Source organism: Mus caroli, unplaced genomic scaffold (assembly GCF_978045245.1).
Source record: "Mus caroli unplaced genomic scaffold, Mus_caroli_1 scaffold_5, whole genome shotgun sequence".
Taxonomy (NCBI): domain Eukaryota; kingdom Metazoa; phylum Chordata; class Mammalia; order Rodentia; family Muridae; genus Mus; species Mus caroli.
The window spans coordinates 128,408,264-128,480,352 of record NW_028227260.1 but is presented as its reverse complement, the minus strand read 5'-3'; the positions used below and the strand labels follow the sequence as shown (position 1 = coordinate 128,480,352).

Here is a 72,089-nt window from a genome sequence, read left to right as displayed (position 1 = left end):
GTGATATCTCCAGCCATCTTCTCTTTATGTTGCTTATTTTTGTGATTGCATTTTAATTACATTTCTCCATTTCCTCCCTCCAAACCCTTCCACCTTTCCATATACCCCTCTCCACTCTCCTTCAAATTCATTATATATATACATACATATATATATGTATGTATGTATATATATATATATCGCCCCACATATAACCCATTTAATCCATATACAGTATTACTTGTGTGTGTGTGTGTGTGTGTGTGTGTGTGTGTGTGTGTGTGTGTGTTCAGGGTTAACCGTTTGGCACTGAACAACCAGTTGGTTTCCTCCCCTCCTTTTTTGAGGCAGTGGCTCCTCTTGCCTTTACCTCCTGAGTGCTTTGCCACCACTCTTCATTTAGGCACTGTGACACAAGTGACTATAGCCTAAGCTACATAGAAAAACCTTGCCTCACAGCCAACCACAAAATGGAGTTATACTCAGAGCTTAAAAGCATTTTACTAAGCTATAGCCCCAACCCTAAATGAACTTACCTTTTGGACATAGGTTTCTTCAAATGTGTGCTTTTGGTAGTTATGGTTTTGTAAGGCTTTGTAAGTGCTATCTGTTACCATTCTGCAGAAGTGCAACTGACAGAAGTATATGAGCAGCATTTTTGAGTTATTGAAATGTCACCAGTATGACAGACAGAATCAAAGCTCACGAATGGACTCTCTGTGGTCCTGCCCTAGGAGCTATTTCTTTTATACTTCTATACTTCTTAGTTTCTTAAAATTGGCAATAAAGGGTTTTATTGGAACTACCTCTTTGATATCTGTCATCCCACAATATAGGAAAAATCAGGTCAGCCAGTCCAGATTTCATCCATGTTTAAGGACAGTCAAAATCAAACCACTGGTAATGTCTTCAGAGAATATTGTCTTCTGAATTTGTCAAGGAGGGGGGAATTATTGGAATTAAAATGAAGTCATTTTGGGCATTGTGCCTCTTTCCTGTAATATAGCACTTAGGGGGCTAAAACAAGAAGATCATAAGCTTAAGGGCAGTCCAGGCTTGACTTTGCATTAAAGCGAACAACAAAATGGAGTCAGGTATATCCACCCTTCCAAAAGTAACTAAAGCTTAGAAGTTACTGAGAAATGTTTCTTTTTATAGTAGTTTATTTTTATTCAATTTGCATCAAAATCATAGCCCCTCCTCCTCTCCTCTTAGTCCCTTACAAATCCCTCTCCCCATTGCCCCCTCCCTTCTCCTCATAGGAGGAGAGTCCCCCTTGGTCTTATGCATGGTCATTTGACACATACTAAATATCTTCTATCCTTGGGGACTAATTGTGATTCTGTTTGTGATATAGATACCCATGAAGATATAGATATTTCAGACACAGGTACAGTTAACCCAAGATTGAGATATATGGGCCAGGACTCAGTGGGGAAGAGGGCATCTGTGCAAGTCTGACAACCTGAATTAGATTATAAGAACCCATGTTTTTTAAAAAAAAAAAAAAAAAAAACATATGCAATGGCATGCATTGTAATTCCAGAACTCCTACAGTGAGATGGGAAGTAAAGACAGGAGAATCAGCTGGACACATATGGGCCAAGTATCCTGTAATGTATGCAACGCAGCAGAAAAACCGACAAGAGACCCTGCATCATAACAAGGTTTCTTGAAAAGTTGGTCTCTGACCTACACACATATGCTGTAATATTCATGCATTTGCATTTACACACACACTCAAAATAAAGTGATTCCAACTGCTCTGTGGTGCTGTTCAAGTTTTCCTTTCCACCCATGTTGCAGATAGCCCCGGGACTAATTATATTTGATGTTAATTCTGTTCTCCTGTGAGGGGTTGCAACAAGGAATGAGTCAGCACTCAGATGATTTCCTGTAAACCTTCTTCCCACCTTAATTTATAAATAAAGTCTAGAGCTGGTGATTGTGTGGAGAAAGGGGGGAAGGTTTGGGAGAGAGGGGTGGGGGGACAATGGAAGAGGAGGAAGAAGGAAAGTGGAGCAGAAGCACCTGGCCTGGAGAAACCACAAGTTCTAAGGGGTCTCTTCTATGGGGTAGTGTAGCGCTAGATCTGCCCAGTCTAGGCTCACAGCATGTGTTCATATTAATTTAGTTGTGTTTTCATTGCCCGGGCTTATTTTGGTTGGAGATTTATTGCAACACACCCAAGGTCAACTTCCAAAAATGGCTGACACTAACAAATGTGCCTTTTCTCCTGACCATGGTTCACCAAAATTGTTACCAGAGTTGTCAGACACACACCCTGGACCCTGGCTCAGCCTGGAACCTGGCCGATTAAAGAAACAAAAGAGAGCAGAAAAAAAAAAAAAAAAAAAAAAAAAAAAAAAAAAAAAAAAAAAAAAAAAGCAGATTTATTCAAAATGGTCACTTTGAGAAGAACAAAGAAGTCAGGGATACCCCTACCACCCTGCAAGTCCATCGGGCCCTTGACATAAGGTTTAGGTTTAAATAGATGTCCAAAGGTATATAACTATGCAGTGTGCTCAAGGTATGGTTCTGTCCATCATCATTTCTCCTTGAAGGTAATCTGACAATTTTGCATGATATCTTTTTCCAGATCAGTTCCTCTCTATTGGACACCAGGGTGCCTTTTCCTTCTCCAGCATCTCCAGCGAGGGGAATTCAAATGCATTGGTGTCTATTATTTCCTAGTCTAACATATAAAGGGAGGGATGGAAGTATCCCTTTAGAATATCCTCATTCCCACAGGAATGGTTATTAATCCACCCAAAGTGTAGGCAGCACAATCCCATGGGCTGGTATTCCAAATTAAACAAGTAAAAAACAAGAGAAAAAGAGCTATGGTAGTTGGAATGAGACATGGCCCCCTATAGTTTGGGAGATAAAGTCCCTTCCCTGTTTATCTTATGTAATAATCCTGCCCTCATCTTCAATTTTATGCAGGAACCCCACTTCTCTGTTCAGCTCTATATAATAAACACACTGAGCTTCCACTGTGCTGCATTGTTTCTCACACCCAGGGTCAGGTTATCTGATCCCAGCTTTCTGTCTATGTATCTATATCTTTTTCTTCATTCACCCACCACCCCACTCAGTCCCTCCCTGGAGCTATGCTAGACACTTCATCTTGTCGGAATAGAGAATTCTTGATTCTCCTTCCTGTCCTCCAATCTCAATTCCTCAAATCTTATCGCCAGCTCAGTAGCAGCACACCTGCTGGGGCCTGTCCACTTTCTCTGAGTTCAGTTTCTACAGACTATGTCAAATCATACATAACAGTCAGTTTTCCTTCCTGCGAACTCTTTCACCACCTTCCCTCTTCTAGCCCATCCCCATTCCTTTGTGTCAGCTCCCAATATCTAAAAATAAATTCTATACTAGCCCCCAGTGGCCAAAACCAGCAGGTACTCAGAAGCATTCCCTACCAGACCACCCACAGACATCACATGTCCCCAAGTTCTACAAAAGGCAAGAGAACACACTACCAGCAAAGACAAGACCAGATATCAGCACCTAAAATGACCATCATCCCAAACCCAGATGGATAGACACCAATGAAAAACACAATCAATAGCAATAAACCATGTCTCTAGCAAACCCAGTAATGCTACTAGAAATGTCCTAAGAAGTGTAACAGAGCTGAAGCAAAAGACAAGAATTTCTAAATGGCTACTTTAATATTCAAAGACCTTAAAGAGGAAGTGAAAAAATCCATTAATGAAATTTATAAAATACCATGTAATGAGATTAAGAAATCAGTTCAAGACGTGAAAGCAGAAATTGAATCACTAGCAAAAACTCAAATTAAGGTAAAACTGGAAATGAAAAACTTAGGAAAACAAAGAAAAACCTCAGAGGTAAGCTTCATAGCAGACTACATGATATGGAAGAGAAAATCTAAGACATTGAAGACAAAATAGAAGGGATAGAAATCTCAGTTCAAGAAAATGGGAAAGCTGAATAATAAAATCCAGGCACAAAACATCCAGGAAATATGGATCACTATGAAAAGACCAAATCTAAGAATAATAGCAATAGGGGAAGGGCAACACACACAGGCCAAAGGCACATAAAATATTTTCAATAAAATAGAAAATGTCTGAACCCTAAAGTAGAAGATGCCTATAAAGGTACAAGAAGCATATAGAACATCAAATAGACTAGACCAGCAAAGAAACTTCCCCACAATACATAATAATCCAAACATGAAACTTATAGAACACACACACACTCTTGCACACACACATGAATTAAAAGCTGCAAGGGAAAAGGACTAAGTAACATATAAACCTGACTTTCAAGACTCTTAAAGCAAGAAGGGCCTGGACACACATCACAGATCCAAGCCAAGATTACTTGTAAACATATATATTTCTCAACCTGTGTTAATAAGGGTTCAATGTCTCCTTTAGCCCACCAGAGGTAGTGAAAGAGAAAAATTATTAGGACAGAGGGGAAGTAGACCTGTTTAGAAAAAGTTCCAATTTCCATTGTCTGGATCTCAACATGCCAGTCCTTTAGCAAAACACCAACACAAATCAGCAGCAGCAGTTCAGTCTAATCAGCAATCACCACTCATGAATCAGCAGCTGCAGACCAGTGCATTCAGCAGACACCACATAGGAATCAGCAAGGGAAGTTCAATCCAGAAGAAACTGCAAGGCTCACCAACCAACCCAAGTCCACCGTGGAAGCAGCAAGAAACTGCAGGAACTTTACAAGTTCTTTGGTGAGTTTCTTTCTATGACGTCACCACAAGCAAAGCTCAACAACACAATGTAAGGTGAACCAATACATGTGGGCTGTGAGCAAAGAATAGTAAGGTGGAGCAAGGAAAACCAATGCTCTAGTTCCCAATGTCTGTGTGGTCATATTTATATTCCTTCTAAATTATCACGCATCCGTTCACATGTCTGCTATAGCAAAACATCCTTTCACCTGTATCTTCTTCAGGAAAAAAAAATCTTTCATGTCTCTGCTTTAGCAAAACATCCTCTCATCTATGTGCCCCAGAAAACCATCATTTGGCATAACTGACTTTCCAAAGAAATCAGAAGTTTCCATTTCAATTACTATATCCAGAAAAGTTTCTAGCTCAATACATGGAGAAAGAAAATCATCTCACAATTAAACCAAATTTAAGCAGTATCATTTTACAAATCCAGCTCAACAGAAGGCACTAGAAGGAAAACTTTATCAGGAAGTCATTAACTACGCCCAAGAATAAACAATCCTAGACCAGCAAATCAAAAGAGGGGAAACACACACACACCCTACAACCACCACCACAACAATAACAACAACAACAACAAAATAAGAGGAATTAACAAACACTGTTCATTGATCTCTCTAAACATCAATGGTCTCAATTCCCTGATAAAAAGACACACACCTTAGGATCAAGGATAGACATCAACTCAAGGTAAAAAAAAAAAAAATGTATATGCATATGTAGTAGAGGATGGCCTAGTCGGCTATCAATGGGAGAAGAGGCCCTTGGTCTTGCAAAGATCATATGCCCCAGTACAGGGAAATTACAGGGTCAGGAAGTGGGAGTGTGAGTGGGTAGGAGAGCAGGGCAAGGGGGAGGGTATAGGGGACTTTTGGGATAACATTTGAAATGTAAATGAAGAAAAGATCTAATAAAAAAAGAGAAAAAAAGTATATTCCAAGCAAATGGACATGAGAAGCAAGCTGGTGAGCTTTTTAATATCTGACAAAATAGGCTTCATACCAAAACTACTCAGAAGAGATAGGGAAAGCCACTATATACTCATCAAAAAACAATCCACCAAGAGGACATTTCAGTTCTTAACATCTATGCCCCAAACACAAGGACATACACGTTTGTAAAAGAAACACTACTTTAGCTTAGATCACATATTGACTTTCAAACACTGATTATGGGAGGCTTCATTATCACATTCTTGCCAATGCACAGGTCAAACAGACAAAAACTGAACAGGGTAATGGTGCAGCTGACTGACATTATAAATCAAATGGACCTAACAGATATTTACAGAACATTTCACCAGCACACAAAAGAATATACCTTCTTCTAAGTACCTCATGGAACTTTCTTCAAAATTGGCCACATACTCAGATACAAAGCAAGTCTCAACAGATACAAGAAAATTGAAATGACTTTTATCATCCTATCAGACCATTATAGATTAAAGCTGGATATGAACATCAACATAAACAACATACAGCTTACAATTCATGGGCACTGAACAACTCACTACTGAATGAAAAATGGGTCAAGGCATAAATTAAGAAATTCAAGACTTTCTAGAATTGAAAGAAATGAACACACAGCATTCCCAAACTTATGGGACACCATGAAGGTGGTTCTAATAGACAAGTTTATAGAACCAAGTGCTAAACTTACAAAATTGGAGAGATTTCATACTAGTAGTATAACAGCACACCAGAAAGCTCTAGAACAAAAAGAAGTAATCATAAGGACAAAAGGGAGTATACATCAAAAAATAATCAAATGCAGGGCTGAAATCAATAATAGAGAAACAAGAAAAATAGAAAGAATGAAACAAATAGTTTCTTTGAGAAACTGACAAACCTTTATCCAAAATTAACTAAAGGAAGAGAATATTGAAATTAACAAAATCATAAATGAGAGGTGGACATAACAATAGACACCGAGGAAATCCAGATAATCATCCTAAAGACATACTTTAAAAACCTGGACTCTACCAAATTGGAAAATCCAAAAGAAATGGATAATTTTCCCAATATTACCATTTACAAAAGTGAAATTAAGATAAGATCAGCAATTTAAACAGACCTATAACTTCTAGTAAAATAGAAACAGTAATAAAGTCTCCCTACCAAAACGCCCAGGGCCAGATGATTTTGCACATAATTTTAGGAAACTTTCAAAGAGGAGTTAACACCCAATACTCCTCAAATTATTCCACAGAATAGAAACAAAAAGAACATTGCCCAATTCATTCTATGAGGCCACAGTTACCCTGATACCCAAACCACATAAAAACCCAACAAAAAGAAACAAACAAAAAAAGAAAAGTACAAGCCAGGCGTGGTGGCGCACACCTTTAGTCCCAGCACTTGGAAGGCAGAGGCAGGCGGATTTCTGAGTTCGAGGCCAGTCTGGTCTACAAAGTGAGTTCTAGGACAGCCAGGGCTATACAGAGAAACCCAGTCTCGAAAAACCAAAAAAAAAAAAAAAAGAAACCAAAAAGAAAAAAATTCTGACTAATTTCCCTTATGAACACAGATGCAAAAATTCAATAAAATACTTATAAGCCAAATCCAAGAGCACATTAAGAAGATCATCCATCACCATGATCGAGTAGGTTTCATCCTACAGAAGCAGAGATGCTTCAACATATGCAAATCAATAAACGTAATCCATCATATAAACAGACTGAAATACAAAAAACACAGGATCATCTCAGTTCCTTCAGACATGGCTATTGACAAAATCCAACACCCCTCATGACAAAAATCCTGGAGAGATCAGGTATACAAGGTACATGTCTAAACATAATAAAGATAATGTACAGAAAATCCATAACCAATTTTAAATGGAGAGAAGTTCAAAGCAATTGCACTGAAACCAGGAACAACGTAAGTTTACAGCCCACTCTCTCTGTGTCTACTCAGCACAGTATGAATTGAAGTTTTAGTTAGAGCAGTAAGACAACCAAAGGAGATCAAGGGAATACAAAGTAGAAAAGAAGAAATCCAGATATCTTTATTTGGAGATGATATGATGGTATACATAAGTAACCCTAGAAGTTCAACTAGAAAACTCCTACAGCTGATAAACACTTTCAGCAAAGTATCTGGATACAAAAATTAACTCACAAAAATCAGTACCCCTACTGTATACAAATGACAAATGGACTGAAAAGGAAATCAGAGAAACAACACCCTTCACAGTAGCTTCAAATAGTATAAAATATCTTGGAGTAACTCTAACCAAGCAGACTTACATGATAAAAACTTAAAAACACTGATGAAGTCCAAGAAACTATCAGAAGATAAAAAAAAATCTCATATGCTCATGGATTAGTAGGATTAATATAGTAAAATGGTCATCATACCAAAAGTAATCTACAGATTCAAAATAATCCCCATTTAATTTCTAGCACAATTCTTCACAGATCTTGAAAAGATGATCTTCAGCTTCGTATGGATATACAAAAAGCCCAGGAGAGCTAAAACAGTCTTAAACAAATAAAAAAAAAAACTGCTGGAGGTGTTACCATCCTTGATTTTAAATTGCAGCACTACAGAGTTATAGCAATAAAAATATTGTGTGGTATTAGTGTAAACATAGACATATTGATCACCCAGAATATGAAGACCCAGAAATAAGTCTATATACCTAGAGACATCTGATTTTTGAAGTCAGAAATACATAATGGAATAAAAGCATCTTCAACAAATGGTGTCAGTCCAATGGCTAGATGGCTTCATGTAAAAGAATCACACACTTCATGAAACTCAACTCCAAATAGATCAAAGACATCAATGTAAAGCCAGGTTCGGTGAACTTGATAAAAGAGAAAGTGGGGAATAGTCTTGAATTCATTGGCATAGAAAAGGACTTTCTGAACAGAACACTGATAGTACAGACACTAAGATCAACAATGAAAGAAAATAGGACCTCAAAACTGAAAGAAAAGCTTCTGTAAAGCAAAGGACAGTGTCATTCAGACAAAGCAATAGCCTTCAGAATGGAAAAAGATTTTTACCAACTACACATCCAATACAGGGATAATATCAAAAATATATAAAGAACTAAAAAACCTAGATATCAAGAAAATAAACAAATTAAAAATATGATACAGATCTAAACAGAGCATTCTCAATATTGGAAATTCAAATGCTGAGAAACACTTTGAGAAATGTGGGTTGGGGAGCAGGGCAGAGGGAGAGTATAGGGGATTTTCGGGATAGCATTTGAAATGTAAATGAAGAAAATATCTAATATAAATAAATACACGTGAACACTAAAAAAGAGAGAGAGAAGAAAAAGAAAAGAAAGAAATGTCTATTAACCTTAGCCATCAAGGAAACGCAAACCAAAACTGCTTTGAGATTTCATCTTACACCTGTCAGAATGGCCTACGATGAAAACAAATGACAGCTCCTCCTGACGAGGGTGTAAATAAGGGGAACACTCAACCATTGTTGGTGGGAGTGCAAACTTGTACAATCACTCGGTAAATCAGTATAGTAGCTCCCCAATCAATCTACCTCAAAATCTATCTATACCACTCTTGGACGGAGATACACACACACACACTCAGAGACGGGGGGAGAGAGAGACAGACAGAGACAGAGACACAGAGAGACACAGAGAGAGACAGAGACACAGAGAGAGGATGCTTCATCCTACCACAGAGACACTTTCTCAACCATGTTCATTGCTTCTATATTCATAATATCCAGGAATTAGAAACAACCTAGATTTCCTTCAATAGAAAAAATGGATAAAGAAAATGTGGTATACTTAAACAATGGAGTACTACCCAGCTGTTTAAAAATGGAATTCACAAGTAAATGGATGGAACTAAAAACATCATCCTGGGGGAGGTGTCACAGAAAGACAAATATGCAGAAAGACAAATATGCCATATGTTCACTTATATGTGAATATTACCTGTTAAGTGAACATGATAGCCAAGCTACAATCTGTAAAACCACAGAGGTTAAGTATAGAACAAGGGGCTATGTATCTCATTAGGAAAGGAAAATAGAATAGAAAATTATGGGTGGATGTAAACAGGGCTGGAACAGGAGGAACAAGTTGGGAGAGGTAGGGAGGAAGGAGGGGAACAAGGGAAGGAGTATGGGGAGAGAAAACTAAAATTAAGGAGCATTTAAGGGGTAGTATGGAAACCTAATACAGTAGGAGGTTTCTAAAACAAATACATATCTGAAGGCTATCGAAATGAAATTGCAAATAATAGGGGAGAAAGACCCACAGTGGACACATATTGTCACCAAATGAAGCTTCTGGTACCAGTATTGGATTATATCAAATTGTTTTGATGCCCAAAGGGGTCACATGGGAATCTCCAAACAACCCAGGCTGATATCGAGACAACAGGTTGCCTTCCTCAATCTGATGACAAGGCCCCGTTGCTGAAGACAACACCTACACAACTCACTGAACATGGAGAGGTCAAGCTGGTGCCTACATAGAGCTTTCACCTCTAGGATCTAGTGCCTTTCATACAGGAAGGTATGCCACCAAAAGAGAAATGTAAATACCAGTCCAGCCACAAACCCTGTGATCTACAATGAAGTCCTGCCAGTAAGAAATGCTAGTACAATGGTGGCACAAATCTTGGGGGAGTGGTCAACCAATATCTAACTTGACTTAAGGCCCTCCTTACAAGATGGAACCTGTACTGGCTAGTTTTGTGTCAACTTGACACAGCTGGACTTATCACAGAGGAAGGAGCTTCAGTTGAGGAAATGCCTCCATGAGATCCAAACTGGAAGGCATTTTCTCAATTAGTGATCAAGTGGGGAAGGCCCCTTGTGTGTGGGACCATCTCTGGGCTGATAGCTTTAGGTTCTATAAGAGAACAGGCTGAGTAAGCCAGGGGAAGCAAGCCAGTAAGTAACATCCCTCCATGGCCTCTGCATCAGCTCCTGCTTTCTGACCTGCTTGAGTTCCAGTCCTGACTTCTTTGGTGATGAACAGCAGTATGGAAGTGTAAGCCGAATAAACCCTTTCCTCCCCAACTTGCTTCTTGGTCATGATGTTTGTGCAGGAATAGAAAACCTGACAGAGAGCTGGGCGTGGTGGCGCACGCCTTTAATCCCAGCACTTGGGAGGCAGAGGCAGGCGGATTTCTGAGTTTGAGGGCAGCCTGGTCTACAAAATGAGTTCCAGGACAGACAGCCAGGGCTATAAAGAGAAACCCTGTCTCGAAAAAAAAAATGAAAAAAAAGAAAACCTGACAGAACCCATACTGGACAGTGTTTCAGTGACCAAAATCATGAGACTAGATAACCCTATGGTTAAACCAGATACTACTGATCTTTTAAAAATAGCAATAAAATGGTTCCTAAGGACCTTCTGCTATAATGATAGATCAGTGCCTTGCTCAGCCATCATCAGAGCAGCTTCCTCCTACAGCAGATGGGAACAAATACAGAAACCACAGATGGACATAATGAGGACAGTGAAAGACCTTAGAACACTCAACCCTAAATGTGAGGTCCCTATAAATCTCAGCCCTTGTAACAGGCCTCCAGACCTTAGCACAACTGACTATATGGGGGAAGTACTATTCAAGCCATAAAGTTCAGCACATGGACAAATGAAAACCTGCCAAAGTGAAAACAAAGACCTAGTTTAGCAAAGTCCATAGTTCTGGGAAAGATTCTTACTAACTTTGCTTTTTGGCTTCCGTAGTTCATTGGTTGAAAAGATGACGTAAGTTATGAAAGAGCAAGGAATAGGACTTCCTCTTTCCCCTTCCCTGGGACTGATTAAAGCAGGCAGGGAACTATTTCCCCCTCCCTTTGCACATTCTGATTAGATAGCAGGGGACCCTGGATGAGAAAATCAGCTCCTCCCTGCCTTGACACAGGGGCCTAGACCCACTTAGGCCTAGACTATGAGCAGGAGTCAAGGGATGAACAAAACAAGTGAGTGGTCCAAGAGTGGGACAGGTAGAGATCCTCTCCCTACCACCACCCATCCCAGATAACCAGGCAAAGTCAAAAAGGATTCGGATGTCAAACAAGAGGGCACTTGGGGGGAATTCACACTACAGAAAGCCACCTGTCACTAAATGGAAACAAACCTGACAGAAACACGTAGAATAATCTAGAGATCCATAGAGACAGAGTGAAAACAGACAAGGCTGGCCATTCCTTGCTCTTTCATAATTTACCTCATCTTTCCAACCAGTGTTAAATATGATTGGAAAACTTAAGACCAAAAATTCCCGGAAAAAAAAAGGAGGAAAAACCACCCGTGGGCCTGGTGGTGGGAGGTGAGGGGGAGAGAAAATCACTGCTGGACAATGCACCCTGGGGAGAATGGAGTTTCCCTCCTGTCCAACTCTGAACAAGGAGACTTTAACATTTCTTTTCACTGGGTCTGTTTTAGAAGGATTAAAGACAGCTGCTAAAAAGATTTGTTTTGTTACCCAGTTAGCCCCAGATATTAGAAAAAAGTTCTAAAAATTAGAAATGTTAAAGGTATAAGTAGGTCCCAGTTGCTGGAGATAGCTCAAAAGGTCTTTTAAAACAGAGAACTGATAAGGACAAGAACTTTTGTAAAAACTGAGAGCCACTGTCACATCTCTGATTAGACTCAGTCAGATTTAAAGATATCCAGAAAAATGTTGGTCTCTTACCATCTGTCAGTAGACTATGTTCTTGCTGAAAGTACTGCTCCAAAAGGATGGACCATCTAGAGCCTGCCATATCCAGGGTTCCATCCCATAATCAGCTTCCAAACGCTAACACCATTGCATACACTAGCAAGATTTTGCTGAAAGGACCCAGATATAGCTGTCTCTTGTGAGACTATGCCGGGGCCTAGCAAACACAGAAGTGGATGCTCACAGTCAGCTATTGGATGGATCACAGGGCCCCCAATGGAGGAGCTAGAGAAAATACCCAAGGAGCTAAAGGGATCTGCAACCCTATAGGTAGAACAACATTATGAACTAACCAGTACCCCCAGGAGCTCATGTCTCTAGCTGCATATGAATCAAAAGATGGCCTAATCGGCCATCACTGGAAAGAGAGGCCCATTGGACTTGCAAACTTTATATGCCCCAGTACAGGGGAACTCCAGGGCCAAAAGGTGGGAGTGGGTGGGTAGGGGAGTGGGGGGGAGGGTATGGGGGACTTTTGGGATAACATTGGAAATGTAAATGAGGAAAATACCTAATAAAAAGTATTAAAAAAAAGAAAGAAAGTACTGCTCCAATCAAATATACCATTAGACTATCTCTCAGACTGACAGCAAATATTTCTGGAGGTACAGGCAAAAACCCAGGTTCCTGTAATTGTTCAACTGACCAATTCGGCTACCCCTGGCAAGATTAAACAACACCCAATGACCCTAGAAACAAAAAGGGAGATTGCAGCTTGTATGCCTGGCTCGAAGAGACAGGCATCCTGGTGCACTTCCAATCACCCAGAAATATGACTCTACTGCTTATGAAGAAACCTGGGATCTCTGGTTCTCGGAAGTCTGATTCTTCCAGAGAAACAGGTGTATACTGTCTTGGAACTGAAAGATGCATTCTTTAGTTTACCATTGGCAGAGGTGAATCAACCCATCTTTGCTTTTAAATGAACAGACACAGAGCAGTGTTGAAGTGGACAACATACCTGGAACAGATTGCTGCAAAGATTTAAAGACACTAAATGCTAATCTCCTCCCTTTCTATCAGGTTTCCTAGACCATAGTCTTAAAATATGCAAATGACCTCTGCCTAGCCTCTAAAAGTAAAATAAATTATAAAAGGGCCACCAAGGGACTGCTGCAAGAGTTACAGACCTCAGGCAACAGAACATCTACTAAGAAAGCCCAACTTTATACATCAGAGGCTACATATCTTGGCTACCAGCTGAAGGGAAGCAAAAGGAATCTGTCTCAGAGTAGGATTGCTTCTATCCTTCAGATCCGCACTCCAAAGACTAGGAGACAGGTTCAAGAGTTCCTAGGTACAGTTGAGTATTGCTGCCTCTGGATACCACAGTTTGCCGACAATAGCAAGGCTATGCACCAGCACAAAGTTGGGCACTGAGCCCCTAATCTAGACTGAGGCTAAACAAAAGGCATCTGATGCTTTAAAAACAGCCCTGACTTCAGTTCCAGCTCCGGCACTTCCAGATGTCTCAAAACCTTTTCATCTCTTTGTCCACAAAGGACATTACAAAAAGAGTTCTAACCCAAATTTTGGGGCCATGGAAATGTCCTGTGACATACTTGCCCAAATGATTCGACCCTGTAGTTACAGGAAGGACCACCTGTCTAAGAGCTGTGGAGGGTACTGCTAGTCTAATTAAAAAGAAAAAAAGTTGGGCCTTGGATCTTATAACTTACAGCAGCACCCTATGGCACTGAGGTCTTCCTCCAAGGAACACCAGAGCACTGGCAGTCTAATGCCTGTGTGATCCAGTACCAGGCCCTATTTCTGGTCCACCCCTGAGTCTGGTTTGAGAAACTCACTGGCATAAGTCCTGCCACCCTCTTGCTTAATGACAGACAACCCGCAGGTGCTCATCCATGACAAGTACTCAAGAACAGCAATAGTTGCTTTAGCAGCAGTGATTTGGGCCCAAGTCAGGTACCTCAGCCCAGAGAGCAGAACTGATAGATCTGACCCAGGCTCTCAGCCATGGAAAAGGAAGGTCCCCCACCATCCATATACATAGACAGTTGCTGTGCTTTTACTACAGAACATGTCCATGGTATGATCGATAGAGAAAGAGGGCAAAGGAATTTAAAAACAGAGAAAATCTTGACCCTCCTAGAGGCTACTTGGCCTCTGCTACAAATTGCTATCCTCCACAGCCCCACTGCTGAGAACATCAAAAAGATGTCTCTCCTGAGGTCAACATTACTGAGGCCACTGACCTGGCTGCCAGACAAACAGCCCTAAGACCAATGGGGACTATTGATGTTCTGACAGCATACCCAACCCAGTGCTGCCTGAGACCCCATGGTACATCTAATAGGAAACAGGATTTAAAAAGAAAAAATGGACAACTCAAACCCACACGTTGCTAGATACCACCAAAGGGAAAGATCATTCCCCCAAAAAACAGCTAGCAGGACTCTGGTAATTGACTTTCTCCGGGCTACTCTTCTGGGGTCCATAAGATCTTCTAAGTTGCTCAGGCTAAGGTGTGTTATACCTAAACTGGACAGCCTAGCACAAAATGTCTCAGTCAGATGGCAGGTTTGTGTTCAAAGGAATCCCAGAGAGTCCTTACCCTGGAAGGAGTTCGAATGAAAGGCCAACACTCCAGCATACTCTGGAAAAAGCAACATCTAACCTGCCTGGGGAGAATAAAAGTACTTACTAGTTTTGATAGATACCTTTTCCAGGTGGGTAGAGGTGTTCTCCACCGACACTGAAACTCTTCAAGTAGTAGCTAAAAAGCTCCTCCAGGAACTCTTCTCCTAATGTGTTCTCTCCTTAGCAATGGGGTCCAATAATAGCCAGGCTTTCATAGCCAAAAGCCCTCTCAATTAATAGTTAAAGATTTAGGCATAGATTAAAAACTTCATTGTGCACACTTCAGAATTCTGGGCATGTAAAAAACAATAAATAAACAAGATATTGACCCTAACAAAACTCTCATTGGAACCCAGTGAAGGATGACTAGACCTCCTTCCTTTGGGCTTTGAGCTCACTGAATCCCCTATATAGTATGAGATTTTCCCTCTATGAGATTATATTTGGAAGACCTCCCCCACTCCAAGAAAGGGCTGTTCATTGAAATATCCAAAAGACCCAACTGACCTCCAAGTCCACCCTCAGTTTCCACCATCTGAGTCCAATAATATTGTCTTCATTAAACGGATAACCAAAGGGGCACTGCAACCAACTTGGAAAGAATCCCACCTGGTGATTCTCTCCACTCTCATGGCTGTGAAGGCAGCTGCTATTATATCATGGAACTACCACATCCAGGTCAAAAGAGCAGAAGCCACAGACACAGCTAAATGGACTGTTTCTGGTATAGAACCATTAAAAGTAAGGTTTCTTGGTCCCAGGCCTTTCTACTCCATGCCCTTCTCCCTCCTCCTGGGTTTTACGTTTGGTATGAATACAGGGTTATGGGCCAACACCCATTGCCCTTGGGACTGTGCCTGGAAACTGAGAAGACAGATACAGGGGAGGCAGTTACTTAACATGGCTGCAGACCAGGATCCCATACTCCTTTTTGGGATTTTACATCTTGATCTTTTTGTTTACTGATACCTGTTTTAAGTGTCTGCTTTTATTGAAAAAAAAAAAAAGAAAGAAAGAAAAGCTGTGGGAATTTATCTTCTGAGGTAGGAATACAGAGTTTACAATTCTATGCATGCCCTGTGGTTGAGCCCCTCGTTGCCAGGAACAAGAGAGTTTCCAGTACAAAATTGGGGTTGTAAAACAGGCTCCCTGAAAACACATGGATGAATATACAGAAAGATAGACTTCTCCCAAGAAATGCACAGCAGGAAAATGAAATCCAATGGCCATAAAATTAAAAATCTAGGAATCTGTAAGAGAGATGGCCTTTGGAAAACAGGCAAAACCTTAGAAACAGAAGGGACAGTGGGTATAGAGTTAATCAATCATTCCCAGCCTGAATCAGCAAGGATTGCTGATTATGCTTAGATCCCCTGTGGCCATACATATGGATAGGAACTAACCAGACTATCAGTCCATTGACCGACAAAATTCACTGTGACTAGAGCAGCCCAAATTAATATTTGAGGACACACAAGGGGACAGAACTAGTATAATATCCAAAACCTTTAACCTAGGCACTTCTCCTTCTTCTAATGCCTAGTGTTTGGCCTTATGGGTTAACTCGTCTGGATAACAATATTACCAAGCCCCTGATACTACTTGGTAGGCACAGACTAATGGTTTGACTACACCTCTTCTGATACTTTCAAAACTAACTAGACAAGTTGGTCATGTTCTAGAGATATTAAGTTTCCATTTCTGGATTAAAACAAGTTGATTACCTTGCAGAAATGATCCTACAAAATTAGAGAGGCGAGACCTTGGGCCTGAACTCTGCGGCTAGTCTCACAACACCCAGAGGAAGCTCCATTCGCAGGCGTTCTAACATGCCCAGGAATCATAGTGTCTGAGGTAAGGAGGACACATCTGTCCCAACACCACTGGCAGTAACTGGGACCAGTGGGATCCAGGGAAACAGGAACACCCCCCGCCCCCCCACAACCAGGGCACAGGTTCTTTCTAATCTGGGCCTGTGCTCTGAACAGACCTTGGGCCCGAACTCTGCAGTCAATCCCACAACACCCAGAGGAAGCTCTGCTCCCAGGCGCTCTAACATGCCCAGGATCCCAGGATCCCAGGAGCTTGGTCACACCAGGATCTCAGGGTCCCAGAGGGAGCTTTACTCCCAGGAGCTCTGACACATCCAGGATCTCAGGATCACAGGATCCCAGAATCCCAGAATCACATAGACAGCTGAACTCCGAGGAGTTCTGATACAACCAGGAACACAGGAAGGACAGGCTCCAGTCAGATATAGCTAATGCAGGTAGCACTAGAGATAATCACATGGAGGGAGGCAAGCATAAGAACATAAGCAACAGAAACAAATGTTACTTGGCATCATCAGAACCCAATTCCCCCACCATAGCAAGTCCTGGATACACCATCACACCGTAAAAGCAAGATTCAAATCTAAAATCACTTCTCATGATAATAATAGAAGGCATTAAGAAGGACATAAATAGGTCAGTATTCTGCTAGCAGTGTTCAGGTAAAGATGTAGAACTCTCAGCTCCTCCTAAATCATGCCTTCCTGGATGCTGCCATGTTCCTGCCTTGAGGATAAATGGACTGAACCTCTGAACCTGTAAACCAGCCCCAATTAAATGTTGTAATTTATAAGAAAAGAAAAAAAGGACATAAATAACTCCCTGAAAGAAATACAGAAGAACACAGGTAAACAGTTAGAAGCCTTAAAGAGGAAATACAAAACTCCCTTAAAGAATTACAGGAAAAGACAATCAAACAGGCAAAGGAAATGAACAAAACCATCCAAGATCTAAAAATGGAAATAGAAACAATAAAGAAATCACAAAGAGAGACAACCCTGGAGAAAAAACAAACAAACAAACAAACAAACAAACCTAGCAAAGAAAGCTGGGCGTGAATCCCAGCAGGAGGCAGAGGCAGGCAGATTTCTGAGTTCGAGGCCAGCCTGGTCTACAAAGTGAGTTCCAGGACAGCCAGGGCTACACAGAGAAACCCTGTCTGAAAAAAAAAAAAACTAGCAAAGAGATCAAGAGTCATAGATGCAAGCATCACCAACAGAATACAAGAGCTATATAGAAGAGAGAATTTCAGGGGCAGAAGATACCATAGAAAACATTGACACAACAGACAAAGAAAATGCAAAAGGCAAATATCTCCTAGCCAAAAACATCCAGGAAATCCAGGACACAATGAGAAGACCAAACCTAAGGATAATAGGTATAGAAGAGATCAAAGATTCCCAACTTAAAGGGCCAGTAAATATCTTCAAAAAATTATGGAAGAAAACTTCCCTAACCTAAAGAAAGAGATGCCCATGAACATATAAGAAGCCTACAGAACTCCAAATAGACTGAACCAAAAAAGAAATTCCTCCCGACACATAATAATCAGAACAACAAATGCACTAAATATAGAATATTAAAAGCAGTAAGGGAAAAAGGTCAAGTAACATATAAAGGCAGGCCTATCAGAATTACACCTAACTTCTCACCAGAGACTATGAAAGCTAGAAGATCCTGGGGAAATGTCATACAGACCCTAAGAGAACCCAAATGCCAGCCCAGACTACTATACCCAGCAAAACTCTCAATTACCATAGATGGAGAAAACAAGATATTCCATGGGCAAAACCAAATATGCACAATATCTTTCCATAAATCCAGCCCTACAAAGGATAATACATGGATAATATCAACACAAAAAGGGAAACTACACCCTAGAAAAAGCAAGAAAGCAATCTTTCAACAAACCCAAAGGGAACTGCAACCCCATAGGTGGAACATTATTATGAACTAACCAGTACCCCAGAGCTCTTGACTCTAGCTGCATTTGTATCAAAAGATGGCCTAGTCGGCCATCACTGGAAAGAGAGGCCCATTGGACTTGCCAACTTTATATGCCCCAGTACAGGGGAATGCCAGGGCCAAGGGGTGGGGGTGGGTGGTGGGGGACTTGAGGGGGGGCAGTGTATTGGGGACTTTTTGGATAGCATTGGAAATGTAATTGAGGAAAATACCTAATTAAAAAAAAAACCAAATAGCAACATCGTATAAAAATTTATACTTATCAAATTATACAAGATTTTCAAAGCACTCATAAAGATTGCATGTTTCTCCTCCAACTTCTTCACACTTTCTAAGACAATCATATACAACAAATAACCATTCTATGGTTGAATACATTAAGAGTCAAAGAATTTAAGAGTAAGTTGTGAGATTCCTAACTGTGGAAGAAGAGGACAAATAGGTACAATGGAGGATTGAAAGTACAACTAGGTCGACACCTCTGTCTCCTGAGGGAGATACATGTCGGCCCGGAGCACCATCATTAAACTACCTCATGTTTTTACATCAAGATGGTCATCTGTTCATGATTCTTGGGTGCACACCAAATCAGGTGTTGAGTGGGGGTTTCCCCACTAGGTTCTTTCATTTGGATGTCCCACAGAGATCTGCGTAACAGCCAGGAACCCTGAAAGACCCCCTTGGAGGTACATTTGTGTGCGTCTTACATGTTGTCTGTTGTCTAAGTGTGGCACCGCTGAATTTGTGTCTTGGTTTGTGAATTCGTGCCTTGGTTTTACAGTTTCAAGATTGTGGGTTCGAGTCCCACCTCATGCCTTGGTTTTATGGTTCCGAGATTGTGTGTTCGAGTCCCACCTCTTGCCTTGGTTTTATAGTTCCGAGATCGTGGGTTCGAGTTCCACCTCGTGCCTTGGTTTTATGGTTCTGAAATCACAGGTTCAAGTCCCACCTCGTGCCTTGGTTTTACGGTTCTGAGATCATGGGTTCAAGTCCCACCTCATGTCTTGGTTTTACAGTTCTGAGATTGTGGATTCAAGGAACGAGTGTGCTTAGATACTGGTGTTTTGTTTGTTTGTTTTTCTCTGTTACTGTCTTGTTCTGTTGTGGTTTTCATCATGGGACAGACTGTGTGTGCGTCAACCCTTTGTTTCTGACTGTGGACTTGGACTGACGTTAGGACAGAATTTGTCAGTGATAGTTAAGAAAAACAACTTGGCAAGGCTCCCTGGCCACACGCAGCCACAGGGCCAGACTGAGAACTTCTGGCTTCGGAGACAGCGGCATGCGCTGTGCCACGTGGGAAACCGTGGCCCAGGGGGGAACACCAATGCGGAGGTTTCCCCAGGGTGCCCACCCCACCACCACCACGCATTTCACCACCTGCGGGACGGGCAAGAAAAGAAAGAGGGGCAAGGCCCACGGGGCCCCCGAGCCGACCCTGCCTGGCTTCCTAGAGCAGCCTTGATGCCTGCTGGAGAGGGGCCAACTAGAGTCGCTGCCTCCGCCGCCTTCCCCCTCCCCCCCCCCCAGTTGGCCCGGTGCAACCAGCTGTGAGAGCTGCCTTCCCTTCCCTGCCCCACATGTTTTCTCTTCTAGGGTGGCCCCGCCCTAAGCTGCTAACCAGCGAGGGAGACATCTGCCCACTTAAAACTTTTGTCCCAGGTAAGGAGCACCTACGAGTCTAATCACCAGGCTCTGACAAATGTGTATAGAGGTCTAGAAAAAGGTGAGCTTAGACTGTAAGGAAGAGCAAAGCTTCAGCAGACTCAGGAGAGATAGATGACAGTGAAAATAGAGATGAAAGAGATTAGAGAGGTCCGAGATGAGAGAGATACCCCGAATGAGAAATATTTAGAGTAGAACCAGTAAGTAAGAGGCAGAGAAGGCATATTATGCTGGGGGGGGGGGTGAGAGGCAAGAGGCGAGAGGTGAGAGGCAGAAGAAAGAGAAAACAGGAGGGATCATAGACAAGAAAGAAATTTGACTAGAAACTTGGCCACAGTGGTAGGAGAGAAAGAAAAGACAGGATCTAGACAGGAAACCTGGGCAACAGAAGACCGAGCCTCAGCTAAAAAGGCTCAGCTGGATCAGACTCAAGTTATCTATTTGAGATACACCCTTCGAGGTGGAAAACAGTGGCTAAAAGAAGCCAGAAAAAGACTATAACTACACCAAGGCAAGTAAGAAACGCTGGCCTCTACAGACTATAGATACCTGGGTTGGTGACCTTAGCTGCCTATTGTACCCCCTAACCAAGAAGGGGAGGCGTTTGTGTGGACTCCAGATCACCAGAAAGCCTTTGAAGAAATTAAAAAGGCCCTACTGACAGCCAGCCTTGGCCTTTGCCAGACCCAACCAAGCCCTTCACTCTTTATGTGGAAGAGAGAGCAGGGGTCGCCAGAGGAGTCCTTACTCAGACTTTGGGACCTGGAAAAAGGCCAGCGGCTTACCTATCCAAGAAGTTAGACACTGTTGCCAGTGGGTGGTTTTCTTGCATGAAAGCTATTGCTGCCATAGCTCTGCTTGTCAAGGATGCTGATAAGCTCACTCTGGGACAGCAAATAACTGTAATGGCACCCCATGCTCTTGAAAGCATTACCGGACAGCCCCCTGACTGATGGATGACGAGCTACCCTACTGCCCAAGACTTCACCTACTCATCACTGTGCTGACATTCTGGCAGAAGAAACTGGTACTCGAAATGATCTGAAGGATCAGATCAGCCTTGGCCTGAGAGTTCGAGCTGGTACACCGATGGCAGTAGCCTCGCAGTTGAAGGTAAGCAGAAGGTGGGGACAGCAGTACGGTGGTGGACAGAAAGCAAGTGATCAAGGCCAGCAGCCTCCCTGAAGGGACGTCGGCCCAAAAAGATGAACTTGTGACTTTGATACAAAGAGGGCTGTTGACATCTGCAGAGAAGGACCTAAGATTCTGTGGCTAAAGGAAATCAGATGGCAAATCTAACCGCCAAACAGGCAACCCAAAGGGCAATGATCCTGGCAGTCAAGGAGCCTAAAGATTATTATGATGTCAGATAGACCAGCTTTAGATACACCCCTGAGCACTATCAAGTTATGGACATTATTTGACCCACCTGGGGGCCAAGAAATTAAAAGGTGTGGTTAGGTCCTTTGACTACTATGTTACAGGACTCTCTGACTTGGCAGAAGAAATAGTCAAAAGCTGCAAGGCCTATGCTATGACGAGGTAGAATTTACAGAAAATATGCCAGCTAGATATGGCAACAAGTACTTATTAGTGTTTATAGACACCTTTTCAAGGTGGATAGAAGCTTTCCTACCAGGACTGAGATGGCCAATGTGATAGCCAAGAAGATCCTAGAAGAAATCTTTCCGAGGTTTGGGATACCCAAGGTAATCAGGTCCAATAATGGACCTGACTTTGTTGCCCAGGTAAATCAGGGACTGGCCAAGATATTAGAGATTGGTTAGAAGTTACATTGTGCATATAGGCTCCAAAGCTCAGGACAGGTAGAAAAGATAAATAGAATTCTAAAAGAGACTGGTGTAGACTTGGTGCTCCTTCCCCATGCCCTATTTAGAACTAGAAATACTCCCTTTTGATTCAGCCTTACTCTTTTTAAGATCCTTTATGGGGCTCCCATTTTCATCACTGTCTTAAATGATGTGTTTAAACATACATGTTGTTGTAATAATAATCTGTATGCTAAGTTAAAAGGCTTGCAGGTGGTGCAGAAAGAAGGCTGGCACAATTGGCTACAGCGAACGAGCTGGGTACCACAAAAGACATCTCACCAGTTCCAGCCAGAGATCTGATCCACGTACACCTACATCATGCCCAGACCCACAAGCCTCACTAGAAGGGTCCCTGCCTAGTTCTGTTTACCATCCCTTCTTATTCTGTTGATTTGTATTCTCCACATAGAGATATAGACTTCTAAAATTCTAAGATTAGAATTACTTAGTAGAAGAAGAGGGGAATGAAAGGAAATAAAACTTGAGACCTGTGATTCATGTAATGTATGTCAAATAGCCCAAAGAGTTGTTTGTGAGCTTTGAAACTTGGAGCTGAGAACATAGCAGAACAGGCCAGGACATGCCCGGCAGGCCCATCGTTAAGACATTCCTGAGGCTGCTTAGCCATAAAGATAAAGAGAATGACATGCTGGACATGCCAGACTGGCCCAGTGCCTCCCTATCTCCCGCCCTTCTGACCTAAGTTAAATGTTAATAGGCTGCTGATTTTTTTTTAAATCAATTTATTTTATTTAAATTAGACACTTGAAAAAAATCCTTAATACAGGAAGTTATTAAGTAAAATAGGTTTTATCTCAGTTAATAGCGGCACTAAGAGAGAACAGACAAGGGAAGCTATTCTTACATAACTTTGAGGCCCTGGAATCTCCCTTGTTCACTAATGAGCCCTTTTTTTGGCAAGAACAGTGAACAGAGTGAAATGATTTTCATGATTGTCATCGTTACCATGTAATTTGACCCTGAATTTTAAGGAGGAGAGGCCAAGCTTGGTAGAGACCTTTTGTCACTACTAGTCTACCTCACCTTACAGAAGGAAATATTAATTTTGCCATTTCAAATGAGGTATTTTTAAGAATACCTATGTTCCTCTGCTCAGAAGATATACTATACTGATTTCCACTTACCTATTTCACTGATCAGAATCAAAACCATTTTTACTAGAAAATAAATTCCAGGGTACATAACACATTTCCACTGTATACTAATATACATATGAACACACAGACACATCTCAAAGTGATTAACAGTCAGTCTTGGGACATGAATATACTGAACAGTACCATGCTGGAGATAACTAAGAGATAAAACAGAATCAGCTTTTTTTTTAATTTTTAATATTTTTTATTACGTATTTTCCTCAAATACATTTCCAATGCTATCCCAAAAGTCCCCCATACCCCCCCCACTTCGCTACCCACCCATTCCCATTCTTTTGGCCCTGGCATTCCCCTGTATTGGGGCATATAAAGTTTGCAAGTCCAATGGGCCTCTCTTTCCAGTGATGGCCGACTAGGCCATCTTTCGATACATATGCAGCTAGAGACAAGAGCTACAGGGTACTGGTTAGTTCATCATGTTGTTCCCCCTATAGGGTTGCAGATCCCTTTAACTCCTTGGGTACTTTCTCTAGCTTCTCCATTGGGAGCCCTGTGATACATCCAATAGCTGACTGTGAGCATCCACTTCTGTGTTTGCTAGGCCCCGGCATAGTCTCACAAGAGACAGATATATCTGGGTCCTTTCAACAAAATCCTGCTAGTGTATGCAATGGTGTCAGCGATTGGAAGCTGATTATGGGATGGAACCCTGAATATGGCAGTCTCTAGATGGTCCATCCTTTCATCACAGCTCCAAACTTTGTCTCTGTAACTCCTTCCATGGGTGTTTTGTTCCCAAATCTAAGAAGGGGCATCGTGTCCACACTTTGGTCTTCATTCTTCTTGACTTTCATGCGTTTAGCAAATTGTATCTTATATCTTGGGTATCCTAAGTTTTGGGCTAATATCCACTTATCAGTGAATACATATTGTGTGAATTCCTTTGTGATTGTGTTACCTCACTCAAGATGATGCCCTCCAGGTCCATCCATTTGGCTAGGAATTTCATAAATTCATTCTCTTTAATAGCTGAGTAGTACTCCATTGTGTAAATGTACCACATTTTCTGTATCCATTCCTCTGTTGAAGGGCATCTGGGTTTTTTCCAACTTCTGGATATTATAAATAAGGCTGCTATGAACATAGTGGAGCATGTGTCCTTCTTACCGGTGGGGACATCTTCTGTATATATGCCCAGGAGAGGTATTGCTGGATCCTCCGGTAGTACTATGTCCAATTTTCTGAGGAACCGCCAGACTGATTTCCAGAGTGGTTGTACAAGCTTGCAATCCCACCAACAATGGAGGAGTGTTCCTCTTTCTCCACATCCTCCCCAGCATCTGCTGTCACCTGAATTTTTGATCTTAGCCATTCTGACTGGTGTGAGGTGGAATCTTAGGGTTGTTTTGATTTGCATTTCCCTGATGATTAAGGATGTTGAACATTTTTTCAGGTGCTTCTCTGCCATTCGGTATTCCTCAGGTGAGAATTCTATGTTCAGTTCTGAGCCCCATTTTTTAATGGGGTTATTTGATTTTCTGGAGTCCACCTTCTTGAGTTCTTTATATATATTGGATATTAGTCCCTTATCTGATTTAGGATAGGTAAAGAACCTTTCCCAATCTGTTGGTGGTTTTTTGGTCTTATTGATGGTGTCTTTTGCCTTGCAGAAGCTTTGCAGTTTCATGAGGTCCCACTTGTCAATTCTCGATCTTACAGCACAAGCCACTGCTGTTCTATTCAAGAATTTTTCCCCTGTGCCCATATCTTCAAGGCTTTTCCCTACTTTCTCCTCTATAAGTTTCAGTGTCTCTGGTTTTATGTGAAGTTCCTTGATCCACTTAGACTTGACCTTAGTACAAGGAGATAGGAATGGATCGATTCGCATTCTTCTACATGATAACAACCAGTTGTGACAGCACCATTTGTTGAAAACGCTGTCTTTCTTCCACTAGATGGTTTTAGCTCCCTTGTCGAAGATCAAGTGAACATAGGTGTGTGGGTTCATTTCTGGGTCTTCAATTCTATACCATTGGTCTACTTGTCTGTCACGATACCAGTACCACGCAGTTTTTATCACAATTGCTCTGTAGTAAAGCTTTAGGTCCAGCATGGTGATTCCACCAGAGGTTCTTTTATCCTTGAGAAGAGTTTTTGCTATCCTAGGTTTTTTGTTATTCCAGATGAATTTGCAGATTGCCCTTTCTAATTCGTTGAAGAATTGAGTTGGAATTTTGATGGGGATTGCATTGAATCTGTAGATTGCTTTTGGCAAGATAGCCATTTTTACAATGTTGATCCTGCCAATCCATGAGCATGGGAGATCTTTCCATCTTCTGAGATCTTCTATAATTTCTTTCTTCAGAGACTTGAAGTTTTTATTATACACATCTCTCACTTCCTTAGTTAGAGTCATGCCAAGATATTTTATATTATTTGTGACTATTGAGAAGGGTGTTGTTTCCCTAATTTCTTTCTCAGCCTATTTATTCTTTGTGTAGACAAAGGCCATTGATTTGTTTGAGTTAATTTTATATCCAGCTACTTCACCGAAGCTGTTTATCAGGTTTAGGAGTTCTCTGGTGGAATTTTTAGGGTCACTTATATATACTATCATATCATCTGCAAAAAGTGATATTTTGACTTCATCTTTTCCAATTTGTATCCCTTTGATCTCCTTTTGTTGTCGAATTGCTCTGGCTAGGACTTCAAGTACAATGTTGAATAGGTATGGAGAAAGTGGACAGCCTTGTCTAGTCCCTGATTTTAGAGGGATTGCTTCAAGCTTCTCACCATTTACTTTGATGTTGGCTACTGGTTTGCTGTAGATTGCTTTTATCATGTTTAGGTATAGGCCTTGAAATCCTGATCTTTCCAAGTCTTTTATCATGAATGGGTGTTGGATCTTGTCAAATACTTTTTCCACATCTAACGAGATGACCATGTGGATTTTGTCTTTGAGTTTGTTTATATACTGGATTACATTGATGGATTTCTGTATATTGAACCATCCCTGCATCCCTGGGATGAAACCTACTTGGTCAGGATGGATGATTGTTTTGATGTGTTCTTGGATTCGGTTAGCAAGAACTTTATTGAGGATTTTTGCATCAATATTCAGAAGGGATATTGGTCTGACGTTTTCTATCTTTGTTGAGTCTTTTTGTGGTTTAGGTATCAGAGTAATTGTGGCTTCATAAAATGAGTTGGGTAGAGTACCTTCTGTTTCTATTTTGGGGAATACTTTGTGAAGAACTGGGATTAGATCTTCTTTGAAGGTCTGATAGAACTCTGCACTAAACCCATCTGGTCCTGGGATTTTTTTGGTTGGGGAACTATTAAAGACTGCTTCTATTTCTTTGGGGGATATAGGGCTGTTTAGATCATTAACCTTATCTTGATTCAACTTTGGTACCTGGTATCTGTCTAGAAACTTCTCCATTTCATCCAGGTTCTCCAGTTTTGTTGAGTATAGCCTTTTGTAGAAGGATCTGATGGTGTTTTGGATGTCTTCAGGATCTGTTGTTATGTCCCCTTTTTTATTTCTGATTTTGTTAATTAGAATGCTTTCCCTGTGCCCTCTAGTGAGTCTGGCTAAGGGTTTATCTATCTTGGTGATTTTCTCAAAGAACCAGCTCCTTGATTGGTTGATTCTTTGAATAGTTATTCTTGTTTCCACTTGGTTGATTTCACCCCTGAGTTTGATTATTTCCTGCTGTCTACTCCTCTTGGGTGAATTTGCTTCCTTTTGTTCTAGTTCTTTTAGGTGTGTTGTTCAATCTGCTAATGTGTGCTCTCTCTAGTTTCTTTTTGGAGGCACTCAGAGCTATGAGTTTTCCTCTTAGAAATGCTTTCATTGTGTCCCATAAGTTTGGGTATGTTGTGGCTTCATTTTCATTGAACTCTAAAAAGTCCTTAATTTCTTCCTTATTCCTTCCTTGACCAAGGTATCATTGAGAAGAGTGTTGTTCAGTTTCCACATGAATGTTGGCTTTCTATTATTTATTTTGTTATTGAATATCAGCCTTAGTCCATGGTGATCTGATAGAATGCATGGGACAATTTCAATATTTTTGTATCTGTTGAGGCCTGTTTTGTGACCAATTATGTGGTCAATTTTGGAGAAGGTACCATGAGGTGCTGAGAAGAAGGTATATCCTTTTGTTTTAGGATAGAATGTTCTCTTGATATCTGCCAGATCCATTTGATTCATAACTTCTGTTAGTTTCACTGTGTCCCTGTTTATTTTCTGTTTCCATGATCTGTCCATTGGTGAAAGTGGTGTGTTGAAGTCTCCCACTATTATTGTGTGAGGTGCAATGTGTGCTTTGAGCTTTACTAAAGTTTCTTTAATGAATGTGGCTGCCTTTGTATTTGGAGCATAGATATTCAGAATTGATGGTTCCTCTTTGATGACTTTACCTTTGATGAGTATGAAGTGCCCCTCCCTGTCTTTTTTGATGACTTTGGGTTGGAAGTCAATCTTATCAGATATTAGAATGGCTACTCCAGCTTGTTTCTTCATACCATTTGCTTGGAAAATTGTTTTCCAGCCTTTCATTCTGAGGTAGTGTCTATCTTTTTCTCTGAGATGAGTTTCCTGTAAGCAGCAAAATGTTGGGTCTTGTTTGTGTAGCCAGTTTGTTAGTCTATGTCTTTTTATCGTGGAGTTGAGTCCATTGATATTAAGAGATATTAAGGAAAAGAAATTGTTACTTCCTGTTTTTTTGTTGTTAAAGTTGGCATTCTCTTCTTGTGGCTGTCTTCTTTTAGGTTTGTTGAGGGATTACCTTCTTTCTTTTTCTAGGGCGTGGTTCCCGTCCTTGTATTGGTTTTTTTCTGTTATTATCCTTTGAAGGGCTGGATTCGTGGAAAGATAATGTGTGAATTTGGTTTTGTCGTGGAATACTTTGGTTTCTCCATCTATGTTAATTGAGAGTTTGGCTGGGTATAGTAGCCTGGGCTGGAATTTGTGTTCTTTTAGTGTCTGTATAACATCTGTCCAGGATCTTCTGGCTTTCATAGTCTCTGGTGAAAAATCTGGTGTAATTCTGATAGGCTTGCCTTTATATGTTACTTGGCCTTTTTCTCTTACTGCTTTTAGTATTCTATCTTTATTTAGAGCATTTGTTGTTCTGATTATTATGTGTCGGGAGGTATTTCTTTTCTGGTCCAGTCTATTTGGAGTTCTGTAGGCTTCTTGTATGTTCATGGGCATCTCTTTCTTTAGATTTGGGAAGTTTTCTTCTATAATTTTGTTGAAGATGTTTGCTGGTCCTTTGAGTTGAAAATCTTCATTCTCATCCACTCCTATTATCCGTAGGTTTAGTCTTGTCATTGTGTCCTGGATTTCCTGGATGTTTTGAGTTAGGATCTTTTTGCATTTTCCATTTTCTTTGATTGTTGTGCCGATGTTCTCTATGGAATCTTCTGCACCTGAGATTCTCTCTTCCATCTCTTGTATTCTGTTGCTGATGCTTGTATCTATGGTTCCAGATTTCTTTCCTAGGGTTTCTATCTCCAGTGTTGCCTCATTTTGGGTTTTCTTTATTGTGTCTACTTCCCTTTTTAGGTCTAGTATGGTTTTGTTCATTTCCATCACCTGTTTGGATGTGTTTTCCTGTTTTTCTTTAAGGACTTCTACCTGTTTGGTTGTCTTTTCCTGTTTTTCTTTAAGGACTTCTACCTGTTTGATTGTGTTATCCTGTTTTTCTTTAAGGACTTGTAACTCTTTAGCCATGTTCTCCTGTAATTCTTTAAGTGAGTTATTAAAGTCCTTCTTGATGTCCTCTACCATCATCATAAGATATGCTTTTAAATCCAGGTCTAGCTTTTCGGGTGTGTTGGGGTGCCCTGGACTGGGCGAAGTGGGAGTGCTGGGTTCTGATGATGGTGAGTGGTCTTGGTTTCTGTTAGTAAGATTCTTAAGTTTACCTTTTGCCATCTGGTAATCTCTGGAGTTAGTTGTTATAGTTGTCTCTGTTTAGAGATTGTTCTTCTGGTGATCCTGATTAATGTCTATCAGCAGACCTGGGAGACAGGCTCTCTCCTCTGAGTTTCAGTGGTTAGAGCACTCTCTGCTGGCAAGCTCTCCTCTTACAGGGAAGGTGCACAGATATCTGGTGTTTGGACCTCCGCCTGGCCGAAGAAGATGGCCCAAAACAGGACCTTTCCCAGATGCTGTGTTGCTTTGGCAGGTCACAGAAGCTGTCAGCTTCTGTGGTGCACACTCTCACCTGTGCAGACTAAGTTCCTAAGTTCGGCAGAGTCCCGGAACCAAGATGGGGCTCCCTGCTCCTGAGGCAGAGGGCTCCCATGCAGGGCGGACCACTGTCCTCCGGCTGGGAGGGTGCCGGATGTCTGCGGCCCCAAAAGGGTGCTGCCTCAGCGGCTCTGTGGCTCCCGCCTGTCCCAGAAGCTGTCTGCCTCTGTGGTGCACACTCTCACCTGTGCAGACTAAGTTCCTAAGTTCGGTGGAGTCCCGGAACCCAGGCTGCTGATTTTTAAATGGACCAATCATGTGAAACCGCACCAATTCCTCCCTGCTGATGTTTAAATGAACCAATCATGTGAAACCGCACCAATTCCTCCCCCAGCCCAACCCCTTTTCTATAAAACCCGTAGCTTCCAAGTCTCAAGGTCAACACCTCTGTCTCCTGCGGGAGATACGTGTAGGCCCGGAGCTCTGTCATTAAACTACCTCATGTTTTTACATCAAAAAAAGAAAAAAAAAGAAAAAAAAAGAAAAAAAAAGAAAAAAGAAAGTACAACTAACTTAAAATTCAATGATACAATAGAAGCAGATGTATAAAAGTTGGGGTCTTAGACAGATGCTCTTAGCACTTAAAGCGAGCAGAATGCATGGAAACAAACACTTATCTAGGACTAATTGGCTATTCTGGGTCTTTTGCTGTTCCATATCAAATTGAGGATTTTCTTTCTATTTATGTAAAGAATGAGATAAGAATGTTGATTGTGATTTCATTGAATCAGTAAATTGTTTTGGTGGAAGGTCTGTTTTCACAATGTTAATTCTACCAAGCTATAGCTTGGGAGGTCTTCAAATTTTAGTATGTTTCTTAATCTCTATCTTCACACATTTAAAGTTTTCGCTGTAGAGGTTTTTTTTACCTCTTTTGGAATATGTATTCTAAATATTTTATTTTATTTTTTTGAGAAACTGGAAAGAGGATCATGTCCATGATCTCTTTCTCAGCAGGCTTGTTACTCACATGTATTAAGACTGGTAAATTTTGTAAGTCAATTATGTATCATAACACTTTACTGAAATTATTGATAATTTCTACAATTTTTCTAGTCAAATCATGGGAACATTGGATATAAGATAATATAATCTTCAATTGAAAATAATTTGACTTAGCATTTTCCCATTTCTCTTGCCTTATTGCTCCAGCTAATGCTTCAATCACATTATGGATGAGCAGTAGGGATAGTGGGAGTCCTCTCCCATTCCTGATGTTAATGGGACTCATTAATGGTTTTATTCATCTAGGATGATATTGGCCATGGGTTTGTCATACACAACCTTTATTATGTTGGAATATGTTTCCTACAGTCCTACTTGTTTTAGGGCTATTATTAAGAAGGCATGTTGAATCTTACCAAAGACATTTTCCTTTTTTTTTTTTTTTTTTTTTTTGCTTCTGTTGAGATGCTCACATGATTCTTGTATTTTTTTTTTTGTCCATGTATTTGGTTTATTACATTTATTTCTTATACATGTTAAAAAATAAAAAATAAAACAATGATCATTATAAAAAGAGAAAAAGAAAAACAAAACACACGCACACAAAATTGGAGAGGCTTAGACTTACTTCTCATTGGATAAAGGAAACTGTGACTTTGGGAGAAACCTGTTGTTTCTATGCCAATTAATCAGGAGTAATTAGAAAAAATCTTGCCATGCCTGGGGAAAACCTCAAAAAGTGAAAGAGGCACAGACATAAATCAAAGAATTGATACCAGTCTCTTTTGATCCCCCTGGCAAGCTACTCTGCTATCAACACTGGCTTGGCCTTTAATTCCTATTCTGATTGGATTAACAGTGGAGCCCTGCATCTTAAACTATATGGTCAATTATGTACTAGTTCAGTACAATTAATGATTCTTAGGACTCGCTTGGGGAGGGCTTCTGAGAGAAGGGGTGTCTGGGATCAATGAAACAAATGATCGAAGTCAAATCGTGGGTTCAAGTTGGTGGCCTGTATTCTGCTGGAGACAGCTTTCCAGTCTGTTTTCTCTCTATTCTGCTTTTTCTCTGATCTGCTTTCTGTGGAGATCTCCAGACAGCTCTGTTTCACTCTGGATAGTTCTCCAAGCAGTTCTCTCTTGCTATTCTAAAAATTTCTCTGGGTGGCTCATCCCTTGTAGATCATAAGCCCAGACTTTATTTTTCATATCAATCTAGTCATTTATTCCAGGTTTCCTTTTGATTATCCTATGAATCAGCATCCTGTGACCCCCAGCCCTGTGATTCTTAGGAGACAACAAGCACACATTTGCTTTAATGTCACTGTCTGTGGAGTTCTATTTAAAGTCCCTCCAAACATCACATATCCTCCACAGGTCTTGCCTCAGCACATGTGTCTGTCTCAGCTGACATCACTCTGTCAATCAGCCCCAGTCTGCTGAAGCCTCAAACACCTGCAGTACACCACCAGAAGTTTTTTGATTTGTTTCTCTCTATGGAGTCCCAACAAATGGAGCTATACCAATACATGTGTGCTGTTAGGGAAGAATCCTTCATCATATGTCCTTTCACATGTTTGCTTTAGCAGAACAACCTTTCACCTTTTCCATTTCAGAGTAACACTCCTTCACATGTTTACCCCAGTAAAACACCATGCAACACAACTGATTTTCCAAAGAACCCTTAAGTTTCTACTTCACCATGTTTTTAGAGTTCTTTTGCACAGTCCTAAGGGCTGTCCTGGAGGTCCCATCATTTACCATTTTGCTGAGACATTAGCCTCCCAAGGACACCTTTGCCTCCCAAGGACATCCCTTGAAGGAATGTTAAAATATGTACACTATTATACAAACAAGCCTCGAGCCCACAGCAGCCATGACACTCATGGAGGCCCACACCCACTGGTCCTGTACCAGGGTCAGGAACCTTGACATTCTGTCCCCACCAGGGCCATGCCAGACCTGGCATAGAACCAACTATACCTCTTTATAGCAGGGTAAGTCTGCTATTTTACTCATTTACCAAAACCAGTGTGGAAAGTAACAGACCCCTGGACTTTAGTAGGCCCCAGACTTTAGCACAGCTGACTCCATGATGGAAAAACTATTTAGGCCATAAAACTCAAAATTTAGACAGTACTACCTGCCCAATGAAAATAAAGACCTAATCTATCAAAGTTTATTGTTCTGGGATAGCCTAATCTCTATTTTTTTGCTACTGTAGTTTCTCTTCTAGCTAACTGTTCTTGTTAACTGAAGTATGTCAACCCAGAATTTGTGGGAGGGAGGTTGTACCTAAAATCTCACCCTGAGAAAGATTCAGTGTTACACTGGAATCCTGAACACCCAGTGTAGTCGCTGGCTGGCTAATAAACTTTCTACTGGCTTAAACTGATGTCTGAGCAGTCTTCTCTGGTGGATACCCCACAAGACCCTCAGGGCTCAGGGGATCCTGTGGAAGAGAAGGCAGAAAGAGTGTAAGAGCCCACGCCAGAGAGGAGGGAGGACACCAAGTAGACAAGGCCTCTAAATCAACATGAACAGAGTTCACAGGAACTCAGGCTGAGGCAGCACGCACAGGGCCTGTAACTGTATGTGCCATGCCATTTGTGTATGTGTTATGCCTTCCACTCTAGCATTCTTTTATGGGATTCCTGAGTGTGGAAACAAGTAGGTCTCTGAGCCTTTGTCTTCTCTTGAACCATTTTCTATTTGTCTACCCAATTCCGATGTGCTATTTTGTATTATATACTTTATTTTATTATTAGCCTTCAAATGTATTCTGGTTTTTTAAAGAGAGACAGGAAGTGGATCTGGATGAGAGGGGACATAGGGAAGAACTGGGAGTAGTAGCAGGAGCAGAGACCATGAACAGAATACATTACATGAAGAAAAAAATCTATTTTCAATAAAAAGAAAACAATTTAAAAGAGCCCTAGTTTCTTTCTTAGGGTTTCTGTTGCTGTAAGGAAACACCACGACCAAAAAGCAAGTTGGGGAGGAAAGGGTTTATTTGGCTTGCACTTCCAGGTCATAGTTCAACATGGAAGAAGTCAGGCCAGGAACTCAAGCAGGGCTGGAACCTGGAGGCCAGAGCCAATGCAGGAGCCATGGAGGGATGCTGATTACTGGCTTGCTTCCCATAGCTTTCTCAGCCTGCTTTCTTATAGAACTCAGAACGACCAGACCAGGAATGGCACCATTCACCATGGACTGGGCCCTCCCCCTATTGACCATTAATTGAGAAAATGCCTTATAACTGGATCTCGTGGAGGCATTTTCTCAACTAATGCTTCTTCCTCTCTAGCTTGTGACACAAAACCAGTCAGTACACCTAAACTATCTAATAAAATCCCAGTAGCAGGCATGAGAAATCTCTTCCAATTGTTGGTCAAGGGAGTCCAAGAGACTCCCCAAACAATATAGGTTATTGCTGTTACCTTTGGTTGCCTCCCTGACATTGAAAGTCAGTCTCTATTGCTGAAGGCACCACCCACTTTGGACATAGGACCCAAGAGGATTTGAGCTGGATCTGATATGACAACCTCCTCCCTGAGGACTAGATTTAATTATACCAAAGGTATTAACAAACTGCCCAGAGAGGAAGCAATTAATCCTATGCAGCTCTGATGCCGACCATTTGCAGTGATCAGTACAGCAAGTTATCCCTAAAGGTTCATTAGTGGCACTTATATTTTGGTGGTAACCAACAGCTGTCTAATTAGACTTAGGTCCATTCAACAGGGGGAAAAACATGCCTCGGACTACAATCTTAGCCATTCACAGCTACGAGATGATGGATCTTAGAAAACCCACTACTACCACTTTCCTCTTAACTGCACTCTAAATTCTTTATACACAGCAATGTGAGTGTAGCTCTCACCCCTCATCAAAGAAGCTTTTCTTTTTGACCTTTGTCCTCATTCATTTAATAAACATGCGGTCAGTCAGAAGCAGGTGGTCACCCAAAGCAAACATCCTCAATAGTTACGTCTAGAGAGCTGCAACTTGGATGAGTCAACCAAACCCCAAGAGTTCGGTTGTTGAACTTTAACAAAGTTCAGAAGGAATATAATACCAACCTTCATGTACACCTGGGTTCCAGTTCAGCACCATCTCAGACTTTGTAGCCAAGGGGGAGAGCACAGGTCTGGGGAGCAAGTTTCCATTGCAAGCACAACAGGCTAACCTCCATCTCCACTGCTGTCCAACACCTTGGCTGGTCCCCACCCCCATCCCCACACATGAATCTTCCCTAGTTTTGCCAGTGTGTGGATGGGTGGCCCTAGGTCTCAAGCTGTTTGGGGTGATTGAGCCTCTGAGGTGGTCCCTAACCTTAAACCTCCACCAGAGGCCTTAAGAACAACACAGGAACTGGGGCACAGCCCAGGGGAGGGACCAGCCTATGTTCGCAATCAGGAAAGGCGACTGAGTTACAAGTCAGTTTGCTCAGAGTCCACAGTGCTGAATTGCAGCACTAGTGTTGAGGGAAGAGAAAAAAATGCACTTCTAGCAGGAAACCTTTTCATTTGATTAGTGGAGTAAATAAAATAGTAAGTGAGGATGCGTGCACACACAGACCACGAGGTAGCTTCTATCACTACTGAGAACCAGCACTTCCTCTGCTTCGGAGTGGCTGTCCCTGGTGCGCAGGTCTAAACCACCACTCAGGAGTTTTCTCAGAATTGAGCAATACCAGGTGAATGGTATGAAAATTAGGGTAGGCCTGCTCTCCACGTCTCCACGTGTCCTGAAACACTAAAGGACTTTTCTCATCTTGTTTTTCAAGACTCGCTCTGTAAGACCAGGCTGGCCTTGAACTCGGGATCTGCCTGCCACTGCCTCCCAAGTGCTAGGTTTAAAGGCATGCGCCACCGTGCCCAGCAGTTCTATTTTCTAATTTACTTCACTCCGTACTTCTGTGCTGGAATTGTTAGAATCTATGTACACATTTAAACATTACTCCTTACAAAGTCGCTATCTGGGGAAAGGGCCTGGCCTCATGGGAACTCCACATGCCACAGAGCAGAAAAAGTGCAAAAATTTCACACGACACAGGAAAAGCAACATCTACTGTTTTTAGTCTGACTCTTCTCGCGGCAAGGAAAGTCTCTTCATAGTGCTGCTCTGCTGCAGGGGAGTGACTGTTAGGCCAGGGCGAGGAAGTCCTCAGGGTCATCCAGGTTGGGAGCAACATCTTGGGTCACCACTTCTTCTCAGGGGGCCATAGTTCTCTGTTCCTTCTGATCCTGCCTCCGCCTTCCCGGGTGCTGCCTCTGGCTCCCCGACCAGGGCGAGGAAGGTTACCAAAGTTACTCTCCAGCTGGGATGTGCTAGCACTGGCAGCTTTCTGGAAGCCAGGAGACCCACCCTCATAGTCATCCTTCTCCATATCGTCTCTGTATTCGGACTTGGGAATCACCACTGCCTTGGATGACACTGTGGACTCCGGCTTCCTGATACTGGACTCAGGCTTTGGTCTGGCTTGTTCTTGAAGGTTTTCCACTCATCTAAGGTCATCCCTTGGACTTGACTTTGCTCTCCTACCTCCAGCTCAGGAACTTTGGCTACAGACTCCTCGTCCAGGGCACCCTGGCACTCCTTCCACCATCCAGGTCTCTTCCATGGGTGCAGGTGGCTCTGTATCACTAGTGTCTTCACCTGATGCCCAGGGGCAAATGCCACAGCCACCCACACTGTCCTCCATTCTGTTTGCTTTATCATCGCTACTGTATCTTTTAAAATCTCATTTCCCTCTTTGGTCAAAGGAGTTAAAAGCTCTGTTCCGAATCCAATTGCGCGGGACCTGAGACTGCATTAGTTAGGGAAGCAGAAACCGGCCTGAGTAGGGCCACAGGCCTCATCCGGCCGGATCAGCGCCGGGGTAGCGGGAGCGCAGGGTTGCCTGACACCCGCCAGCTACCCACGACCCCCGCCGCAGGATTTTGGGACTGCTGGTGAGTGGAACACAGCTTCTGCTCCAATCCAATTGTGCGGGACCTGAGACTGCATTAGTTAGGGAAGCAGAAACCGGCCTGAGTAGGGCCACAGGCCTCATCCGGCCGGATCAGCGCCGGGGTAGCGGGAGCGCAGGGTTGCCTGACACCCGCCAGCTACCCACGACCCCCGCCGCAGGATTTTGGGACTGCTGGTGAGTGGAACACAGCTTCAGCTCCAATCCAATTGCGCGGGACCTGAGACTGCATTAGTTAGGGAAGCAGAAACCGGCCTGAGTAGGGCCACAGGCCTCATCCGGCCGGATCAGCGCCGGGGTAGCGGGAGCGCAGGGTTGCCTGACACCCGCCAGCTACCCACGACCCCCGCCGCAGGATTTTGGGACTGCTGGTCAGTGGAACACAGCTTCTGCTCCAATCCAATTGCGCGGGACCTGAGACTGCATTAGTTAGGGAAGCAGAAACCGGCCTGAGTAGGGCCACAGGCCTCATCCGGCCGGATCAGCGCCTGGGTAGCGGGAGCGCAGGGTTGCCTGACACCCGCCAGCTACCCACGACCCCCGCTGCAGGATTTTGGGACTGCTGGTCAGTGGAACACAGCTTCTGCTCCAATCCAATTGCGCGGGACCTGAGACTGCATTAGTTAGGGAAGCAGAAACCGGCCTGAGTAGGGCCACAGGCCTCATCCGGCCGGATCAGCGCCGGGGAAGCGGGAGCGCAGGGTTGCCTGACACCCGCCAGCTACCCATGACCCCCGCCGCAGGATTTTGGGACTGCTGGTCAGTGGAACACAGCTTCTGCTCCAATCCAATTGCGCGGGACCTGAGACTGCATTAGTTAGGGAAGCAGAAACCGGCCTGAGTAGGGCCACAGGCCTCATCCGGCCTGATCAGCGCCTGGGTAGCGGGAGCGCAGGGTTGCCTGACACCCGCCAGCTACCCACGACCCCCGCTGCAGGATTTTGGGACTGCTGGTCAGTGGAACACAGCTTCTGCTCCAATCCAATTGCGCGGGACCTGAGACTGCATTAGTTAGGGAAGCAGAAACCGGCCTGAGTAGGGCCACAGGCCTCATCCGGCCAGATCAGCGCCGGGGTAGAGGGAGCGCAGGGTTGCCTGACACCCGCCAGCTACCCACGACCCCCGCCGCAGGATTTTGGGACTGCTGGTGAGTGGAACACAGCTTCCGTTCCAGTCCAATCGCGCGGGACCTGAGACTGCATTAGTTAGGGAAGCAGAAACCGGCCTGAGTAGGGCCACAGGCCTCATCCGGCAGGATCAGCGCCTGGGTAGCGGGAGCACAGGGTTGCCTGACACCCGCCAGCTACCCACGAACCCCGCCGCAGGATTTTGGGACTGCTGGTGAGTGGAACACAGCTTCTGCTCCAGTCCAATTGCGCGGGACCTGAGACTGCATTAGTTAGGGAAGCAGAAACCGGCCTGAGTAGGGCCACAGGCCTCATCCAGCCGGATCAGTGCCGGGGTAGCGGGAGCACAGGGTTGCCTGACACCCGCCAGCTACCCACGACCCCCGCCGCAGGATTTTGGGACTGCTGGTGAGTGGAACACAGCTTCTGTTCCAGTCCAATCACGCGGGACCTGAGACTGCTCTGGTTGGGGAGAGAGAAATCCGGCCTACATAGGGCCACAACCCTCTTCCAGTCAGAAAAGCACCGGGGCAGCTGGGGCGCAGGGTCGGCTGACACTCACCAGCTACCCACAACACCCACCACAGGATCTTAAGACTTCTGGAGAGTGGAACACAGCTTCTGCTACAATCAAATTGCACGCGGGACCAGAGACTGCATTAGTTAGGGAAGCAGAAAAACGGCCTGTGTAGGACCACAGGCCTCTTCCAGCTGGACCAGCACCGGGGTACCGTCAGCTACCCACGACCCCCGCCGCAGGATTTAGAGACTGCTGGTGAGTGGAACACAGCTTCTGCTCCAATCTTTAAACAGTGACAACGATAACAACTAACCCCAGAGATTACCAGATGGCGAAAGGTAAACGTAATAATCTTACTAACAGAAACCAAGACCACTCACCATCATCAGAACCCAGCACCCCCACTTCGCCCAGTCCAGGGCACCCCAACACACCGGAAAAGCTAGACACGGATTTAAAAGCATATCTCCTGATGATGATAGAGAACTTCAAGAAGGACTTTAATAACACACTTAAAGAAATGCAGGAGAACACTGCTAAACAGGCAGAAGACAATAAAGAGAAAGCACAAAAATCCCTTAAAGAATTGCAGGAGAACACTGCTAAAGAGTTACAAATCCTTAAAGAAAAACACGATAACATAATCAAACAGGTAGAAGTCCTTACAGAAAAACAGGAAAACACATCCAATCAGATGATGGAAATGAACAAAACCATACTAGACCTAAAAAGGGAAGTAGACACAATAAAGAAAACCCAAAATGAGGCAACACTGGAGATAGAAACCCTAGGAAAGAAATCTGGAACCATAGATACGAGCATCAGCAACAGAATACAAGAGATGGAAGAGAGAATCTCAGGTGCAGAAGATTCCATAGAGAACATCGGCACAACAATCAAGGAAAATGTAAAATGCAAAAAGATCCTAACTCAAAACATCCAAGAAATACAGGACGCAATGAGAAGACCAAACCTACGGATAATAGGAGTGGATGAGAATGAAGATTTTCAACTCAAAGGACCAGCAAACATCTTCAACAAAATTATAGAAGAAAACTTCCCAAATCTAAAGAAAGAGATGCCCATGAACATACAAGAAGCCTACAGAACTCCAAATAGACTGGACCAGAAAAGAAATACCTCCCGACACATAATAATCAGAGCAACAAATGCCCTAAATAAAGATAGAATACTAAAAGCAGTAAGAGAAAAAGGCCAAGTAACATATAAAGGCAAGCCTATCAGAATTACACCAGATTTTTCACCAGAGACTATGAAAGCCAGAAGATCCTGGACAGATGTTATACAGACACTAAAAGAACACAAATTCCAGCCCAGGCTACTATACCCAGCCAAACTCTCAATTAACATAGATGGAGAAACCAAAGTATTCCACGACAAAACCAAATTCACACATTATCTCTCCACGAATCCAGCCCTTCAAAGGATAATAACAGAAAAAAACCAATACAAAGACAGGAACCACGCCCTAGAAACAACAAGAAGGTAATCCCTCAACAAACCTAAAAGAAGACAGCCACAAGAACAAAATGCCAACTTTGACAACAAAAATAACAGGAAACAACAATTACTTTTCCTTAATATCTCTTAATATCAATGGACTCAACTCCCCGATAAAAAGACATAGACTAACAAACTGGCTACACAAACAAGACCCAACATTTTGCTGCTTACAGGAAACTCATCTCAGAGAAAAGGATAGACACTACCTCAGAATGAAAGGCTGGAAAACAATTTTCCAAGCAAATGGCATGAAGAAACAAGCTGGAGTAGCCATTCTAATATCTGATAAGATTGACTTCCAACCCAAAGTCATTAACAAAGACAGGGAGGGACACTTCATACTCATCAAAGGTAAAATCCTCCAAGAGGAACTATCAATCCTGAATATCTATGCTCCAAATACAAAGGCAGCCACATTCATTAAAGAAACTTTAGTAAAGCTCAAAGCACACATTGCACCTCATACAATAATAGTGGGAGACTTCAACACACCACTTTCACCAATGGACAGATCATGGAAACAGAAACTAAACAGGGACACAGTGAAACTAAGAGAAATTATGAATCAAATGGATCTGGCAGATATCTACAGAACATTCTATCCTAAAACAAAAGGATATACCTTCTTCTCAGCACCTCATGGTACCTTCTCCAAAATTGACCACATAATTGGTCACAAAACAGGCCTCAACAGATATAAAAATATTGAAATTGTCCGATGCATCCTATCAGATCACCATGGACTAAGGCTGATCTTCAATAACAAAATAAATAATAGAAAGCCAACCTTCACGTGGAAACTGAACAACACTCTTCTCAATGATACCTTGGTCAAGGAAGGAATAAAGAAAGAAATTAAGGACTTTTTAGAGTTCAATGAAAATGAAGCCACAACATACCCAAACTTATGGGACACAATGAAAGCATTTCTAAGAGGAAAACTCATAGCTATGAGTGCCTCCAAAAGGAAACTAGAGAGAGCACACATTAGCAGCTTGACAACACACCTAAAAGCACTAGAACAAAAGGAAGCAAATTCACCCAAGAGGAGTAGACGGCAGGAAATAATCAAACTCAGGGGTGAAATCAACCAAGTGGAAACAAGAAAAACTATTCAAAGAATCAACCAATCAAGGAGCTGGTTCTTTGAGAAAATCAACAAGATAGATAAACCCTTAGCCAGACTCACTAGAGGGCACAGGGAAAGCATCCTAATTAACAAAATCAGAAATGAAAAAGGAGACATAACAACAGATCCTGAAGACATCCAAAACACCATCAGATCCTTCTACCAAAGGCTATACTCAACAAAACTGGAGAACCTGGATGAAATGGAGAAGTTCCTAGACAGATACCAGGTACCAAAGTTGAATCAAGATCAGGTTAATGATCTAAACAGCCCTATATCCCCCAAAGAAATAGAAGCAGTCATTAATAGTCTCCCAACTAAAAAAAGCCCAGGACCAGATGGGTTTAGTGCAGAGTTCTATCAGACCTTCAAAGAAGATCTAATCCCAGTTCTTCACAAACTATTCCACAAAATAGAAACAGAAGGTACTCTACCCAACTCATTCTATGAAGCCACAATTACTCTGATACCTAAACCACAAAAAGACCCAACAAAGATAGAAAACTTCAGACCAATATCCCTTATGAATATTGATGCAAAAATCCTCAATAAAGTTCTTGCTAACCGAATCCAAGAACACATCAAAACAATCATCCATCCTGACCAAGTAGGTTTCATCCCAGGGATGCAGGGATGGTTCAATATACGGAAATCCATCAATGTAATCCAGTATATAAACAAACTCAAAGACAAAAACCACATGGTCATCTCCTTAGATGCGGAAAAAGCATTTGACAAGATCCAACACCCATTCATGATAAAAGTCTTGGAAAGATCAGGAATTCAAGGCCCATACCTAAACATGATAAAAGCAATCTACAGCAAACCAGTAGCCAACATCAAAGTAAATGGTCAGAAGCTTGAAGCAATCCCTCTAAAATCAGGGACTAGACAAGGCTGTCCACTTTCTCCATACCTATTCAACATTGTACTTGAAGTCCTAGCCAGAGCAATTCGACAACAAAAGGAGATCAAAGGGATACAAATTGGAAAAGATGAAGTCAAAATATCACTTTTTGCAGATGATATGATAGTATATATAAGTGACCCTAAAAATTCCACCAGAGAACTCCTAAGCCTGATAAACAGCTTCGGTGAAGTAGCTGGATATAAAATTAACTCAAACAAATCAATGGCCTTTCTCTACACAAAGAATAAACAGGCTGAGAAAGAAATTAGGGAAACAACACCCTTCTCAATAGTCACAAATAATATAAAATATCTTGGCGTGACTCTAACTAAGGAAGTGAAAGATCTGTATAATAAAAACTTCAAGTCTCTGAAGAAAGAAATTATAGAAGATCTCAGAAGATGGAAAGATCTCCCATGCTCATGGATTGGCAGGATCAACATTGTAAAAATGGCTATCTTGCCAAAAGCAATCTACAGATTCAATGCAATCCCCATCAAAATTCCAAATCAATTCTTCAACGAATTAGAAAGTGCAATCTGCAAATTCATCTGGAATAACAAAAAACCTAGGATAGCAAAAACTCTTCTCAAGGATAAAAGAACCTCTGGTGGAATCACCATGCCGGACCTAAAGCTCTACTACAGAGCAATTGTGATAAAAACTGCATGGTACTGGTATAGTGACAGACAAATAGACCAATGGAATAGAATTGAAGACCCAGAAATGAACCCACACACCTATGGTCACTTGATCTTCGACAAGGGAGCTAAAAACATCCAGTGGAAGAAAGACAGCATTTTCAACAAATGGTGCTGGCACAACTGGTTGTTAACATGTAGAAGAATGCGAATCGATCCATTCCTATCTCCTTGTACTAAGGTCAAGTCTAAGTGGATCAAGGAACTTCACATAAAACCAGAGACACTGAAACTTATAGAGGAGAAAGTGGGGAAAAGCCTTGAAGATATGGGCACAGGGGAAAAATTCGTGAATAGAACAGTAATGGCTTGTGCTGTAAGATCGAGAATTGACAAGTGGGACCTCATAAAACTACAAAGCTTCTGCAAGGCTAAAGACACCATCAATAAGACAAAAAAACCACCAACAGATTGGGAAAGGATCTTCACCTATCCTAAATCAGATAAGGGACTAATATCCAATATATATAAAGAACTCAAGAAGGTGGACTCCAGAAAGTCAAATAACCCCATTAAAAAATGGGGCTCAGAACTGAACAAAGAATTCTCACCTGAGGAATACCGAATGGCAGAGAAGCACCTGAAAAAATGTTCAACATCCTTAATCATCAGGGAAATGCAAATCAAAACAACCCTGAGATTCCACCTCACACCAGTCAGAATGGCTAAGATCAAAAATTCAGGTGACAGCAGATGCTGGCGAGGATGTGGAGAAAGAGGAACACTCCTCCATTGTTGGTGGGATTGCAAGCTTGTACAACCACTCTGGAAATCAGTTTGGCGGTTCCTCAGAAAATTGGACATAGTACTACCGGAGGATCCAGCAATACCTCTCCTGGGCATATATCCAGAAGATGTCCCAACCGGTAAAAAGGACACATGCTCCACTATGTTCATAGCAGCCCTATTTATAATAGCCAGAAGCTGGAAAGAACCCAGATGTCCCTCAACAGAGGAATGGATACAGAAATTATGGTACATTTACACAATGGAGTACTACTCAGCTATTAAAAAGAATGAATTTATGAAATTCCTAGCCAAATGGATGGACCTGGAGGGCATCATCTTGAGTGAAGTAACACAATCACAAAAGAACTCACACAATATGTATTCATTGATAAGTGGATATTAGCCCAAAACTTAGGATACCCAAGATATAAGATACAATTTGCTAAACGCATGAAACTCAAGAAGAATGAAGACCAAAGTGTGGACACTGTGCACCTTCTTAGAATTGGGAACAAAACACCCAGGGAAGGAGTTACAGAGACAAAGTTCATAGCTGGGATGAAAGGATGGACCATTTAGAGACTGCTGTATCCAGGGATCCGTCCCATAATCAGCTTCTAAACGCTGACACCATTGCATACACTAGCAAGATTTTGCTGAAAGGACCCAAATATAACTGTCTCTTGTGAGACGATGCCGGGGCCTAGCAAACACAGGAGTGGATGTTCACAGTCAGCTATTGGATGTATCACAGGGCTCCCAATGGAGAAGCTAGAGAAAGTACCCAAGGAGCTAAAGGGATCTGCAACCCTATTGTTGGAACAACATGATGTACTAACCAGAACCCTGGAGCTCTTGTCTCTAGCTGCATATGTATCGAAAGATGGCCTAGTCGGCCATCAATGGAAAGAGAGGCCCATTGGACTTACAAACTTTATATGCCCCAATATAGGGGAATGCCAGGGCCAAAAGAATGGGAATGGGTGGGTAGGGAAGTGGGGGGCGCTATGGGGGACTTTTGGGATAGTATTGGAAATGTAATTGAGGAAAATATGTAATAAAAATAAAAATAAAAAAGAAATGTAAAAAAAAAAAAAAAAAAAAAAAAGCTCTGTTCCCAGAACCGCCTCGGCCTCTGTTCCTCAGGCCTCCACGCCCTCTCAGTAATCTGTCTCGATCAAACCTGTCAACTGGTTTTTCATCGGTAAACTTTTCTGCTGTCAAGTCAGCCTGTCTCTCAGTGTCATAGGGCTGGCTGGCATTCCCTGTAGGACCTTCGCTCTGCTCTATCAAGCATCACATCTGTCCCCCTGTTGTCATTCCATCCTTGCTGTTTCCCTCTTATAGGAGTCTGCTTCTGGCCTGGTGGCTGCGGGTCCCCAAGGCTATCTGGCTGCTGTGCACGAGGCTCTTGCACTCCTTCTCCAACTCCCTACGGCCGCCTGCACAGGGCCAGCGTCCTAAGGCCATAGTCAGGCTCCTGCAGCTATGGTGCCCTGCCCGCTGGCCATCGCCGACACATTACGCTGCAGCAGCTGCTGGCTCTGGTGATCAGCCTCGGGCAGAGTGTTGAATAGGCCATCGTCCAGAAGCTCATGGAAGCTGTTGGCCATGATGCAGCCGAAAGTCTCCTGCATGGCAGCGCCCCCTTCATGACGCAGTCCGCCACCGTGTACCGCCCATAGCCCAGGACAGTGAGGCTCAGTGAAGAGTGGGCAAGGACCCATGCTGCCGCCACTGCTGCTATACTGCCCGCAGTGGGCTCCTCCCAGCCTCAAGAAGTGTCTCTTCACAACAGAGACAATTACAGTAGTAACTAGTCAAAATGCAGAGAACTGACAATAGGGTGTCCAGTCCCAATTACTACACCTACAACACATCCCTCTACCTAAAACTCAGGGCACATCCCAGAGGAAGGGGTGGAAAGATTCTAAGGGACATGAGTCTATCTATCAGCAATGTGGCTGCTCACATGAGATCTCAAGAATTACATCAGTTCACTTGCCAGGGTGGATAGGGAAAATCTCAAAGGCCCCAGCCCTAGGTGAAGAACTATGGGCAATTAAAGACTAATGAGAGCGAAAATCAGTCTTCCCCAAGAAGAGTTCCCTAAATGTTTATCTAAACAAGTGGTCAACCCTAAAACCTAAATGTACACTAAAACAGACTCCATCAGGTTCCAGTTATCTAATTATTCAATATTTATAAGTAACAGTAAGTAATTAAAGAATAAAAGGTTATGAATTTGAGTGGGCATGAGAAGTGATAGGGCTTTTTTCACAGAAATGAGAAAAGTATCAAAGAGCTGAATCCACAGAAACAAAAGCCTGTTTGTGCTCGTTCAGGGATTGTCTCTATTACGACTAGAGAACGTATAAACGATGTTCGGATACAAGAAAATCATATTTAGTAATCCAACACTGAATGGACCAAATGCCCCTGAACTGTTTAAATGGTTAACTTTATTTTATATGAATTTCATCTCAATACAAATAAATAAGTTACAAAGAAAAAATACACAGACATGTCTGTAACCATCAAAAACTAAAAACCAAATAAAGGGAACTGGGCTCTAGCTGAGTAGCAGAGCACCTGGCATGTGCAAAGACCTGGGTTCCATCCCTAGCATGGCAAGAGGAGATGCAAAGGGGAAGGAACTGGCTGGCCTCAGGAATCCTATCACATGGTTATTAAGCTCACCAAATCTCATGAGCTTATTCTTCACAGTTGTACCTGCCATCTGGTAGGTCCCTACAGTGCTGGGCTCTAAATAGCTAACATGGAGACTAGAACTCCAGCACTGCCTTGTGTTTTGACTTCCCTGGCAATCTCATCTTAAATCAGAGGTTTGTGGGTTTAAGGGTCAAATTTACAAACCAAATTTTAGGCACATACTCTGGTCAATACTAAATATTTTCCCAGATACAATGGATCATGTTTGTTTGTTTGGTTTTTAATATAGCTATCTAGCTATTGAAACTATAGTCTTTTCACCAACTCTGTCAGGTAAGGGATTGAAAAAATTCAATCCTGAATCTTTATATATAGAAATAACAACAACCAAGAGAAACTGACATTATGCAACAAAAATCAGCTGAAACAGGCTTCAGTGATATCTCCGGTCACTGCCATGGTAAGACTCCCGCTCCCGAGAGTGCCTGTACTTTTTGTGCCTATGGGACTTATCTGGACTCCTACTCCTACTTCTATGGCTTCGCCCATCAGAATGCCCCCTGTGCCTGCTGGAATGAGTCCCTGAGCTCCTCCCTCTCTCCCTCTCTCTGCTCTTCTCCTCGGCCTCCCTCCTGCTGGCGGACTTGTGCTCATGCTTGGGTTTCTCTTTCCTTGCCTTGCACTCAGGGTCCTCTGCCCTAGCATGGTAGGAACTCCTGCCATCAGGGGAGCCCGAGTGACTCTTCTTGCTCTCTCTGTGTTCTGACTTCTGTGCTCTCTCTGAAGTCTTGCTGCTGTGCTTCCTCGAAGCGTGCTCATCCTTCTCCTTCACTGTCGTGCTTCTGGAGCAGGACGGCTGCTCTGCCTGGACCTGGCGTTCAGTCTTCTCTTTCTCTTTCTTCCTTTTCTTTTTCTCTTTTTTGTCTGGAAGGAGGCAATCAAGAAGAAAAAGAAAACACACACACAAAAAAAATCTCTTTAAAATGTGCCTTTCTTCTATCTGTAGATCATGTAAAACTGAGACATTCCAAAATGTCCCCATGCTAGCTAGCAGACGGAGAAATGTGCATGTACTATACACATCCCAGGCAGCAGCAGGAAGCAGTCACAGGTTATGCCCCCTGACAAATGTCTCTAAGAATCAAATAGGACACCTGTTACTCCTGATGGGTCAAGTTATACAAGACAACCCCACATTGAAGGGCTGTCTCCAAAAACAATCTCACTTTGAGATCTGTAAGGGTTTCAGAGCACATTAATTCTGCCCACACGACTAGCCTTCCTCCCTTAGATACCTCTGCTTTCGTGACCACAGTAAGCATTCTCACACCTTCCCCTTTTGCACTGAGGAGTGGATTGTTGACTCTCTGTGCATGCTTGGCAAAGACACTAAGGCTACCCACTTTTCTCCTGAGTTTTAACAAGTCACCTTTTTTGTGCTTTTTTGTGAGCTTGGCATCTTCGTCTTCAGAGACTTCAGGAGGACTTGATGGGGGTGTTTTAACCCCACAGCCCTTCTCTTGGAGCTCTCTAGTCACATCATCCACATCTTCTGATTCCTGAGGAGCCCGGTAGTTTGACACATGGTCCACACGGATAGTTCTTCCTTTAATCTAAGCAAAGGGGAAATGTTTCGGCACAGAGCTCCCGTATCAGACTATTTAAACAACTAAGGAACCAAGGTTTGAGCCACACCCATTGCCTTGTATAAAGAAATGATTAAAGAAGGCATACATTAATGCACAGCACTCTGGGCAGCTAAATGGGGCCTGGGGGCAAGTGAGCCCTCTAGACCAATTATGCACAGAGCCCACCCCTCCTCCCTTGATATACTACAGGTGTCATGCAAATCTCTTCATATTCTGTGTGTATCATAAAGTTTAAAAAAAACACTCAGAAGTATTGCCCCTAAAGCACAGAATCATGAAAAACTGTGAGAATTTACAGTTTAAAGCACAACTGATTGTCTATAAGGAACTGTGTTCAGTTGGTAAAACTTGCCTTATAAGAATAAGAACCTGAGGTTAATACCAAGAACCCACATAATATTAGTGTGATGGCATACACTTGTAATTCTAGCATTGTGAGGCTAGATAAGAATACTAGCCTACTTGATAATTTCCAGAGAGTGGGAGATCCTGAAGAAAGAAAGAAAGAAAGAAAGAAAGAAAGAAAGAAAGAAAGAAAGAAAGAAAGAAAGAAAGAAAGAAAGAAAGAAAGAGGGGAGGGAGAGAAGGAGGGGGGAGGGAGGGAAGGAGGGGGAGGGGAGGGAGGGAGAGGAGGGGAGGGGGGAGGGGAAAAGGAGAGAGAAAGAGAAGACAGACAGACCTACCCTACTTGATAAGTTCCAGAAAAATAAGAGATCTTGTCAAGAGAGAGAGAGAGAGAGAGAGAGAGAGAGAGAAGAGAAGAGAAGAGAAGAGAAGAGAAGAGAAGAGAAGAGAAGAGAAGAGAAGAGAAGAGAAGAGAAGAGAAGAGAAGAGAAGGAGAAGGAGAAGGAGAAGAAGGAGAAGGAGGAAGAGGAAGAGGAAGAAGAGGAAGAAGAAGAAGAGGAGAACCTGGCAGTGGTGGTTAATCCCAGAGACAGGTAAATTTCTTTGAGTTTGAGGCCAGCTTGGTCTACAGAGCTAGTTCCAGAACAGTAAGGGCCACACAGAGAAACACTGTCTCACAAAAACAAAAAATATAAAGTTGGGGTGGGGGAGAAGGTAGACAGATTCTAAGGAATGACGCCTGACCTAAGGCATCACACTCATGAATGTGTGTACATATATACAAAGTTATATAAATTTAACAAGAAAACAGCATGCCCTAGGAAAACATGAAGACTACAAACATGAAATTTAGTGCTATTGCTGCTTTTTCAACAAAGTAATCAAGAGGCAAAATGAGACCAAGGGAACAAACTTCTTTTGTTGTTGCCTGTGATTGTGATGGCAGTGGCAGTAGAGGTGGCAGTGGTATTGAACTTACAGTCTTTTTTTTCTTTCTTTTTTTATTAGATTATTTTCTTCATTTACATTTCAAATGCTATCCCAAAAGTCCCCTATACCCTCCCCCTGCCCTGCTCCCCTACCTACCCACTCCCACTTCTTGGCCCCGGCATTCCCCTGTACTGGGACATAGAACCTTCCCAGGACCAAGGGCCTCTCCTCCCATTGATGGCCAACTAGGCCATCCTCTGCTACCTATGCATCTAGATCCACAGCTCTGGGGTACTGGTTGACTATGACAGAGAGGCGCTCTCGTCACTGACCTCCATCCCTAGCCCTACTCCTACCATATAGGAACTTCCAGTAGCCACGGATTACTGGGCTATAAGCTAGAGGTTTCCAAGAGAACAAGAATAAAATGAATCCTTTACCCTGTATATAGTCTGTTTTCAAGCAGACACACTTACTATGTGGGCAACATCATCTAAGACCTAAAGATTAATTTCACTGTCCCACTACAAGGGTACATTTTTACTTCTACCTTTAAGCCTCAAAAGCTTCTGTCATCCATTCTATTTCTCATTTTGATACACTTTTTGAAAAATCAATTTTCCCTGATGGTGATTTCTTGTGAATGCCACTCCCTTAAAATTTCAGAATGGCTTACTTTTTTTTTTTTTTAAAGATTTATTTATTGATTATATGTAAGTACACTGTAGCTGTCTTCAGACACTCCAGAAGAGGGAGTCAGATCTCGTTACAGATGGTTGTGAGCCACCATGTGGTTGCTGAGATTTGAACTCCAGACCTTCGGAAGAACAGTCGGGTGCTCTTACACACTGAGCCATCTCACCAGCCCCAGAATGGCTTACTTTTATAGACTTGGTCATCAGATTTTAACTAGAGAATTTCCAGGAGCCAATATGTTAAGTCACAAAAGTCATTGACTAGATACACATGGCTCTTAGCTCATCAAGCCATGATGAAGTTCCCAGTTCCCTGGCACAGCACAATATCCAAGAGCAGTGTCTCTAGGCTCTTCATTCTCTAATGTACTATAACAGATGGGAAATGTGCATAAAAACATCTGCCAGATAAGGGGGCACAGACCCACGTTTCTGGGACAAGTTTGCTAACAAACAGAGGAAAGTTACAATTCCTGGAAGGCGCATGAACCAGAAAATGGTTTCCTGGAATCCTTCCCTATCCAGTGTGTCTACTCACTTCCACAACCCCCACGGTACACCCAGATGACCAGTACTATTCCTGCAGCTGTAAACAGAGGCAAAAAAAGCGAAGCCTCACCCATCCACAGGAGAAGGCCAGCCAAAGAGCACACAGTAAGCACGTTTACCTTAATTCCATTGAAATTGTCAACAGCCAGAACTGTGCTCCTCTGGTCTTCATAGCACAGGAAACAGAATCCTTTGGATTTCCCAGTCTTCTTGTCTCTCACAAGATTAATGTTGACAATCTCCCCGTATCTATTTTATACAAAGTTTTATTCATTTAAAATTCACATAATAAGAATACTGTAAATGACACAGTAGGTTGAAAGTAAAGAGTTAAAGTTGTTAAAAATAAATTCTAATACCTACAACATATACTCAACAATCAGTATGATAAAACTAGAAATAATAGTTTAAACAAAATCCTGCTACTGGAACTAGAGAGATGACTCAATAATGAAGATCACTGGTTACTCTTCCAGAGGACCCAGGTTCAATTCCCAGCACACACTTAGAGGCTCACAGCCATCAGTAACTCCAGTTCCAAGGAATCCAGCGCCCTCTTCTATCTCTCACATGGTGCAGACATACATGTAAGCAAAACATCCATAATTTTTTTAAAATAATTTTTTTTAAAGATTTAAAGCTGTCTTCAGACACACCAAAAGAGGGCGTCAGATCTCATTACGGATGGTTGTGAGCCACCATGTGGTTGCTGGGATTTGAACTCTGGACCTTCGGAAGAGCAGTCGGGTGCTCTTACCCACTGAGCCATCTCACCAACCCTTAAAATAATTTTTAAAAAACTTGCTACTAACTAGAACCTATTCTCTTAGCTAATAGTTGGATGAACTAAAATGAAAAAAATTAAAATGTATATGGTATACCACTTAGAAATTTAAAAAAAGAATAAAATACATGAAAATTTGTAGGATGTAGCTATGCCAGCTATACTTAGGGAAAATTGTAACCTTAAAGAATTTGATTCCTTAAAAAGAATGAAAATAAAATAAAGCAAACTTAAAACAGGCTTTAATAAAGACCAAAGCAGAAATTAATTGAATACAAAATAGAAAGTCTACCCTACTTCTTATAAAACCAATTCCAAATAAAGCTTTATAAATTAAGTCATAAAATAAAACAGGAATTGATGTATAGTTACATGATTCTATATATACATACCAATCCAAAATCTATTATGTAAAATAGTGAATGTTCTCAACTAAGGTTGAGAACTATTTGACAATATAATGAGGTATAGCCAATGCAATTAGATAAAACAGATAAAAGAAATGGAGAAGTAAAAGTATCTTCCTATTTGCAGATTATATACAATAGTATATAGAGAAAATTAAACAGCATTAATGATAAGCAATGACGAAAATAAACAGTATAAGAAGTCAGTAAAATTGGACAAAGTTAAAAGTCAGTCACCCTTTATATGCAAAAATAATCAGAAGATATAATAGAAGGGAAATTCCCTTCATAATATCAGCAAAAAGGGACAAAATACTTACAAGTACACCTACTAACCAAGCACTATACACAGCCTATATGAAGAACTCTTTTAAATCTCCAAAAGACATAAACAAGCAGTTTTTTAAAGTACATTATTTTTCTTAGATTGGATGACTCACTATCAGAAAGATGTTAAAATCTCCCAGAAAGTTAATAAAAAATGTTAATATAATCCCATTAAAAACCCAATTTAATCCCTTACCTTAGAGTTAGGTAACTTTGATCAAGATCTGAACTGGGTGGTAGTGGCACATGCCTTTAATACTGGCACTCAGGAGTCAGAGGCAAACAGATCTCTGAGTCAAAGCCAGCCTGGTCTACAGAGCACTGCAGAACAGCCTGGTCTACAGAGAGATCCCATCTCAAAATAAAGGGTGAATAGGCATTCCAGTTAGAGTAGAAATTAGTAAAACCATTTCAAAGAACAACTCAGCAGTGCTGACAAAGCCTAGCAGGCATGGTCTACTTCTGTTTGGCCCAATGCCACACAGGTAAGGCTCAGAGAGCCCTGTGATCATGGATGACCCAGAGCTTTCAAGAACCCAAAGAAAAAGGGCAACACTGCACCTTCCTGAGAATCCCAGTCTGTTCCAATGCAAGCCCACACTGAAAAAGGCTTAGTAAAACTGACAGAAATGGGCCAAAATCCCTCGGACAGACTCTCAAATGACCCCAGCTCTGGGATCTCCTATGGGGTAACTCTCTAGGACTGATCTAGGGTCTAGCCTTCCCCAAGGAGGGATGTCATTCAGCCTAGAATTAAAATGGCTTTGGTGGCTTTTTGAGGCAGGATCTAACTTTGTAGTGCAGGCTGACCTGGAATGCATTATGGAACCTAGGCAGACCCCAAGTGATCCTCCTATCTCAGGCACTTGTCTAGTGGCATTAGAGGTGTACAACTCCTCACCCAGCTTGAAATGCTTTGTTGCTGTTACAAAAATACACCATGGAAGCAAACTGTTCCATGCATCCAGGAGATAGGAACTAACAGAGGACTTACTGTGAGAACACACAGATGATGTCGCCTTCTGTCAATTCATAAGGAAGCCCTCCTGGAAGAAAACATACTCCAGTTTAGTAAGCATTAATCAGGCATTCACTGCATGCTATGCACTAGGCCAGACACTGGAAGTGCAGATTAAACAAGCCTTGATCTCGAAAATATCAGTCTAATACAATGACAGAGTGGGTACGATGACAGTTGTCTGGAAGAAAAGTCATTAACTCTCAGATCTCTTTGAGTTCGAGGCAAGCCTGGTCTACACAGTGAGTTTCAGAGTGAAACTGTGCCTAAAAAAAAAAAAAAGAAAGAAAGAAAGAAAAAAAGAAAAAGAAAAAACTAATTTCCTCTGAGGGGAAAGGCTAGGGTCATAAATTACCAAATTAATCTTATCATTGAGTCCTCACATCCAAAGTCCTATAAAGCACGTGATTTCCAGCACAAGACTCAGATTTCATAAACACTGACTTCAATAGGCTGCTACTGCCCCCACCCCCACGTGCAAACTACAATGTATCAAGGAAAGTGCTAAGCATTCACAGGAAGCCTTTCACATGTTCCTCCATGTTCTCCCTCATATGCAAAAAGGGGACGTTAACATACTTGCCTCACAGGAGTATTATGGAAATAAACTAAAATGAGGCATATAAAGTGCTTAACACAATCCCTTCAAAAGGCAAACTGCAGGATTTTGGTTGTGACATAAAGTGAATACACGACAGTAATATTGTCCCCAGAGACTCAAGAGTTCCCCTTTTACAAAGGCTCTCAGTCTCTAATCTTGGTAAAATAATTCTAAAACAGACTAAGGGGCAAGCTTGAGGTCCATTGTGTTAGCATTTGAGGGAGAGCTGATAGGAAGGCAAGGTGTAAGATTCGCCAGCTACTGGGAAGAGGAGGGAGGAAGGAGCTGCAGAAGGGTTGGCGGCCATGCCTTCAGAATTAGGAGGTCAAGCAAGCAGGAGTGCACAAAAATGGGGGCAGAACAGCAGATGCAAAGGGACCGGAGAACATTTAGATGTGAGATGAGAAAGCCCAGCGTGTTAGGGACAAGCAGGCTCAGGATTTCTGCCAGCACCCAGAAAACGGAGAGAAAGGGAGAGGTGGGGCTCAGCAAGGCCTCAGAGCAGCAGGTAGACTTAGGGCGGGACATCAGTACCACCTGCACTGGGGATCATTTCCCTTCCGTGTCCCTAGCGTGTCTGGGGGTGACTGAGCTTTCCTGACAAGTGTCTACTGGCCAGATGACTTAAAGCTCTGTTCGATTAGGTCTGAAGGAAGGGGCACACTAGTATGTAACATGTGGGTTACCTGAAAATGTCCTGGTATCTACCCAGGGCCAGGGGTGTACCCCAGACTCTATTCTTTTCATCAGAAGTAGCTTTCCCTGATCCCGTCACATTTTCAGATGGCCTTTCAAATGTTCAGCCGGAGTAAAGCTAATTTTGAATCAACCCTCAATGTCTTCAAATCCAGCTAAAGTCTGACCAGGTACATCACGGTACAGCTAAGGACTAGGAGCAGAAGCCCAGGAGAAGAGAAAATCATTGTGAGGAAGAGCAGGCACACGATCGATATGTGACCGTGACGAAGAGCACAAGTCCCACAGTTTTGAAGTGCTGCAGCATGTGACCTTAAGCAAGTCCAGTAACCTGTCTGCACCTCCGTTTCTTTGACATCGTGATAGGTTGACTGTGGAATTAACTGTCTCTGAGCAGCCAAGTAGCAAGGTTTCGAATAGAATGAAAGGCAAATACCAATTCTAAGAAGCGCTGAGGGCAACTGAAAAGTGGACCTGTGAGCAGAGGAGCTTCCAGAGTGTGAGGTGATGAGCTTGTTCAGAAGCGATGACCAGGGGCGCTAAATAACCGGGGGAGGGGGCATGGGGAGGAGAGGGTAGGGGGATGAGAGAGAAGAGGGATGGGAAGGGGAGGGAAGGGGAGGGGAGGGGAGGGGGCGGGGCGGGGCGGACTCTGAAAGGCACTGCTGGAAAAAAATGGGAACCTCACCAACAAAGATCCAGGCGCTGTGCTTGTATTCCGAGTGCCAAGACACCTTTTCTGCCACTCCAAGTTGAACCTCTCGCTCATTCAGTTCATTGATCAGCTTCACCTTAGTCAGAGGGCTGCGCGGGCGGCGGGCGGCGGGAAAGCCGGTAAGTGCGGTAAGTACGTTTCCTCCCAGCCCGCCCTCTCCCTACCGAGCTTCTCCCGCCCCGAGGCCCGGAGGGCGAGGACCGGTCCCCGCCCTTTCTGGGCGGCCATCCTCAAGCCACTCTCCCTTCCGCGGAGAACACTCCCGCCCCTATCCACAGAGAAACAGAATCCTTACTTCATATTCGCATCTTCGCGCGGCTCGCTTCAGACGACTACAGCTTCCGGGTGAGGCTCCAAAGCGCTCCCGCGACCCGAACACCCAGCTCAGATTGGAGCACGGGGCCCGCGAGGCGGAACTTCCGCCGGAAGTTCCGGCCCGCTAAGCCCTGGCGCCTGCGCAGTAAGGTGAAGGCGCTTTCTCAGGCGTTCGCTCCAGTGGAGAGACAGTTCCCAAGTCAGTCCCCGCCCCCTTTTTGAAGGAGAATGACAGCGAGAGCCTGGGCGGGGTAATGGATCTGTGTTCCTCTGCCAGTCGGAATTAAATGCCCACGTATAAACAAGCAGGCAAAAATTAGCATTGTCAAACTAGTACCTATCAACTAAAGAGTTAGAGAACTTAAAGGTTCTGAATGAGAGACAATTTATGCACGTTATCTCTGTTAGATCTCAAACCCCAATGGCTCCTCCCAGCACTCCTCACCCTGCCCCTACCCTAAACCTCTGATTCCAAGGGGGCTCACTTTCTGCCATTTGCATTTTCATTCAATCTCTTGTTTGTTTCTTTGTGTAGCCTTAGCTGTCTTGGAACTCGCTCTGTAGACCAGGCTGACCTCCCAACAACCCCGTGAAATACAGTTACCACCCCCATTTTACAGAGGAAGAAACTGAGCTTCAAAAAAATTAGCTTGAAGGTCTAGAGAGGTGGCTCAGAGGTTAAGACCATTTGCTGATTTTTTTCCAGAGAAGCGGCACCCAAAACAGGTGGCTCACAAATCCAACTTCAGACGATCCTCCTCTGGCCTCTGTGGGCACTTGCACTCACAGGGCGTACTCACATCATTTCTGTCTTCTCCAGATAGAAATTCAGTTTTTCCAGCATATTTCTTAAGTAGGTTATCTTTTTCCCAATATATGTTTTTGCTTCCTTTGTCAAAACGTAAGTAGGAATAGCTTTGGCATTTTATTCTGGATTCTCTTATTCTATTTCATTGATATTAATGTCTACTTTTATAGCAATACCAGGCTGTCCTTATGACTATAGGTCTATAGTAAAATTTGAGGTCAGGTCCTATAATACTATCAGCATTGTTCTTATTCCTTGGGATTTCTTTTCTACCTATTGTCTTTTGTAGTTCCATGTCAATTCTTGTGTTATTTTCTAAACCTGTGAAATACATCAGAATTTTGAAAGGTGTTGCATGAAATCTGCAAATTAATTTTGGTAGTATATCCATTTTCACAATATTTATTCTACCAATTCAGAAGCATGGAACTCTCTTTTTCCCCCTGAGACGTGGTCTCACTATAGAGCTGTGACTCTCCTGGCATTCACTTTGTAGAGCAGGCTGACCTGAAATTCACAGAGATCCACCTGCCTCTGCCTCCCAAATGTTGTGGTTAGAGGCAGCATGGAACTCTTAAGGTAAGAGACAACATGTGATATTCTCTTTTGAGGCTGATCAGAATATTATGTCTCCATCATTAGGGCCAGAGGTAAAACTCAGAATCCATTCTTTTAACAAGAGGAAGTAACTTTCTCTTAATGAGCTTTAACAAGGCTCTGATACCTCCACCTTGACATATGGCATTCTAAACATTAAAGAAAGGAAAGATTATTCTAATGGAGGGGCCCATCCTCCAAACTTACTAATGTCTGTCTAGCTACCTAACAAAGAGAAAACATGAGGACACATAATGTGTGATATTACCCCATATAGAAGATTTAATTCATCCTGCATATGTCTCTCTCAGCATCTGGTCATGAATCATAATGTTCTAAAAGTGAAGGTCCAGAGATGAGTGATGAGTAGTCTAGGTGAGCCTTATTCAGAGCACCAGCTATTAGGCCATCCATAATATCATTTTGATGATGTTAAGTGTCCCATCAAGTGGCTCAAGCTACAACCAGTTTCCGGCAAGAAGCAAAAGCTGCCCAGCAAGGAAAGTTTCTCCTCTTCTGTCTGTGAACTGGGGACTGCTTTTGACTTCCTTGTTCCAATGCAGCTGCCCCCTCTCCTCCCCTCCAACCCTGCTATTCATTAACTTCATCAAATAATCTTGCCAGTGAAAACTAAACAGTGACAGATTGCTTATGGGGTTTTATCCATTCCTAGAAATCTCCATCGGCTTTGTTGGTAGGGCTAAAGTAGCCACTTGCAAAGCGATTAGCTTGCAGGCAGTACTGTCTTGCTAGTGTCTTCTGGTAATTGTGGAATAAAGAGTTGGGGCTCCACCTGGGGCTCAGTCATCTGCATTTCAGACGGAAGCTGGAGCATGAAAGAAAGTTAAGCCAGAAAATGGAAGGATCAGTTATGTGGAGAATATGAGGAGTATTCCTAACTAACTTTTGGGGTTGGCAGAAGTGCTCATTGGTTTGGGGTTTGTTTTGTTTTGTCTGAGTCAGGGTCATATATATCACAATTTGGCCTTAAACTCCCAATCCTCCTGTCTCTACCTGCTACCATACCCAATCAGCAGAGATGTTCTGAAACTGAAAACACTAAATAAAAAAACAAAAAAAAATAAAACATCCAAATGTTCAAGTACTAGAGACTTTCTGAGACCTTCGGTTGCACTGCTATAAATGGCAAGTCAGACTTGGATCTGTAAATTTGATCACTGCCGAAGAGTCAGTAGGAGATGATAAGTTATGATGCCTTGAAAATATCTCTAAGTCTGAGTTAAAGGGGATAAAGGCCCAAAGTGCCCTTTAGCCTCACCACTGGAGAGAAGGAAACTGGTTTACCATCCATGATGATATCCATCAATAACACTCATTTAGAACTTGCTGTATGTAACATGTAGTGCTAGCTAAAGAATTCAAAGGTAGTCTCCATATTAACAAAATGGCTGAAAGTTTTGGTTAATCAGTGGTCTCTTCTTATCACCACAACACACCCCAAAACAGTTTCCCTTTCTGGTGTCCCTATTTGCAGCCCTGAAAATGCTCTTTTCCAGATTTCCTAGGTTCAAAAGCAGGATTTTCACCGTTTGTTCTTATTTCTCCCCACTAGAATCCTCATCCAATCACCAAGAGCTACTGCAGTATCTGTGAGTCACATCTCTTGAAATCTTGAAATCACAGTCTGATAACAAATAATTATCACCTCCAGCTCTTTCACTTCTCATAATAACTGCCCTAACTCCTATCTTTTCCTGGATCCTGTGCACAAAGCCTTAAATTCATCTAGCCTCCACTTGCCTACATTCTCTTGAGTCACAAATATTATGCAAACTACACACTTCTGTTAGAGAAGACACATACCCTCGGCCACCATCCTCTCTCTGATTGAAACCTGCTTAAACTCCAAAGCCCCATTCAGTCTTTTCTCTTAAAAAAAAAAATCTCTCCATTCCTTCAAGTTCCTGGTGATGGCTCCTACTTCTGAATTATGTAGCACTTCAAAAAATCCTTTACATTATCCCCAAGAAACACTGCCAGATCCGGGTAGGTGAGGTTCTGCTCTTGTACACCTCAAGGTATAGAAGGTAAAAGATGCCTTTGTTTCCCATTGGTCCCTATCTATACAATTATAATTATCTTTATCCAGATACTACTTCTGTTTTTATTGCTGTTATCTTGGAAGAACATTTCTGGCATTTCTTTCCCTTTGCCACTTATTCATTTACTCAACAAATATTTAACAAGCATCTATTAAATGTCAAATACTACCCTAGATGCTGGAGATATAACAATGAACAAATCAAGCAGAGTTTCTGCCTCTGTGGAGCTTGTATTCTTATTAAAGAAGATGGAAAATGAATGTATAAGTATACATACAGTGTCAACAAGTGCTATAAAGGAAGAGTGAAGCAGACTAGGAAGTGTGATGTGGTTTTGCTATTTTAGAAAGGGGAGGTGGTTGATCAAACTGAAAAATTATGGTCTCTTTAGCAATAGTATCTTACCCTCAAATTCTGACAGGCAACCAAAAGCATGTATGCATGTGCATAAGCATGTGTGGTGCACATGCCTGTGTATGCTCAGTCACGTGCATGTGGTGGACATGTGCATTGAGTTTGACATTGGACATCTTCCTTGATCATTCTCCATCTTCTATATTAAGGTAGGGTCTTTCAGTCAAACTTAGAGCTTACAGATTCAGTTAAGGTAGCAAGCCAGTTTGCCCCAGAGATTCCATGTCTCTGCCTCCTTAGAACTGACACTATAGACAGGCTGGCATTTACATAGGTGCTAGAGATCCAAACTTAGGTTCTCACACTTTTCAGGACAAATGCTTTACCCACTAAGCCATCTCCCCAGCCACTCCTTGCTGTTTCTTAAACAGAGACCTGACTTGGGACATCTGTATTAATGTTCCCAGTTTTTGGAATGCTCTGATTCCAATCCCAGAGCCATGGAAGCATTGCTGCTCTTAATTTTCTTGCAGGTCTCTCCTTCTGTTTCACTTTTTAAAGAATCAGGAATTCCATACATGAGTAAAATGGCATTTTGATCATATCTACTCTTCCCTCCTCTCCTCATCTCCACCCACTTCCCCTTTAGGAACCCTCCTCAATACCTGTCTTCTTCTATTACACACTTATACCACATGTACCCACATGCACATGCACATGCACACACACACACACACATACATGCACTCACACACCCACTGTGGAAAGCCGTGCAGCGTGCAGCGTGCAGCGAGCAATCGCTGTGGAGAGCCGTGCGCGTGCCGCGAGCAATCACCATTATAAGATGGCGCTGGCCTCCGCTGTGACAAACTAGTAAACAAGCCTTGTGCGCAAGTGCGAGAGTGAACTCACTCCTAGTCACTGCCCATTCTCGGGGTGTAATAGTGGTGTGATGAGCAAGCAACGAATCAAGAGCTGTCACGCCACATCAGGTGCTGAAACGTCATGGCTGAGTGCTATATAACGGACTCCATTTTCTGGGGTCGAGATCTTCCTGAGAAGTAAGCAATAAAGCTTTGCTGCAGAAGATTCCGGTTGTCCTGAGTGTGTTCTTGCCGGCGGGGACAAAAGCTCGGGATAAGTGGCGCCGAAGACCCGGGAACTACCATCACACCGGCGCAAGGAAGATCCCTCGTTCGCGGGGCGGAATCAGAACTGCGGGACACTACAGCTCTGCAAGGTAAGTATTGTCTTGAAATTTCTCCAGAGTTAGATGCCCTTTTGATTGTTTGCACGGCGATCGCACTTTCCCTTTCAGTTTCGTTTTGCTTCCACCACTGGAACTGCTGACTGGTTCCCAGTCGCAGTCAGGCTCGGACAGCACCTGGACAGTGCCTGGACAGTGATTAGTTTCAGTCACGGTCAGGACTGGATAGCGGCAGAATGGGAATTTCTCACTCTGTAGTAGTGGCGTTAAGGTCAGTCCTGAAGCAGTGTGGCCTAAAAATCGCCACTAAGAGTATAGAGGCATTTGTCAGGGAGGTAGACCGTGTGGCACCATGGTATGCTTGCTCAGGTTCGTTAACTGTCACTTCTTGGGATAAACTGAAAGGAGATCTAGTTAGGGAACAGAAGAACGGCAAACTTAAAGCAGGGGTCATGCCGTTATGGAAATTGGTGAGATCGTGCTTAACAGATGAGGATTGTGAGCAGATGGTAGAAGCAGGGCAGAAGATTTTGGACGAAATTCAAGACAGTCTATCAGAGGCAGAGTGGGGAGAGAGATTGAAAGTTGGGACGAAACAAGGTGCACCGAAGAATTTAGGCCTTTCCACGGGCCTTGAGCCCGAGGAAAAGAGATACAAAGGAAAGAATGCCTTGGGAGAGATTAGAAAAAGGGATGGAAAGGGAGAGAAGAAGAGAGAAAGAACTGGAGAGGCACATAAGGAAAGGAGCCTCTACCCGCCATTAGATGAGTTTAAGGCACTAGCTGTCAGTAGCTCAGAATTGGATAAGGAACTTAGCTCCTCTGAGGAGACAGACTTAGAGGAAGAAAGATACCAGCCAGATGAAAGACGAGCTAATCAGTTACAGAATAACATAAAGAAAGCAAAAGTAGCTAGAGACAAATGTCAAATCACTATGCGATCTTCAGATCCGCAACCTCTGGGTCCTAGTACACCTCCGCCCTACGTGCAGAGGTATCAATCAGACTCATTCATTTCAAAAGAGGAACAGAGAAAAGTGCAGCAAGCGTTCCCAGTCTTCGAAGGCGCAGAGGGTGGACGCGTTCATGCCCCAGTGGAGTATATACAGATTAAAGAATTAGCAGAGTCAGTTCGTAACTATGGAGTCAATGCCAACTTTACTGTAGCCCAAGTCGAAAGGCTTGCTACTCTGGCAATGACCCCCGGCGATTGGATGACCGTAGTAAAAGCCGCATCTCCTAACATGGGAATGTATTTAGAATGGAAAGCTTTGTGGCAAGACTCCTGCCAAGCACAGGCAAGGGCCAATGCCAATGTTGAAGGGGACCAAGGAACATGGACTTTTGAGTTGCTTACAGGTCAGGGACAACACGCTAATAACCAGACAAATTACCATTGGGGAGCTTATGCTCAGATCTCAGCTGCTGCAGTTAAGGCATGGAAGGCACTCTCTAAGAAGGGAGAGGCAAGTGGGCATTTGACCAAGATCACCCAGGGCGCACAGGAGTCATTCTCAGATTTTGTGGCTAGAATGACAGAAGCGGCAGGGAGAATTTTTGGGGATCCAGAAACAGCTATGCCTTTAATTGAACAGTTGATCTATGAACAGGCTACCCAGGAATGCAGGGCGGCTATTACACCTAGAAAGAGCAAGGGACTGCAGGACTGGTTGAAGGTTTGCCGTGAGCTTGGAGGGCTACCATTGCTTTCTGCCTTACCAAAAAATTGGGAAATTATAATTATAGATATTAAAGATTGCTTTTTCTCTATACCTTTATGCCCTCAAGATAGGCAAAGATTTGCATTTACCATCCCGGCCATTAATCATTTAGAACCGGATCAAAGATACCAATGGAAGGTCCTACCTCAGGGGATGGCGAATAGTCCCACCATGTGTCAACTGTATGTGCAATTGGCACTTAAGTCAGTTAGAGAGCATTTTCCATCATTACAGGTGATAATTTATATGGATGACATTTTGATTTGCCATAAAAATTCAAAATTATTGCAAGATGCATACCCTATATTAATAAAAACGTTAGGGCAATGGGGATTGCAGGTGGCCACTGAAAAGGTGCAAGTTGCTCGAATGGGAGCCTTCCTAGGGTCACTCATTTATCCTGACAAAATTGTTCCTCAAAAATTAGAGATTCGCAAAGATCAACTACATACCTTGAATGATTTCCAAAAATTGCTAGGAGATATTAATTGGCTAAGACCATTTTTGAAAATTCCATCAGCAGAATTAAAGCCCTTATTTGACATATTAGAGGGAGATACCCACATCTCCTCCCACAGAGCACTTACCCCAGCTGCATGTCAAGCTTTACAAACGATAGAAAAGGCCTTACAAGATGCTCAATTACAACACATTGATGAGTTGAAGGCATTTGAATTGTGCATATTAAAAACTGCACAGTTACCAACAGCAGTCTTATGGCAAAAAGGACCCTTATTGTGGGTCCATCCTAATGTTTCCCCTGCAAAAATCATTGAGTGGTATCCTAATGCAATTGCTCAACTTGCACTTAGGGGGATAAAAGCAGCTATTACTTATTTTGGGAAAGAACCTCATATGCTAATCGTACCTTATACTTCTGCTCAAGTTCAAACCCTGGCAGCAACAACAAACGATTGGGCAGTCTTGGTTGCCTCTTATTCAGGACAAATTGATAATCATTATCCAAAACATCCAATTTTACAATTTGCCTTAAGCCAAGCCATAGTGTTTCCAGTAATAACAGCCAAACACCCACTTCCGGATGGGGTAGTAGTGTATACAGATGGATCCAAATCTGGCATAGGTGCATATGTAGTAAATGGCCAAGTAACATCTAAACAATATAATGAGACATCACCCCAGGTTGTAGAGTGTTTGGTAGTTCGAGAAGTCCTTGAAACTTTTCCGGGACCGCTCAATATTGTATCTGACTCTTCATATGTGGTCAATGCAGTTAATATGCTTGAAGTTGCTGGCTTAATTAGACCCTCTAGCAAGCTTGCTCACATTTTTCAGCAAATTCAGTCAGCCTTGTTACATAGAAGACATCTTGTGTATATTACTCATGTTAGGGCTCATTCTGGCCTTCCTGGCCCCATGTCTCATGGAAATGACTTGGCAGACAAAGCTACTAGAATAGTGGCTGCTGCTCTGTCCTCGCAGTCAGAGGCTGCAAGGGAGTTTCATAAACGCTTCCACGTGACGGCTGAAACATTACGCCGCCGTTTCACTTTAACTAGGAAAGAAGCTCGTGACATTGTCACCCAATGTCAAAACTGTTGTCAATTTCTGCCTACTCCTCATGTAGGGGTAAACCCCCGAGGCATCAGACCATTACAGGTCTGGCAAATGGATGTCACTCATATTTCCTCCTTTGGAAGAAATCAATATTTACATGTTTCCATTGACACCTGCTCTGGTGTTATGTTTGCTACACCTTTAACAGGTGAGAAAGCCTCTCATGTTATACAGCACTGTTTAGAAGCATGGAGTGCTTGGGGCAAGCCCACAATTCTTAAAACTGATAATGGGCCAGCATATACCTCTACTAAATTTCAGCAATTTTGTCATCAAATGGATGTCACTCACTTGACTGGCCTTCCTTATAATCCTCAAGGACAAGGCATTGTGGAACGTGCTCACCGTACACTTAAGTCTTATCTCATAAAACAAAAAAGGGGAGTTGATGAGACTCTGCCCTCAGTGCCAAGAGTAGCTGTATCTATGGCACTCTTTACACTCAATTTTTTGAATCTTGACGAGCAAGGTCGCTCTGCATCTGATCGACATAGCTCAGACCCTGATAAACCAAAAGAAATGGTCAAATGGAAGGATGTCTTAACTGGTCTGTGGAAAGGCCCGGATCCTATTTTGATAAGATCCAGGGGAGCTGTTTGTGTTTTTCCACAGAGTGAAGACAACCCATTTTGGCTGCCGGAACGACTCACCCGCAAGATATTCATCAAGGATGGTGCAGAAGATGCAGACCTCCCGAGGACTGCTCCTGATCCTGACAATGCTGAACTTGTCTCAGGTTCCTAGTATGAGGGGCGAACAGAGATGGGCCATTCTTTCGACTTTCCCTAAACCAATGCCAGTTCGCCATAATGCTATAGTTTTTCCAAAATTCTTTACTACTAATAAAACATTAGATTTGCCATATCTACCCTATGATCCCACCCGAGCACCATTAGGGGAAAATCGCTCTTTATTAGAACAGGGTTCTTTATGTTTTCAAATGAATGGACCAGGAAAATGTATCAACCTCACAGCTCGAGCTTTGGGGAAGTTTAATGAGCACCGAGGAGGTTGGGTAAGCACAACCCAAGATACGTCCAATGCAGATATAACCTTTACAAATCGGACCTTTTGGCAGGAGGCAATTTGGGTTAATGGTACATTTCTACCACCTAACTTTTCAGACAAAGAACGTCCCCACCAACCAAAAATAGCCCCTCATTGTAGCTTGGAAGATGAAGGGCTGATATTGCCTTGGTCTGATTGTCAATCCTCCATCACTCGTTGGGCAGATCAGAGTAAAACCTTTTCCTTTTCTCCCAACATGATAGATGATCCAGAGAAGGAATTTGTTATGAAAGAGGGACTTTTCATACAGGACTTTAGAATGCATCCCTTTCACAAGTGGGTGCTTTGTGGAGTCAATGGCAGTTGTACAGAACTCAATCCTTTGATCTTTATCCAGGGAGGAGCAGTTGGAAAAGCTTCTTTTAATGGCATCTCAAGATTTGCTCAGTATTGGGGAATACATGCTGCCTCCCAGGATTCTTATGGATATACTAATACCAGTGTAGAGATCACTGGGTTCAATAAAACTTTGGTAAACCAGATTAATTATCCATCTACCCCAGTCTGTGTTTACCCCCCTTTCTTGTTTATTCTTTCAAATGATTCATTTGAAGTCTGTTCCAATGATTCTTGTTGGATTTCTCAATGTTGGGACATAACAAAGAACACCCGTGCCATGGTAGCACGGATCCCACGTTGGATCCCGGTTCCGGTGGAAACACCCTCCACCTTATCCCTGTTTCGACAAAAAAGAGATTTTGGAATTACTGCTGCCGTGATCATAGCAATTTCAGCCAGTGCAGCTGCTGCTACAGCTGCAGGGTATGCTATGGTTAGTACGGTTCAATCAGGCACAAAATTAAATCAGCTTTCAGCAGATCTGGCTGATGCCATCACTGTCCAAACTTCTGCTAGTACCAAGTTAAAGGGAGGGCTGATGATATTGAATCAGCGCCTTGACTTGGCAGAAGAACAGATAGGAGTTCTATACCAGATGGCCCAGTTGGGTTGTGAAAGAAAACTGGAAGCCCTGTGTATTACCAGTGTCCAATATGAAAATTTTACTTATGCAGCTAATCTGTCTAGACAGCTTTCCTTGTATCTTGCAGGAAATTGGTCTGAGGGATTCGATGAGACTCTTGAGGCCCTGAGGGTGGCAGTTTTAAAGATCAACTCAATGCGAGTGGACCTGTCATTGACAGAGGGCCTCTCCTCCTGGATTTCATCTGCATTTTCTTATTTTAAGGAATGGGTGGGGGTGGGTTTATTTGGCGTTGCCACCTGCTGTGGACTTGTGTTCATGCTCTGGTTGGTTTGCAAGCTCAGAACCCAACAAACACGTGACAAGGTTGTGATAGCTCAAGCACTTGCTGCCATTGAGCAAGGCGCCTCCCCCGAAATCTGGCTATCTATGCTCAAAAATTAGTTGACATTGGTGGCTGGCCTCTTTTGTAGAGTTCGCCCTAGGTCATTTAGTAGTTACTGTCACATAGCACTGCGGTATCCAGGGACGGGCAACTTTCCTCATGCACAGATCATCCTAAGACACGGGGCCCAGTGGCGATAGGGTTACCCTATGACAGGAAAAGGCTGTGACATTGGAGGAATGACCTAAGACAGGAGCCACAGTGGATGGGCATAATTACACAGACCTAGTCCAGCCTCAATTTAATAAAATAAAAAGGGGGAGATGTGGAAAGCCGTGCAGCGTGCAGCGTGCAGCGAGCAATCGCTGTGGAGAGCCGTGCGCGTGCCGCGAGCAATCACCATTATAAGATGGCGCTGGCCTCCGCTGTGACAAACTAGTAAACAAGCCTTGTGCGCAAGTGCGAGAGTGAACTCACTCCTAGTCACTGCCCATTCTCGGGGTGTAATAGTGGTGTGATGAGCAAGCAACGAATCAAGAGCTGTCACGCCACATCAGGTGCTGAAACGTCATGGCTGAGTGCTATATAACGGACTCCATTTTCTGGGGTCGAGATCTTCCTGAGAAGTAAGCAATAAAGCTTTGCTGCAGAAGATTCCGGTTGTCCTGAGTGTGTTCTTGCCGGCGGGGACAAAAGCTCGGGATAACCCACTTTTGCCTTTTGTTGTGCATCTGCTGGAAATGTTCTCAGCATAGCATCCATCTACTGTAATAACTGTCCTCAAGACCTAGCTCAACTGTAAGCCACTTATTTGTATGAACGTCCACTGACAATCTGTTTTCTACCCTCAGGTCTTCTAGTAACAGAGTTATTTCTTCCTCATCTGATCCTGATGCCAGTCACTCACACCTTCCCTATGATATTAACCACTCTGTATTATGCTTATTCAACCTTAAATAGTCAGAGTCTTTTCTGGCCAGTAGATTCAGAGAACTCAAACTGTTTCTGACCTGGAAGACTCTTCCTGGTGGCTAGCTCTCATAGTGTCAAGTGCAAGCTGCCATGGGAGAAGAGTAATCAACAGTCCTACCCAGCTATAAACCCTCACAATCTACAATGATTGACTCGGCAATATATGCCCAACAGTGCAACAGTGGCACTAATACCTCAGGTGAAACAAAGAGATGTCTGATGGAACAGATGCCTGCTCTATAGGAGGGAACTTACTCTTGGCACTGTTGGCACTGAAAACCTAGCCAATAACCCATGGCTGGAGGTCTAAAGGAGAATCTACTACTACCATTTTGCTAAATTGGTAACTGCCTTGTAAATATTCATCCTCATACCCAAAGATTAGTATAGTGAATAGGGAATAAGGTACAGAGAATAAGGGACTGTCAAGTGCCCGACTTCAAACATACCACCTACACCCAAAGCGTAGGTAATATTTCACCCCTATTTGAGGAGACTTGTGAACTCTACCCCCTTCAATACTGGAACATTGATTGGTGTGTATTGTATAGGTCTTAGGAAAGCAGTCTTAACTTTTGAGCAGCATCCCTATCAAGTTCAGAAGACACCATTCTGTTACAAGTTTGCTGCTCCTCTGGCTCTTAAATGTTTCCATTCCCTCTTCTTAGATGTTCTCTAAACCTTTTCGTCAACTTGACACATATCTAGACACATCTAAGAAGAGGAAATCTCAACTGAAGAATTGACTCCATCAGATTGTTCTGTGGACATGTCTGTGGGGCATTTTCTTGAATAATAATGGATGTGGGAGGGCCCTGCCCACCCATGGTGGTAACCATCCTTGGGCATATGGTCCTGGGTTATATCAGAAAGCAAGCTGAATGTTCTCATCTGTTCCTGATGCCATCTCAACAGCACAGACCTAACCCCAGATCCACAGATCAATGATCTGAGTTTATTCGAAAGCTGTCTACCTAGAAAGTCTAGCTGTGATGGAGACCATCACAGAAAACCACAACTGGCCAAAACACAGAGAACAACTGATAATAGGGTGCCCATCGCAAATTGATAAGCTACAACAGAACTCCTGTACCTAATGCTCAAGGAATATCACAGTAGAGAAGATACAAAGATTATAAAACCCAGAGGAAGTCTGCTATGAGATTGTGTCTCTGAGAAATAGCAGGTAAGCTATACCCATGACATCGCAAGAGTATGCCTCCCTTACCACGACCCAAACAAAGACAAGACCAAGAGACATGGGAATACATCAAAGTGAGCCATACCTAGAGTAATAACTACAGGTAAGTAATGACTGCCACACGCATGCGTGGGGAGAGAAGGAGGGAGAGAGAGAGAGAGAGATCCTCCCCAAGAATGAGCCCCATAGTAAGTTATACAATGCCAAGCAGTCAGCCCAGAAATCTTGGACATATAAGCAACACTAAATATAGACTCAGTAGATTATAGAAAAAGGGGACCATAAATAGGACCCTGATTATGGGAGGGGCTGACAGGGAGGACGTAGGCTGCATTGGAAAGAAAAGTGAAAAGAAGAGGGAAAATGTTGTATTTACATTTTAATTAAAATTTAAAAATGTAAAGATGAAAGCAAACTGAGCAACCTGTTGGAACCAAGCCAGTAAGCAGCTTTCCTCCACAGTTTCTGCCTCTCCTCTTGCTTGAAGTCCTGCCTTGACTTCCCTCAATGGTAGACTGTGACCAGATGTGAAAGCCATCAATTGCAGCATCCTGCTCTCCTATATGTTATGTGCTTTTGCACTGGGGATTTTAGGGATAATTCTGGTTCATGAAGCAAAAGGTAAAAACAAAAGAATGAATGTAGACTACCCATCCCTGAGTTGAAAAAGTTGATTATACATATTGTTTCACAAGGCCTGTTCCACAACTGTGGATTCAGTGGGAAAATAAAGAGAATGATAAATGTTCTACATCAATAGGAGATCTTATCACTTCTTCCAGGGATATTAAGCTGGGATCCATTCACAGGCTCCTGAGTTTGTATATATATATATATATGAGCAGGTACATTTTAAAAAGGTTTAGGATGCCCCTTAGATTCTAAGAGAGTTCCATGGCTCAAAAACAACAGCCAAGGACCACTGTTTTAGAGTATTAAGGATTACCTGTGAATACTGTCATCCAAAGTCAACCAAAAGCAGTTGCTGAGCTTTCAAGACACTGTTGCAAGAGAATTAGCATAAGTTATGAGAGTTAGCAATATGATGCTTAAGTAGAACGTCGAGAGGATGAACAGAGAATCCTAAATTCTCAAGAAGAGGCCAAGGTACTTCCAGGGTGAATATGCCTTTCAAAAGACACACAGCTGACATGTGTTCTGTTTTTGTCTCCACCTGGCTGCCATTATTTACATTCACTTTGCTTCCACTGCCCAGGTCAAAGCAGTAGTTTTCCATGCCCTATTCAGCAGAGTTCAAAGCTGAAGCTGGCAAAGTTGATTAAAAAACAGAACTCAGTTCCAGCGAAAATGGAGAAAGAAAAACCGCTTAAGGAACAGATGGCTGTGACTAAGTAGAAGGCACCATTGGTCACAAATCACATTTATTTCACACTTTTAATGTGAAGACCACACTGGCAAGCAAGTCTAAAAGGCATGAAGGCCAGATTCAATAAGGATAATGAGATCAGGTATGATAAAATGTGTTACTGGGTCAATCTGAACTAGAGCCCAATAAAAAAAGTTTCAAGTAATAGGAGTCTGCTGAGTTCCCAAATGGCTGTCACAATTGTCACTAATGGCCACCTTCTGTTCTCCAACAGATTGATTGCAGAGGCAGTTTTTACCCTTTTCTCAGCCACTTTCACTATGTTCAACCCTGATTTTTCCAGTGTTCTATTACTGTGGCAGATCACATGATGGCATATCATTCCAAAGTAAAACCACTAAGGAGTACCAGGTGGAACTTTGATCCAGCAGGAAACAGTCTTTCAACTAGGGGATGGAGAGGGTGGCCAAGGAGCAGAAAAGCCAATTAAGACATGGCACTGGGAATACCCAAGGAGCTAAAGGGATCTGCAACCCTATAGGTGGAACAACAATATGAACTAACCAGTACCCCGGAGCTCATGTCTCTAACTGCATATGTATGGAAAGATGGCCTAGTCAGCCATCACTGGAAAGAGAGGCCCATTGGACTTGCAAACTTTATATGCCCCAATATAGGGGAATGCCAGGGCCAAAAGAATGGGAATGGGTGGGTAGGGAAGTGGGGGGGGGGTATGGGGGACTTTTGGGATAGCATTGGAAATGTAAATGAGGAAAATACCTAATAAAAAAAAGAATATCTATTTTGGAACATCTGCAGAAGAATTCCAAAACAAAAAAATAGTTTCACAGTAGTAACTATATCATAGTTTTGTACCATCTAGAAAAAAAAAAAAAAAAGACATGGCACTGGGAACATATAGGTTACCAAAGAAAAGCCATAGGGCAATACCAAATGTCAGAGACAAAGCATGCTATGGGCCTGTGTAATGGTTAACATTGTCAATGTGATATGCTCTAAACCGTGGTTCTCAACCTGTTGTGACCCTTTAGTACAGTTCCTCGTGTTGGAGGACTCCCAACCTACAAATTATTTCCTTACCACTTCATGACTGTAATTTTGCTACTGCTATGAATCATAATGTGGATATCTGATATGTGACACCCCCCCCAAGGGGTCCTGATCCACCCGAGAAATGCTGCACTAGAAATGTCTAAGAGACAAGCCTCCAGGCATGCCCATAAGGGCATACTTAGCTTCTGGGTATGCCCAGGAGGGTATGCCTAGATGAGGTTGTTTAGGGTGACAACAACCACCTTACCCATGGGTGGCATCATTCCATGGGCTGGGGTTCTGGACTGAAGAGAAAAGCAAAAGCAAGCTGAGCAGCAGCCTCATAGCTCCATGCCTCCTGCGGCTACATGCTGTATGCTCCTGCCATGACTCCTGACTTTCCCATCATGATGGACTGTACCCCAAAACTTTGAGTCAAAGTAAACATGTCCTTCATTGCTCTTTGTTGTTGCTGCTTTGTTTTGTTTTTGAGAGGTCAATATGGTCCAAAGTGGTCTGGAACTCACTGTAGTTTTTAGGCTGGCCTAAAAACTCATGAAGATCAGCCTGCCTCTGTCTCACTTTAAGCAGTGTGTGTGTGTGTGTGTGTGTGTGTGTGAAGATTTTATTGCAGAAATACGAAAGTTGTCTAAGGCAGCCTGTCCTGGCTCAACTTGCAATGATTATTCATGAAAGTCAAAAGCCTGGGCCCAGGTTTTAAGAGCCATGGAACACAGTTTTCATTCTGTGTCTAGACAGCATCTTACATTCCAGAAAGATGAAGAGATGTAGTTAAAACATGAAGTTTGGTAGACCTGGAATAAGCTATTTGCCAGCTATGAATTGCAAAATTACCAAATGGTTCTCTCTCTCTCTCTCTCTCTCTCTCTCTCTCTCTCTCTCTCTCTTTCTCTTTCTCTCTCAGGCTGATTTGCTGTTACAGACACTAGCCTGAAACTCCATATCCCAGGTTGGCCTCAAACTTGCCAATCACCTACCAGCCCCCAAATCTTATTCCCTTAGATAAAAGTTGGAGTTTGGAGAGCTTCTATATAAACTTCAGGCTAGAATGCCCTCTTTAGTAAAGACCTTCTTAAGACACTCCTTCCATTGAAAAAAACAAACAAACAAACAAGGATTACCTAAATATATACTTTCTCCCCTGACTATACCTCATTCCAGTCATTAACTAAAAATGTGCATGACTTATTGCTAGCTTTATCTGCAGTGGAAGGAAAAATTTCAATTTCCTTGTCCCAATGATATAAGTAAATGTTTTTTTTTAATATCTTTTTTTATGTGGATGGATGGATGGATGGATGGGTGTGCACCATGTATGTGCACCATTTATATGTACTATGTATGACAGAGACAAGCCCAAGGAAACCAAAAGATGACATTGGATCTCCTAAAGTTGGAATCACAAATAGTTGTGAGGTGCCATGTGGATACTGGGAACCAAACTTGGGTCCCCTTAAGAGACAGAGAGTGCTCTTAACTACTGAGCCATCTCTCCAGCCCATGTTTGGTTTTTTGTTTGTTTGTTTTTTTAACTTATATTTGGGGCTGGAGGGATGGCTCAGCAGTTAAGAGCACTAACTGCTCTTCCAAAGGTCCTGAGTTCAATTCCCAGCAACCACACGGTAGTTCACAACCATCCTTAATGAGATCTGAAGCCCTCTTCTGGTGCATCTGAAGACAGCTACAGTGTACTTAGATATAATAATAAACAAATCTTTGGACCTGAGTGACTGGAGCAAGCAAGGCCAACCAGAGCTAGCAACCATCATCCCTACAACCACATGATGGCTCATAACAAGGGAGCTAGAGCTCAGAGATAGGTCTTGAGAACCTGAGCTGAAACCCCAGAACCAACAGAAAATGCTGGGGCATGGTAGGGTAGGCTTGTA

General features: G+C 42.8%; 1 protein-coding gene and 1 pseudogene across 1 annotated transcript; both read right to left on the bottom strand.

Moving 5' to 3' along the window:
* Window positions 1-35,752: 35,752 nt before the first annotated feature.
* LOC110287146 (intracellular hyaluronan-binding protein 4 pseudogene) lies at window positions 35,753-44,946 on the bottom strand (annotated as a pseudogene).
* A 725-nt stretch (window positions 44,947-45,671) lies between these two features.
* Window positions 45,672-55,021, bottom strand: Rbmx2 (RNA binding motif protein X-linked 2). Its single transcript, XM_021153668.2, has 6 exons — window positions 54,904-55,021; window positions 54,582-54,697; window positions 52,573-52,624; window positions 50,180-50,309; window positions 47,322-47,505; window positions 45,672-46,816 (listed from the first exon to the last, which is right to left on the bottom strand). The coding sequence occupies exons 1-6, from the start codon at window positions 54,906-54,908 to the stop codon at window positions 46,326-46,328; spliced, it is 978 nt and encodes a 325-aa protein (XP_021009327.1). The 5' UTR covers window positions 54,909-55,021; the 3' UTR covers window positions 45,672-46,325.
* Window positions 55,022-72,089: the final 17,068 nt, after the last annotated feature.

What these genes read in the sequence shown, in the direction of transcription:
- Rbmx2 (XM_021153668.2), bottom strand. An exon ending in ACAATTTCAATGGAATTAAG is followed by an intron (nt 47,506 to 50,179) that starts GTAAACGTGCTT and finishes CCCTTTGCTTAG; the next exon opens with ATTAAAGGAAGAACTATCCG. An exon ending in CACAAAAAAGCACAAAAAAG is followed by an intron (nt 46,817 to 47,321) that starts GTGACTTGTTAA and finishes GCCTCCTTCCAG; the next exon opens with ACAAAAAAGAGAAAAAGAAA.